At 39.1% G+C, this 72,089-nt stretch overlaps 4 protein-coding genes across 4 annotated transcripts; 1 reads left to right on the plus strand and 3 right to left on the minus strand.

Annotated features, from left to right (window-relative positions):
- Positions 1–3,299: 3,299 nt before the first annotated feature.
- Positions 3,300–17,472, minus strand: LOC113057417 (tripartite motif-containing protein 35-like). Its single transcript, XM_026224797.1, has 6 exons — positions 17,074–17,472; positions 16,712–16,807; positions 9,945–10,175; positions 9,830–9,852; positions 9,628–9,749; positions 3,300–4,090 (listed from the first exon to the last, which is right to left on the minus strand). The coding sequence occupies exons 1-6, from the start codon at positions 17,470–17,472 to the stop codon at positions 3,579–3,581; spliced, it is 1,383 nt and encodes a 460-aa protein (XP_026080582.1). The 3' UTR covers positions 3,300–3,578.
- Positions 17,473–35,514: 18,042 nt separating this feature from the next.
- Positions 35,515–39,141, minus strand: LOC113057558 (chemokine-like receptor 1). Its single transcript, XM_026224979.1, has 2 exons — positions 39,075–39,141; positions 35,515–36,821 (listed from the first exon to the last, which is right to left on the minus strand). Exon 2 carries the CDS (start codon positions 36,806–36,808, stop codon positions 35,732–35,734), a length of 1,077 nt encoding a protein of 358 aa, XP_026080764.1. The 5' UTR covers positions 36,809–36,821; positions 39,075–39,141; the 3' UTR covers positions 35,515–35,731.
- A 3,536-nt stretch (positions 39,142–42,677) lies between these two features.
- On the plus strand, positions 42,678–52,992 carry LOC113057439 (gastrula zinc finger protein XlCGF57.1-like). The gene is made up of 3 exons (XM_026224868.1): positions 42,678–42,725; positions 43,180–43,327; positions 49,755–52,992. Exons 2-3 carry the CDS (start codon positions 43,237–43,239, stop codon positions 50,861–50,863), a joined length of 1,200 nt encoding a protein of 399 aa, XP_026080653.1. The 5' UTR covers positions 42,678–42,725; positions 43,180–43,236; the 3' UTR covers positions 50,864–52,992.
- A 14,626-nt stretch (positions 52,993–67,618) lies between these two features.
- On the minus strand, positions 67,619–69,660 carry LOC113057562 (gastrula zinc finger protein XlCGF57.1-like). Its single transcript, XM_026224982.1, has 2 exons — positions 69,174–69,660; positions 67,619–67,626 (listed from the first exon to the last, which is right to left on the minus strand). The coding sequence occupies exons 1-2, from the start codon at positions 69,658–69,660 to the stop codon at positions 67,619–67,621; spliced, it is 495 nt and encodes a 164-aa protein (XP_026080767.1).
- Positions 69,661–72,089: the final 2,429 nt, after the last annotated feature.

Below are 72,089 nucleotides of genomic sequence, written 5' to 3' on the forward strand. Positions count from 1 at the left end.
GGTAAATGGTACAGACATATTATGAAGACTGTTCAGTCTATTATTTTTTTTTCCACTTCACTTTTATCCAAGTAGACAGAACTATTTGCACTGTATTTATCACTGGGACAATATTCATACAATACTATAACCTATAAATAATTTAAAGGGGTCCTTGCAGGCCTCAGCAGCACGAATTATGTGCCCAGCCACATGTGATTCAACTATTATGTTGATTTAACAGTGAGTGGTGGTTTCAGACATCACTGTGTCACACTCGCACTGACTCTTATTCTGCCTGAAAGAATAAAAGATCCATGCTGAAGGTGGAACGATTCGACCAATCAGATGAAAGGAGCTTTTCAGCACCCCCTACAAGTGCGAATGAAATATTGAAGCCATAAACCGAAATGATCAAAACGTACATGGACCAACTGTCTTGTACATGTTCTCTCACTTGAATAATCTTGAGTCTTGAGTCTCTTGACCTACTGCAAGCCCCGCCTTGTTCACACAGTGATTGACATAGCGGGAGGGGGCAGAGATGTCATCGGCTCGGAATGCATTTTCAATGTGCACATTGAATTTTGCTACATTCATCGTGGGACATTGAATGAAAATGCAATCGTGAGTGAATCATCTTGACTGTGAGTGTAAATGCAATTAAGAAAAATAACAGTTTTTGCTTGAACATGTTACACATATCTAATCATTTCTGTAATACATTTTCATTAAAAATTTGCAAAATTTACAGCATTAAAAGTAGTATTAATTTAACATTAAAACGAGTGTATGAAATGGCAAATTAAAATTATGTAATTTAATTTTCATTTTCATTTTGCACCAAACGTTACACAAATGTATTGGAAAATGTAAATGTAAATACAGAAATGCATTACATATTGCATTGTCATTTGCATATTACATTCCAAATTGAATATTGCCACCCATATGCTTCCATATTATGGTACCTCATCTTTCACTGCTACAAACTGATGATCAGTTCAAGTTCAAGTCTGCTTTATTGTTAATTCTTCCACATGTACAGTACATACATACAGAGAATCGAAATTGCTCTCAGACCCCCGGTGCACACAGATAACATTAACATTAAAGCCTAAAATCTAGATCAAAATATAAAATGTAGATACAACTATACAATAAGGTAATGTTAAAAAAAGAGATAAAATTTAAAATAAAGTTAAATAAAGCAGCGCAAGGCAAAAGGCAGATAGAGTGCAAATCAATGAAGTGAACAACAGTGCAGATAAAAGATTATCTAGTGCAAAAACAAAAGCTTATTAAGTCTGATTAAAAGGGCAAAGGGCTCAAGAGCAGTTATATTATTAAACTGACTGAATGACGTCAGTTCCATGGAGAATGAGGTAGTGAGCAGATCAAAGCTGCACAAAGTGACTGGTGCATGTCATCGTATCTTAGTGGGGGGGGGGGGGGATCTGGGGGGAGGGGGTCATAGTTCAGTGGTGCTTGGGGCAGAAGAGGGGAGGGGGGGGCAAGTTCGGGAGCGAGTTCAGCTTCCTGACAGCCTGGTGGATGAAGCTGTCCTTCAGTCTGCTGGTCCTGGCCTGGAGACTCCGCAGTCTCCTCCCTGATGGCAGCAGACTGAAGAAGCTGTGTGATGGGTGGGTGGGATCACCTGCAATGCAGAGGGCTTTGCGGGTGAGACGGGTTCCATAGATGTCCTGGAGGGAGGGGAGAGAGACACCAATGATCTTCTCAGCTGCTCTCACTATGCGTTACAGTGTCTTTCGGCAGGACGCTTTGCAGGTGCCATACCACACAGTGATGCAGCCCGTCAGGATGCTCTCGATGGTCTTTCTGTAGAAGGTGTACATGATGGGGGCCGGGGCTCTGGCTCTCCTCAGTTTGCGGAGGAAGTAGAGACGCTGTTGTGATTTCTTGGCCAGTGCTGCTGTGTTTTCAGTCAAGGAGAGGTTCTCTGTGATGTGCACACCCAGGAATTTGGTGCTGCTCACTCTCTCCACAGTCGCACCATTGATGGTCAGAGGAACGTGCTGAGTGTGTGCTCTCCTGAAGTCTACAACAGTCTCTTTCGTCTTCTCCACGTTCAGAGAGATTGTTGTCACTGCACCACCCAGACAGGCGGCTCACCTCGCTCCTGTAGTTTGTCTCATCCTTGTTGCTAATGAGACCCACCACAGTCGTGTCATCCGCAAACTTAATGAAGAGGTTGGAGCTGTGTGACGGTGTGGAGTCATGGGTCAGCAGAGTGAAGAGGAGGGGACTCAGCACACATCCTTGGGGGGCCCCAGTGTTCAGTGTGATGGTGCTGGATGTGTTGCTGCCGATCCGTACTGCCTGAGGTCTTCCAGTCAGAAAGTCCAACAGCCAGTTGCACAGCGAAGTGTTGAGCCCCAGTTGGATCAGTTTGTAAATGAGCTGTTGAGGGATGATTGTGTTGAATGCTGAACTGAAGTCAATGAACAGCATTCTGACGTATGAGTCCTTTTTGTCCAGATGTGTGAGTGCTGAGTGGAGGGTAGTGGAGATGGCATCATCGGTCGAGCGGTTGGACCGATATGCAAACTGGAAGGGGTCCGGGGGGGGGGGGGGGGGCAGACTTGATGTGGTGCATGACTAGCCGTTCAAAGCACTTCATTAAGGATGGGGGTAAGTGCAACAGGACGGTAGTCATTGAAGCAGGATGAAGATGGCTTATTTGGAACTGGGATGATGGTAGTAGTTTTAAAACATGTGGGAACAACAGCCTGACTCAGTGATATGTTGAAAATTTCTGTGAAGACATCAATGAGTTCTGCTGCACAGACTTTCAGTACATGCCCAGGGATGTTGTCAGGACCCGGAGCTTTGCTTGCATTGATCCTGCTGAAGGATCTCCTCATGCTGTCTGGGGTCAGCGTCATCACCTGGTCACCGGGAGGAGGTGGAGTCTTCTTTGCAGTGGTGCTGTTTTGTTGCTATAAGTTAATTACTCATTGTTTCAGTTGGTCTGATGCTTCATGCCATGCTTAGCTTCTCATTTTGCCTCTTCTCTGCTTGGCCTTGTAATTTGCGCTTGCTGCTAAGTTTTTAATTTATTTTTATTAAATTAATATTTAATCAAACATTATTTCTGATAGCATTTTCTCTTATACAAGTTAACATGGGTTCCACTGATGTTATATATATATATATATATATATATACACACACACACACACACACACACACACACACACACACACACACACACATATTTTTTATAGCAAATACTCTTCTTTACAGTGATGCATGTTTTAATATCACAATTAAATAAATGAAATGTGAGTACTCAATGACAGGGTTTAAAAAAAAAACAAAAAAACAAAAAAACAATTCCGGCATTATGAAAAAGACCCTTAGAGCAAAAGCAAACTTGGCCAGGAAGCACACCCACCTAAAGTATCAAATAAATGTCCAAAAGTAATATTACAGTGTTGCTAGTTGAACATGAAGCTGCAGCTGGTACAGTTTTTTATATTGCAGGGCAAGGTTATTACAGTTCTTAGTTTTTGCTTTATTTTATATTTTTGACTATAAATATTGACCCATTCATCACAACCAGTGAACATACAAACTTACAAGTGTAGTAACATTGACAAACTATTGAATGGTAAGATCCTCAGAGGAAAAGTTCCATAACAACAGAAGAATGGAAAGACAGTGTCAGTGAAGGTGGTTGTGAATTTATGTATATGTGTGTTAGTGACAGTATCAGAGAACGACACCGTTCCACTGTCATAGTCCAGATGAACTCTAACACGCTCCAGTCTTTGTTCAACAGTAAAACCAGCTGCTTCAAAGAGCCCATGCTGCACACTCCAGACACCAGTCCTAAAGAAACCAAATCCCTTTCTTTGGTTTGATGCATTAGTTATTCCAAGACACCAGTATGGACACTCATTAACCTCAATGTCCCAGCAGTGTGCTCCTGAGTTAAAACCTTCTGAACCCAGAACACATGGATAGATGTCAAATCTCTCTGTATTATCAGGAAGTGGTTGACAGTTCCAGCTGCCTCTCACACTAGTCAGATCAGCAGAAAGGATGTGCCATGGATGAGCAGTGTTTGGATCCAGAATCACAGGGGCTGATGAAAGAAACCAATCAGCAAGAAAATTACCTTTAAATATTGATAAATAATAAACTGTACATATATTAATTATAATTATTCTATCACTAAAGATTTGCGTGTATAAATACATGTAAAGGTCATAGTGAGGACCTCAAATGTGTCTATTAGTCTTTAAAGTAATCTCAAAACTGTTGTCATATTTAATAAAATGTATTAAAATACATTTATAATAAATAGGGCTGGTAATTTAACATGTTAATTAGATATATTAATTATGGCGAAAATAATGTTTTAAAATTGTTAACACATTTAACGCACTTGCCCCGCCCCAGACATATGTGGATCATCTGCCATTTTATACAGTCGATTGATTACTAATATGAGGCAGGGCAACAACTTACTGTGTGATGGAGCCTAGAGAATATCCCTAAAATTCAAGATATGGGGCAAAATGCCCCGTTTGAAATTTTGTCTCATATTTACATCACATAGTTAAGAAATATCACACGAGGTGTAGGCTTAGTGCAATATCACACGAGTGCAAATGTGATACTCATCTTATACAAAAGTTCATTAAGAATTTAATATTGTGTTATTTCAGACACAATGTTGTCTGTTTTGCTCAATTTTGCCAACCAATATATAAAGACAAATCAGAACTGTTCATCCCCAATTTTCCCAATTTTAATCGCTTACATGCACTTATAATAAATCTTATCATGCCAAAAACAATGCTAGGTCCCACTTTATATTAGGTGGCCTTAACTACTATGTACTTACATAAAAAATAAGTACAATGTACTTATTGTGTTCTTATTGTATTGTTAAACACTTTTGCTGCTGTTGAGGTGGGATAGGGGTAAGGTTAGGGAGAGGGTTGGAGGTATGGGTAAGTTTAAGGGTGGGTTAAGGTGTAAAGTATGGGTCCACAGTGTTATTATAAATGTAATTACAGAAATTAAATGCAGATGTAATTACATGTAGTTTTTTTTTTTTAAATATAAGTACAATGTAAGACCATGTATGTACACAATATGTACATTGTACTAAATTATTAATTAAAATGTAAGTACATAGTAGTTAAGGCCACTTAATATAAAGTGGGTCCCAATGCTATTTTAAATGCTGCTTTTAACTGGTGCTTCTGTACCTGTTGTATTGTGCATATGACTGTGTTCACAATGGAACTTAATTGACTACTTTATGAATACTTTACAGTAAATACTGTATACTGCTTACTGTATTTATTATTGGGATGAAGTATTGCACACAATTTCAGAACTCATCATTACGAGTTGTATAAAAGAGCACATTGGTTCCCTTTCAATTGGTCACTCTCCACATCACAATGGATGACTGACAAATTGAGATACCCCCTTCGATAGACCAATCTACTTTGAGTGTAAATTAAAGGAACCAATGCACATTGGGATGCAATTATTGCATCCAGCTGCAGACGATCACAGAGTGAGTATAAGGCAGCAGCATGTGCAATGCATACCAGCTTTTTGCTTTGGAGCAGAGCGACAACATCATTGTCATGCTAAAGTACAATGTAGGTAGCAGCTGACTGTTGAGGTAAATCACACCCTGATCAGGTGGGTAGCTGCTGCCTTCACCCATCTGCTGGCAACAGCACCCCAGCAGCGCCATGGAGCTGGGCTGTCCCACCAGTCCTGGCCCCCGTCAAACCTGGTGGTGAGTGGAAGAGTGAGAGGCCCCGGAATGGGCAACACAGAGAGGGAGGAAGCTGCTCTTTGGGGGATGGTGAAGCCTCCTCCGGATGAAGGCCGGGTGGAGAAACTGGAAAATCTCAACATGAGAGCAGTTTTCTCTATCTCTGGATCCCAGGAGGGCATGGAGAGTCATGGACAGCCCAACAACAGACCTCACTTATCCTCCTCCTTTGCCATCCGGCAGTAGCTAGTGGTCTGAGAGCGTCAACAATGGCCCTACTCATGCACCCTCTGCCAACCTGTGGAACCAGGTAAGCACTGCACACTCAGACCCTACTTCAGGCAGATCACAAGCCACCCAAGTTGGGTCCCTGCCTTCCACCTCACTGCCCCACTGCAATTCAGTTTGCCTGATGTCCCCCCAAATTCAGTGGTGTCCACTTCATGACAGTTAAGGTGGCTGATTGCTCCTGTCTTGTGTGCAGAAATCTCAGTCATACTGGCAAAAGATGCAATAGAGCCATTCCCACTCCAGCCTATATAAGGAAAGGGTTTTAGAGCGCTTACTTCATTGTACCAAGGAAAGGCATTCCTTGAGAGGGCTGTCCCTGTATCCCCGTGTCTTCACTAAAGTCACAGAGGTGGCTATTGTTCCCTTCCCTACCCATTCAAGGGCAGGAAAGCGGTACCACTGAAACTGTTTCAGAGGATCCTGGGGCATATGGCAGCTGCAGCAGCACTTACACCACTAGGGCTATTGCATATGAGTCAGCTTCAACACTGGCTTCATGGCTGAGTCCCGAGGTAGGCATGGAAGCATTCACTCACCAGGTCCAAGTTACACCGGCCTGTCACCAAACCTTCACCCCGTGGTTAGATCTTACGTTCCTCCAGGCAGGAGTGCCCCTGGAGCAGGTCTCAAAGGATGCCGTGGTTTACAAATACAAAATGCCTTCACCACTGGCTGAGGGGCCACAACAATGGGCATGTAATATCGGGGGTATGGACGGTCCTCCATTTGCACTGGCATTTCAGTTGCCTAGAGTTCTTAGCGGTACGCCTTGCCTTGGACCATCTCAAAGGGCACTGTGGGGGAAAGCACGTGCTAGTCCGAATGGATAACACAGCGACCGTTGCATACATCAACCAATAAGGTGGTCTTCGCTTCTGTTGCATGTCGCAACTTGCCCACAACCGCCTCTTTTGGAGTCGAAAGGTTCTGAGTTCACTTAATTCCATTCACATTCCGGACCTGCTCAACCATACAGCCCATAAGCTGTCTTGTGCTATGCTCCGGGGAGAGTGGCGACTCCATCAGGGGCGTGCTTTTCTTTTTGCAGTAAGAGCTGGAACGAAGGTTGTCTCCCTGAGGGCCCATCTGAGGATTTGCACTCAGTCGAGCTAAAGTTTCTTTCATTGAAATATCTGCTCCTGCTTGCACTGGTGTCTATTAAGAAGGTATGGGACCTGCACAAATTTTCAGTCGATGATTCATGCCTAGAGTTTGGGCCGGCTGACTCCCAGGTAATCCTGAGGCCACAGCCCAGTTTTGTGCCCAAGGTTCCCACTACTTCCTTCAGGGATCAGGTGGTGAACCTGCAAGTTTTACCCGGACGAGGCAGACCCAGCCCTAGCTTTGCTCAGTCCTGTCCGAGACCTGAGATGCAAAGCCTTAAGATCTCAGACCTCTTAGATCTCTTTGTCTGTTGCAGAGGTTGGCAGAAGGGGAAGCCTCTAAGCAGAGGATTCCCCACTGGATTGTGGATTCCATCACCCTGGCTAATCAGGCACAGGGTGTGTCCTGCCCATTCAGGTTGTGAGCTCACTCAGCTAGAGGTATTGCATCCTCCTGGGTGGTGAAAGATATTTTTAGACTTCGTGTGGAGCTGGTATCCTCCTGTGTTCTAATCTCAAATGGGTAGTGGCACTGAGAGACCCTGGTTAGTGTCAGCTTGCTAAAACTACTCCAGAGTGTCCGTACTGTAGACCCTGTTGAGCTCCTCCATCCTCTCTGCAGCCAGATGTGGTGGAGCATTCAGAACCAGGCCTTCACTCACTGAATACTTGAGAACCGATGATGAAGGATGAATTCCATATGTGAAACCTAAGTGGATCCCATTTGTGTAAAGTCCACTGTATAGCCTCAGAGCTCGTGTTTCCGCGGCAGACTTCTGCCATTCCCAAGAGGGTTACAATCACCAAAAATCTCCAATTTTCCATATACACCTAAACGGACATATATACACCTAAACTGACATATACACCTAGGCCCCAGCCTACACCAAAAAGGGGCACAGGTGGCTCGCACGGGGCACTGGAAGGGACAGCATCCATGGCACATTGGTAGGAATCCCAATTCATCGGTCATCCGACGTGACATCAAGAGTGACTGACTGAAAGGGAATGTCTCAGTTACGTATGGTAACCCTTGTTCACTGAAGGAGGAAACGGAGATGTCATGTCCCCTGCTGTACCACCACTGAGCGGCCGGGTCACTGGTTCAGCTCCTCATCGAAAACCTGGTATGCATTGCACCTGCTGCCTTCTTACACTCACACTGTGATCAGCTGCAGATGGATGCAATAATTGCATGCCAATGTGCATTGGCTCGTTTAGTTTACACTCTAATCTGAGAAAGTTTATTTCCTGGAAAATAAATTATATTTTATTCAATTTAAATGTATGAATTTGGTAAAAGCTTTTAATCAAATCGACATACATGTATTACATTGAAGGTTTACATTTGATCGGTTCCTGCATTCTCTGGGACTTGAACCCATGACCCTGGTCCTGCTACTGCTATGCTCTACTGTTAAAATCTGTCAATATTCCTAAATCCGTCATTTTTATGGTAAGTTTAAAGATAAAATTTTTAAGATATTTGCAGTAAAATATCCAAAAACCACTAGGCTAATGTTATATATTTTGTCCAGCTGATTACTAACAAAATCTCTAATGTATTCAACAACTTGTAAATCATGAGAAAATTTTAATTCTAAACAGTGACACGAGGCAGTGCAGTCGCCTGTCAATGACGTTAGTTACACTTTGTTACCGCCTTTACTGACATAGAAACCACATGACAACAGTGTCGTGGACAAATGCGAAAGTAGTGTCTAGCATCCAGTAAACCACTAGCTTGCTTCAAGCAGTTCCTTATTTACTTCTTCTTGCATTTTTCATGGTTGATTGTGTTACTTATTTATGGAACATAATTACTGTTTACCATCTGCCGCTGGTTCTGTCGACAAGGACAGCTCCTATAAATGTAAGCGTACGTGCCAACCAAACGACCAAAGAATTTGGGACAAGAGGAGAGAAAGAGCGTGGATCAATTTTGGTGTTGCATTTTCTAGATGGAGAGAGCTTTGCAACAAATTTCAACTAGAAATCGATTCCGATCTCGCTGGTGTTTAACTCGACAGGTGAGTTGTTTTGATCAGTATCTTTACAGAAAACGTATGCTATTATAACGATCAACAAGATTAGTATAATGGGGCATACAAGCCAAATGCGGGCATTGAATCTACAGACCTGCGAGAGGACGCGTTTGATCCATAGTCTGATTGCGTCTTTGCATTGACTTTGTGTAATCTACTCACGCAAATCGTTGAACTCGCGTTTGCTATGTATGGCCAATTATTGTGTTTGAATGTACACAAGTGTATATATTTGTTGAAAAAGTGGTAATCCATGATTTATCTTTCTGTTTGATTGATGGCCGTCATCGGTTGTGTAGAAGACAACAAATCCCATCATTCCACGCTCCTTCTTAGCGTCATCAAACCACGTGATTGTTATTGTTTTGGTAGTGCGCCCTCTAGTGGCAGGTCCTACATCCTGTACCTTTAACAGCTAGATTTTCTGCATACTCACTGTTTTGAACAATGCCCTGCATCTTCTTCCAGACTCTAAACAGCAGGTTGCCCAAGTAACATGGCACATTAATTAAAGCTCCAGAAGGCGTCTGTGGATCTGGCTGTAATGAGATCTGGACTCTGGAAGAACACTCAGGATCAGAAATGCAGTGGGTTTAAGTCAGAATTAGTGAGACCAGAGACACCAGCAGATCACTCACCTTTCCATTGAGACTGGAAAATCCTGCAGAACAAACACACCATCGATTATCAAGAGCTCGATCAATCATCCATCAATCCATCAATCATCTATCAATTAATAATCTGAAATCAGACCTTTAGAAAGCAGACATCACTGGCTTTCATCATCTCTTCCATGTCTTTGATTGTGTGTGAAAGGGCAGAGATGTGTATGTTCATCTCTTCTAGCTTCTTCTTTATTATCTGCTTCTTCTGCTCCTCTTCCTCTCTCAGTGCAGTGATTGTAGCTTCTTCTTCATCTCTGAGAAACTGATGAAGCTTCTCAAACTGCTGTTCAATCTGATGCTCTGTGTGCTTAGCTTGAGACTGAAATCAAATCACATTCACTTCAGTCATCTTTGCATTGAGAATTTTCCTTTTTTAAACTTCAATCTAAAACCCTACAGTGAAACGTGTTGCAATTAAATGCTTAAATTAGTTTTGTGCATCCTTTTAAATAAAAAAATCTATGAATTAACCTCAGAAATTTTATTGTTGATGACTTTAATTACACAATAAAATGTCCTGAAACGTCACAATATTAAATACATAATTTTACTTGAATGATTTGAATGATCATTGGCATAGTAAGTGTTGTGAATCTCTAACAAAACATTAGCGATGCTTCATTAAAAACAATAACTTTATAGCTTTGTCATATGCAGTTAAATAAACTCTAAGCTCAAATTTACTGTTTAAACATTGGAGTAATGTTGCAATTAAATGCTTAAATTAGTTTTGTGCATCCTTTTAAATAAAAAAATCTATGAATTAACCTCAGAAATTTTATTGTTGATGACTTTAATTACACAATAAAATGTCCTGAAACGTCACAATATTAAATACATAATTTTACTTGAATGATTTGAATGATCATTGGCATAGTAAGTGTTGTGAATCTCTAACAAAACATTAGCGATGCTTCATTAAAAACAATAACTTTATAGCTTTGTCATATGCAGTTAAATAAACTCTAAGCTCAAATTTACTGTTTAAACATTGGAGTAATGTTGCAATTAAATGCTTAAATTAGTTTTGTGCATCCTTTTAAATAAAAAAATCTATGAATTAACCTCAGAAATTTTATTGTTGATGACTTTAATTACACAATAAAATGTCCTGAAACGTCACAATATTAAATACATAATTTTACTTGAATGATTTGAATGATCATTGGCATAGTAAGTGTTGTGAATCTCTAACAAAACATTAGCGATGCTTCATTAAAAACAATAACTTTATAGCTTTGTCATATGCAGTTAAATAAACTCTAAGCTCAAATTTACTGTTTAAACATTGGAGTAATCATGGGCATAGAATACTCGAGGGACTTGATTCAATGACATCAAGGCTGTAATGTGATTGGTTATTAAGGCACACATGATGTGAGTTAGCCATTACACTTACTCCAATAATAAGTAATACAGTCCATCTTGTCTCCCTATAGTAAGACAGTCTCTAGCAGGCCTATTTGAACTACGTGTAAATAGTGATGGATGCTATTTACATTTAAGTGAAGAGCCTTGCACGGGCCTAAAATTTAGGCCCTAGTCTGACCCTGGCCCGAAATGCATGTGAAACAATAACGAACAATCGTAAAATGACTCGTAGAAAATGCTCTTGAGCGCTAAGATCAATCGTTACCAGGAAACCCGGCCTTTGTCTTTTTCCCCCTTCACCCAAAACAGCTTATATTTATGATTCAGCTATTAAAATATTTCAGTTTTGTATATAATGGCACATTTGTTATATTTAATTTTGTTTCATTCAATTGTTTGCCAGGGGCAGACAGTGAGCTGATCAAAACCAATGTTTCAATTTAGCCTGCTCAAATCATCACTACTTTCACTTCACTTAAAATTGTAACCGTGCAGCCATCAGCTACAGTATCGCAACAGATCTCCTGAGGAACAGTTCTATTAATTTTCTACCATAGAGGAGGAAGAATTGTATAAACTTGTTAAATCATCTAAACCAACAACATGTACTGTATGTTAGAACCTATTCCATCTAAGCTCCTAAAAGAGGTGCTTCCAGAAGTCATGGATCCTCTTCTGACTACTATTAATTCCTCATTGTCATTAGGATATGTCCCCAATACCTTCAAACTGTCTGATATTAAGCCTCTCATCAAAAAAACACTACTTGACCCTAAAGAACTAGTTAATTATAGACCGATCTTGAATCGCCCTTCTCTGTCCAAGATACTATAAAAGGTAGTATCCTCACAATTATATTCCTTCTTAGAGAAAAATGGTATCTGTGAGGATTTCCAGTCAGGATTTAGACCGTATCATAGTACTGAGACTGCTCTCCTTAGAGTTACAAATGACCTGCTCTTATCATCTGATCGTGGTTGTATCTCTCTATTAGTGCTATTGGATCTTAGTACTGCGTTCGACACTATTGACCACAACTTTCTTTTGCATAAACCAGAATACTTTGTCGGCATTAATGGAAGTGCATTAGCATGGTTCAAATCTTACTTATATGACTGCCATCAATTTATAGCAGAGAATGAAGAGGTATCAAATCGATCACAAGTGCAGTATGGAGTAACTCAAGGCTCAGTACTAGGGCCGTTACTCTTCATGCTTTACATGTTACCCTTGAGAGATATCATCAGGAAACATGGTGTTAGCTTTCACTGTTATGCTGATGATACTCAGCTCTATATTTCTTTGCAGCCTTGGCGAAATATAGCAATTTGAAAAACTAAGGGAATTCATAGACTATATAAAAAAAACTGGATGACAAGTAATTTCTTACTGCTGAATTTGGAAAAAAAACAGCGGTGTTAATTATAGGACCTAAAAACTGTAACAAGCATGTAACAAACTAGAGCGCTGTCTAAGACTTGATGGCTGCTCTGTCAATTCTTTGTTATCAGTTAGAAACCTAGGTGTGCTATTTGATTGCAATATTTCCTTAGAAAGTCACATATCTAGCATTTGTAAAACTGCATTTTTCCATCTCAAAAATATATCTAAATTACGGCCTATGCTATCAATGTCAAATGCAGAAATGTTTATACATGTGTTTATGACCTCAAGGTTAGATTATTGTAATGCTTTATTGGGTGGTTGTTCTGCATGCTTATTAAACAAACTACAGCTAGTCCAAAATGCAGCAGCAAGAGTTCTTACTAGAACCAGGAAGTTTGTCCATATTAGCCCAGTCCTGTCAACACTGCACTGGCTCCCTATCAAACATTGTCTAGATTTTAAAATCTTGCTAATTACTTATAAAGCCCTGAATGGTTTATCACCTCAGTATTTGAACAACCTCTTGTAACATTATAGTCCTCTACCTCCACTGTGTTCTAAAAACTGAGGCAATTTGATAATACCTAGAATATCAAAATCAACTCTAGGCGGCAGATCCTTTTCCTATTTAGCGCCTAAACTCTGGAATAACCCTTTGATCTTCTGAGATGGACAATACACACAAAGTGTATTAACAAAACAGACATCTGTTTGCACATCTCACTAAAAAAGAAAATGTGGGAAACCTCTCTCTCACTTATGCAAGAGTTCCTTCTTATCTCATACCAGTGATATTTACAGTCATGTTTGGTATCATTTTAATTATCTCGGTGCGACAGGTCTCAACAAGAAGTAGACTAAAATATAATACAGGTCCTACCAGTTTAGAGATATTTTACTTACTGTAGAAGGTGTGCCATTTCCCAGTGTCTTTAATGCAAATTACCTTCTGTTCCAAAACTCAGCTTGATCAATGCAAATTCCAGTTGACCTATTGGTAAGCCCCGCTCCCTTAGTTACTGTTGCTTACTCTTCCAAATAAACAGAGTTGCTTCTGTTTTAGAAAGACAGCTGTCAGTGTGAAAACCTTGTCCTAAGATGTTTTTATACATTTAGGACACAAGTGGGACTTAAATATGCCATGGAGGGAAATATAAAATATTTAAAAAGTAATATGTAAAAATACAGATCACAATGTGAAATGGGAGAAGTCTTATGTTACAGTCGTTATGATCGCAATGACAACATCTAGGATCAACACTGTACATTTACCATATTAGACTGAATTCAATTACATTTAATCAGTTTAATAAGGAGGAGCACCGAAATATAGACCTTTGTTTAGGGAAAAGCAGTCTGGATTTCCGGTTTGCGAACGAATCATTCGATGTAACCGGATCTTTTTGAAACAGTTCACCAAATCGAACTGAATCGTTTTAAACCGTTCACGTCTCCAATACGCATTAATCCACAAATGACTTAAGCTGTTAACTTTTTTTATGTGGCTGACACTCCCTCTGAGTTCAAACAAACCAATATCCCAGAGTAATTAATATACTCAAACAGTACACTGACTGAACTGCTGTGAAGAGAGAACTGAAGATGAACACCGAGCCGAGCCAGATAATGACTTGATAATGACTTGTTCATGAGTCAAGAACCGTTTCTGTCAGACGCGTCCGATTCGAGAACCGAGGAGCTGATGATACTGCGCATGTGTGATTCAGCGTGAAGCAGACTGACACACAGAGCGTCTGAACTGAACTGATTCTTTTGGTGATTGATTCTGAACTGATTCTGTGCTAATGTTATGAGCCCAGGTAAACTGAAGGCTTGCAATCATCGCCAACGACGCTATTATGTCGAGTGCAAAAGAACCAGTGAACCGTTTTCTTCAACCGGTTTATTGAATCGAACTGTCCTAAAGAACTACTGGTGATCCGAAAACCGATGCAACCGGTTCTTGACTCGTGAACGAGTAATTATCTGGCTCGGCTCAGTGTTCATCTCTCTCTTCACAGCAGTTCAGTCAGTGTACTGTTTGAGTAAATGAATTACTCTTATCTCCCTATTCAGTGTGTATTTGGCCTGTTTGTACAAGTCTTTGTCCCCACTCCTGTAGTTGTCCTCTTTGGCCTGGCGAAGCTGTTTGAGCTTTGCACTGAACCAAGTTTGGTTGTTGTTAAAAGTGAAATAAGTCCTGGTGGGAACACACATGTCCTCACAGAATCTGATGTAGGATGTCACGGTGTCAGTAAGCTCATCCAGATCAGTAGCTGCAGCCTCAAAAACACTCCAATCAGTAAGTTCAAAGCAGGCTTGTGAATCTTGCTCTGCTTCAGCAGTCCATCTCTTTACAGTTTTTACTATAGACTTAGCAGATTTGAGTTTCTGCCTTTAGGCTGGTAGAAGATGAACCAAGCGGTAATCAGAGTCCCAGCGATGCTCTGGTGAAAATGCATACTTTAAAACAGTGTAGCAGTGGTCCAGTATATTGCTGTCTCTGGTAGGGCATGTGATGTTCTGTCTATATTTAGGCAGTTCACGGGTGAGATTAGCTTTATAAAAATAACAGAGAACAATAATGAAAGAGTCCAGATAACGTTGTTCTGTGTGTGTGATCTGATCGGCCAACAGTTCTAGTGCGACACTCAAACGTGCGTCAGGAGGAATGTACACACTCACCAGAATAAATGATAAAAACTCCCATGGTGAGTAAAAAAGCTTGCAGTTAATGTAGAAAGCTTCCAAACTTGGGCAGCAAATCTATTAACTACACATACAAACCCGACTCTTTATTTTTTTAATACAACTGAATTTGCATTTAATGTATATTTTAATTACAATATTGTTAGTTACTTATTTTACCACTTTCATTTCACAGAGAGTAAAGAACATTTTCATTCAGTCTAACAAGAGTTCAAGCACTCTCAAAAACTCCCATTAAAATAACTGAAGCACTTTACATTACGAAACGAATATCTTACATTCGTATGCACATCTGCATTTTTTGTTGTTTCTGATGAGAATAATTCAGTCAGTGAACAAGTGAACAAAACACCGCATTTCAGTGATGACTCTTCTGCAGATCTCTGATTGGCCATTGCATTCATAAGTGCAACAATCGTTTCTGATTGGTTATCATGATGCATTGTACGAATGCGTCTGTCTCTTGCTCAGCGCCAGCCAGCGAAAGAAGATTTTAATTTTGCAGCTGATGCTGTGCACTGAACGATCTAATCACACCGGTGTGTTTATATCAAAGATATAAAAAATATTATTCTATTTTTTTTTTTTTTTTTTCGTTTGGAAGTTGCATTTAAAATCCACTTGGCTCACTTTGAATATAAATTTGAGTTCATAATAAAAAGGAGTCATATTAGAAAACTTAAATTAAAAATTTTTAATTAAACTTTGCACACTGAAAAGACAGAACATGTAGATTTCCCTGCTAGAGTGTTTCCATAATTACTTTGCATAGTACGAAAAATAGCCGCACTCTCTCTTATAATAAGACCCTGTGTGCACCCATGATGACAGGTTTTTTTTTTTTTTTTTTTGTATTACACTTATAAATGCTAGTATTTGGTTTTATTCTTATTATGTACATAAATGGACCTAGGTGAACATATTTAGACACGTGTGACAAGAAAAAAAAAAAAGTCTTTGGTCGCATTCACACTGCAGATTATGGTTGTCAAGTTCTGTATTTAAGTCCTTCATACAGTTACGTTCACACACACAGAGTTATCTGGGAGTGACAACTGCATTCTATAGCCTGAACATTTTCATGTCTCACAACCGCTTTGTCAACTAAACCCTTGTTTTGTCAAAAAATGATAAAACCTCACCCTCTTGGATATTACATTAGTCACTCTCACTCAATATGGGCTTGACGCCCATTGCACGTTCATACAGGCAGAATTTGAACCGTAACTGTAAGCTACTGAAAGCATGTGGGTCGATTTTGTACACAGCCTTAGAAATGATCATGTTTATAATGGCTGATGGATCACATCATGTGTAAATTTGAAATATTGAAATGAGATTGTGTGACACTCCGTTTAGGTACCGCTAGTGTTCATCAGAACCGCTCACCTTGATTTGCTGAAGTGTCTTTACACACTCTTCTTTATCATTCTCTCTGTGTATAAGCTTCATTCGTAAGGACTTGAGTCCTGTATTGAGCTCATCCTAGAATTGAAGAAAGCGAAAATACAGTTACAGTTATATTGAATGTGAGAGACAGTGTGAACAAATATTGTTTGAATACATGTTATGGTTTGTTTGTTTTTTAATTAAGCATGAGAAATCTATCTGAAACAGGTTTGTTGGGTTTTGTACATACTGTATTTGTGGGGAACAGTGTATATCTCTCATATGACTGAAGAGTTGAGAGCCAGTTTAGAAACAAAGATTAAAGACACAAATAGACAACCAAACCTATGGTATTTTCTTACCTTATATGATGAGACCACTTCACCCATGGGTCTGACTGTGTGATTAATGTGTTTCTGGGAAGTAAAGCACACTACACACGCAGGCTCTTTGTCCTCCAGACAGAAGAGTTTAAGTTTCTCACCATGTAAGCTACAGTCCTCTTCAGTCCCTGATAAACATCTCTTAGTCTGATATCTTTCCTTCAGGATCGACTCACACAAGTTTTTTAACACAAGGTTACACGGAGGGTCATCTCTTGAGGATCTTCTCCTGCAGACAGGACACTCCTGAGTTTTCTTTATTTTCCAGAACTGTTGAAGACACTCTTTACAGAAACTATGACTACATGATAAAATAACAGGAGCCTTGAAGGTTTCATAGCAAACAGGACAATAAAGTTCTTCTACAGATGAATCCATTTTCACCGTCTGAGTTCCAGCATCTAAACTTTACTTTCACTTTCGTTCTAACATAAATGTGAACTAACATAAACAGCAAAAAAGGCTTGGCTTGACTACACTTGACTTGGAACCAATCAAAAAAAAAACAAAAAAACAATCGGCTCACTCAGAACAGAATCGATATTTTAACATTTCTGTTCCTTTGTCCCTCTGTATTATTACTGTTCTGAAACCGGTTTCCAGTAGAAGAATTGCCGGTTAATAATGTTATTTTTCTTTGTTAAAAACAATTTTCTTTGCCTATAATAGATAATAATAAAGTACAGCGTTTTCAGAAGAAATCTGTAGCCTATCTGCTGTCAAATTAATTTAAGGTAAAACTGATGCCTATCTCTCTCATTAGGCACAAATCCAAACGTTTACATATTTGCTATCTGGATGTTAAAATATTATTTATTATAGGCCAGGCTTTGTACTTTAATTGACTTAAAACATCATCCTTCACATCGGCTAAATCAGCACAGTGAGGCGCTGGTCACGCTGAAGGCAACAGATTGGAGCAGTGCAACTTTTAATACATTTATTTAACATTTTGATAATGAACAGGCTACAGTGTTGCAAAAAATATATTAATATATGATATCATACCAACTCTAGCTGGTTATACATATAGAAATGAGACATAATTCAAAACTGTCAAGCTTTTGCAAAATAAATAAAACTGTAAAATAAATAAAACATCTTTTTGCCATTTCGGTTTCCTTCCCCCCCCCCCAGTGTAACTCACAGATTTATATTTACATTTTTTTATTTGTTTTGTTAATCTGTCAATGATTTAAGTGAAACATAGGCCTATATTTTCCTTTTTATGTAAGACAATAGTTGTATTCTGTTTTCTCTGTTCACAGAAGCACTGCAGCACTGTGTGATCTGTTGAATCCATCTTAAACTGTCTTTGAATAAACTAATGCCGGTGCATTGCCATTGCAACTTATCAACTGTGAGTTCTTGAGCGTGGGCATTTCACTGGCTGGATGCGTCAGCATCACATTTGCACAGGCAGGCCATGCTACTAGAATTCGTTATTGGTTGACAGCAAATTAAAAAAAAATTAAATGGAACAATAAAATAACGTTATTAACTGGTTAATGACAATTTAAAATTTTCTATTCTGTTCGGAACTATACAATTTTATTATGTTTCTGTTTTCTGATTCTGTTCCTGTCAAAATTTTGTTTCTTTGCAGTTTTCGTCCTTGAACCAGTTCAGTGCGCTGCCTGGAACATGAACTAAACATGAGCAAACTTACCAGCAGCGGTTACAGTGAGGAAAGCTAGACAAAGATAAAGGAAAAACAAGTGCAATTTATACACAGACTAAGTTAACAAGGAAAACATGAGCAACAAGGAACAGAGAACAAAGTTCAAGTTGAATTAACATTTTTAAAACATTAACACTTCTGGAATATACTCAGGTCATCACCACATGGGAAGAGGCAATATGGTTCAGTTCTGTGATAAGTTCTTAGGGCCCTATTTTAACTATCTAAACGCAAAGTGTGAAGTGCACGGCACAGGTGCACTCAGGGTCATCGTTTATTGTTTATTTGGAATGTGTATATATAAATGTATTGTTCAGTTTTTAATGTATTTTTGTAATGTTGCTTGAGCACCTGCCCCTTTGCCCCTTGATGCCCAAAATGCCCTTTTGTCAAAGCAAAATTTCCTAAAATGTTTTTGTAATAACATGCCCTTTTGTGAATGCCTGCCCATGCCCAATCTAAATAGTAGTGAAATTTATGAACAATAATTTAGGCGTAAATAAAATGACCCACATGATGACCTTTCACCTGACGACGACCTCATCCGATCGGGATGATTCTTTACGCCGCACGCGTATTTTTTAATTGGCAGAAGATATTTACGACACCGCAGCAGCTGGTAAGTGGTGTTTCATTCTCAGCGAAGTGATTTTAATGTTTATTTACTTATTATTATTTTACAAGAACGATGTGATGTGAGAACATGCATGTTATGTTTGTTCAGTTACATGACATAAGAAACAGACACTCTGATCGGAGCTTAGCTTAAAGTGCAATTGCAATTATCACATTCAACACTAGTATGCACAAATGCAGAATGCTTTCTTTTTTAGTCATACACAACAATGCATACATGTTGTTTATATTGGTGTGTGTAGCCTGTATTGTAGAAGTAATGTTAGCGTGCTGTTTGAGGGAGAAAAGTTTCAAAGGCATCGAGGGGTCTGATTTTTGTTTTGTTTTTTTGTTATTTGACTAAACTTTTATATACAGTTTTTTTTTTTTTTTTTTTTTTTTTTTTTTACATAGAGAGACTTAAAAATAATTATCACAACACTGGTAAGGCTTATTCAGATTTTCTCATTCTCTAAATTATCATTATTAAAATAAAAACAATTCAGAAATGAATTAAATTATATATTTTTTTTTTTTCTACAATAGCAACAGTGTTTATAACTGCAAGACCACTTTTATCTGTAAACTCAATAATATCTCTCTGGAAATAAATGTAAAAATATCAACATCACATCGATGGGGGCCGCATCTTTCTCATCTGCACCCTGCTTATGGGAAAAGCACTGGAGTGGGCAATGGCACTGTGGTCAGGAGGTCAGCTCACGTCTATTACTTATGATGCTTTTGTCTCCCTATTCAGGGAAGTGTTTGAGCACCCAGCTGGAGGAAAGGATCCAGGGGAAGTGTTGCTCACCCTGCGTCAAGGGAATTCCACTGCAGCGGATTACGTTGCAGCGGATTTCCTTTCGTACGCTCACCGCTCAGACTGGCTGGGGAGAGGATCCTCTCAAACTATTGTATCGGAAGGGTTTGAATGCGGAGCTGCAGGGAGAACTTGCTTGTCGTGATGATGGAAAGACCCTCAGTCAGATCATGGAACTTGCCATCCGGCTCGATCATCTCATCCGGGCTCACCGCACTCATGCAGATCGGATAAACCCATCTCTCCAAGGCGGAACGTGAGAGGAGGAGGCGCAATCATTTATGCATGTACTGCGGTCAGGCTGGTCATTTCAGGGCTTCCTGCCCGGTGAAATCCACTTCTCGGAACCCCGCTGTGGTGAGTTCACGTTCACTCTCTTCTAAAGCTCTCATTGTGGAGATTTCGTTAATTATTAATGGGCAGGTTGTAAAATCGAGGGCTTTTATAGACTCGGGAGATAGTGGAAATTTTATTGACGCAACCTTTGCAAAAACTCATTAAATTTCTCTCCGCTCTTGTGAACCCTCTGTGACAGTGACAGCATTGGACGGTCGCCCCCTGGGGACAGGGCAGCGCCAGTACATCACACCACCTCTAACCCTCAGCATCGGCTCGCAACATAGGGAGACCATCCAGTTTTACACCATTCATTCGCCACTTCATTCTATGATTCTGGGGTTTCCTTGGCTGGAGAGCAAATTTCCTGGTCGGAGAGGAGGATTACCCAGTGGTCTTCCTCGTGTCTGAATAAATGCATGCCCGCTGTCCAGGGTCCTGAATTGAGTGCCAGCCCCTCCGTGGACGTTAATCTACAGGAAATCCCCGCTGTTTACCATGACCTTGCCCAAGCATTCAGCGAGCGTGAGGCTGCACACTTTCCTCCCCATCGTGCTGTCAACTACGCTATTAAGCTCCTGCCGGGAACCATTCCGCCACGCTGTCGTGTATACCCCCTATCTCAGCCACAGACTGAGGCCATGAATTCGTATATAGAAGAACAGCTTGCCAAAGACTTCATTACCCCTTCAACATCTCCTGCTTCTGCCGGTTTCTTTTTTGTCAAAAAGAAGGATGGGGGTCTCAGACCGTGCATAGACTTTTCTTTATCAATATCGGGTCATGCCGTTCAGGCTTTCCAACAGTCCTTCAGTTTTTCAAGTGTTTGTCAACTAGATTTTCAGAGACCTGCTCAATCGGAGTGTAATTGTATACATTGACAACATCCTGATTTATTCAGACAACCTTGAAACGCACGTTCAGGATGTGCGAGCTGTTCTCAAGCGCCTCATCGAGCACCAGTTCTATCCGAAGATACATAAATGGGAGTTTCATCAGACTCGGATCTCGTTATTGGGTTACATCATCAGCACAGACGGGGATGTGATGGATGACAACAAGGTACAAGCGGTGGTTAACTGGCCTCGACCCAAGTCAGTGAAGGAGCTACAGTGCTTCTTGGGCTTCGCCAATTTTTACCACCGATTCATTCGAAATTTCAGCATGATTGTGGCTCCTCTCACTTCTTTACTCCAAGGAGGAGGAAGACGCTTCCGCTGGTCATCGGAATGCACTGCGGCATTTGAAAGTTTAAAGAAGATATTCACCACATAACCCATTCTGCATCACCCAGATCCCGAGAGAGTGAGTTTATTGTGGAAGTGGATGTTTCTAACACGGGCGTGGGTGCCATTCTTTCACAACGTCATGGTAATCCAGCTAAAATGTACCCCTGCGCCTTTTATTCTCGTAAACTCAATGCAGCAGAGCGCAACTACGATGTGGGCGAACGAGAACTTATGGCGATGAAGGCCGCCTTTGAAGAGTGGAGGCATTGGCTGGAGGGGGCGTCTCATCCTTTCACTGAATGCTCGCCAGGCTCGCTGGTCCCTCTTCTTCTCCTGATTTAATTTTAAAGTCACTTTCAGACCAGGTTCTAAGAACGGCAAGGCGGATGCTCTCTCACGCCATTTTGACAGTAAAGATGAGTGTTCATCAGTGTTTCACCTGTAACATGGTCAAGTCTTCTCACCTGAAACCAGCTGGCCTCTTACAGCCTCTGCCGGTACCACAACGCCCTAAGTCCCATATCGCCGTGGATTTTGTCACGGACCTTCCTCAGCCCCAGGGTTTCACCACCATCCTCTCGGTAATTGACCGGTTTTCCAAATCATGCCGTTTCATCCCTTTGTCTGGTCTTCCCACAGCCTTACAGACCACCGAGGCCCTCCTCAATCATGTGTTTCGGCTTTTTGGCCTTACTGAGGACATCCTGAGGACATTGTATAGCTTTTAAAATATTGCTTATTACTTATAAAGTATGGAAGCAGTTTAGTCTCAAATATAATTCACGCAAAAACACGATTCACACATGCGTAGACAATTTCACATGCATGAAACCTAATTCACGTACACACAAAAATATTCACGTGCGTGAAAAAAAATCTATATTCACAAAAAGCAATTCACATGCGCAAAATAAAATTATATATTTATAAAATACGTTACACAAATGCAAAAAACAATTTGTAGATATACAACTGTGCACAAAATACCTTTGAATGTTTAAAATTTACGGATGTCTGAATGTACCAATCGTCATTTACTACGAATCCACTCGGATTTGAGTGTGTGTGTTTTTGAGACTTTTCTGGCAGAGCTCTCTTCCCACGTGGGTCCGTCGTACTCTTTAGCCAATCAGATGCGAGCTTACCATTCAACCAATCATATCATAAGCCACTGAGTGCATTCAAGGAGCACAATTCTGCTGCACCTTTTGCGCAATATGGATTAATAAGAACGGAAATTAAGCCTTTACATCAGTAATCCAGAATGAAGAACGGGAAGCACGGGTAAGAGTTTAGTTTATTTCATAAAAGTCTGAGTTTACACATTTTATCGTTTACACATTCAATCAAAAATTAAGTTGTTACAGGACAGTTACAGTAATTATAAATTAAACTGCAATCAGTATAGTAAAAAGAAAGACCTGTAAAGACAAAAGTAACATTTTGAGAGTTGTGAAATTATAATTCTAAATAATTTTGTTTTATAAATTGATGTCTGTTAGGTCAGTGTGTACTTTCTTACAGTATTACATTTTAAAACATGTAGCCTAGTCATTGTTAACCACTACGTTGAAGCATTGTAGTTCGATCAAGATAAACAACATCAGATATTTAGAAACGTTGTTTAATTTGTAACTATATATATTATAGTGGTTCTCAACCTTTTTGATTCTCAACGATGATTACGTCACGCCTACCTAGCGGTCCATAACGGTCTCCCCATGGACGCGGAAAGTTTAACATTTGGCTTAAGATGTAGTCTGTAAGACGCGCACGGGAGCATGACTTGACGCGACATTGCAGAAAATATGCATTCACAAATGTAGCCTATGTTGGTCCAAATATGGAAAGCACATTCGAATTTAATAATATAATGTTCTCTCCAGAGATGTTTTGCCACATTTCTTCAATTAAGGATGATTGCTATGTAATATATGGTGTTCCCATTTGCCTGAACTTCTTCAAGTAAAATGCGGGGCAAACCGAAAATCCAGCACTCTCCTTCACTACTGATACTGCGACTATTATTTTTTCTACGTGTTTATTCGCTGGCATTAATAACATTTCTTTTTTTTTCTGCCTTAAAAACAAATTTGTCCATTATGATGCTCAATTTTACCGAACTAATGGCTGTTGATTGACTTCTGCCAAAGTGTGCGCTTGTATGTGTTCGTTAAATGAGTAATGTTATGTGAGTAGGTCTGATCATGTCTGAAAATAATATATGAAACACAAAATAATTTAACATAAAAAAACATTAGGCTATAGCTTATATTTCTTAAGTAAATGTTTAAATAAATGTAAAAAATAATAATAATTGTAAAAGTAAAAAAAAAAATGTAATTGTGTTCAGCATGGTGGGATGCATTTGATTTGGTGACGGGCTGTGGGTTGAGATGATGCTGCTGCTAGTTCCATGGTCATTTAATAGGCCTAGCATATTGTTTCTTTTACGCGGCTGAAAACAACCGTGCTTTCTGTTACTGAGCCTGTGTCTGTCACAGTTGTGCGTAGCTTTGTTGCATTATATTGAAACTTTTTGATGTTCTTTGTTCATGACTCTTTATATGGCGATAAAAGACAGCTTTGTTGCGTTTTTGGGGATTGGGGGTGTGCCAACTCGGTTGGGGCATAGAAGGGGGTAAAAAAGGAAAAAGAAGTTTGGGAACCGCTGCACTATAACATAACGGTTATGGAAATTAGAACAACAGTACATTTAATTAAATTGCAATGAAGTTACAAACGAAGTTACAAACAATCCACATCATTAAAGAGAATAAGCTTAGAAATATTTTAAATAAATAAAAACGAGGATCAATCTGAAACTTTTCAAGTGCGACAATAAATAACCTACACATGATCCACAACATAATTAAGTTGCAAAGAGCATAGGCTCAAACATAAAATAAAATGAAAGAGGATATGTGGAACTTTTCGAGTGCAGCGCAAAAGTCACTCAGCCTGCAGCGAGAGAGAGATTTCCTCAAGATTTTTTATTTGCCCATTTTCTTTCTCTATTCTCTTCGTCTCTGTTGCCTCCAAATCCTCACTCTCTCTTAGCCCCTCTCCTCCTGACTAACAACTTTTCATAAGATGTCCGACTTGACAGTTTCTCTGATTCCAGCCAGTTAAGCATATTTATAATATATATTATGGAATGATAAGAGTTGGCACGCATATTAGCCTGCAGTACATAAAAGAAGAACAGTGCGTTGAAGACAGCATCTGTCCTCTACGTTTCCATCGAAAACTATAATACATTATAGTTTTTTATTTTTATATAAAAGCGATTACCAAGGAAATGTTTACTATTTATGTTTTTTTATTGTATGAAACAGCCAGACCGCCATTACATTTTTCCTCTCGCGCACCACACTTTGGGAATCCCTGAACTAAACGATCATGAAGTCGCTGAAGAATATACTGCTTTAGATATTCCTAAATTATAAGAAGAGAAAGATGCACTTCAATGTACAGACAATATATTTACAAATTAAACAACGTTTCTAAATATCTGATGTTGTTTATCTTGATCGAACTACATTGCTTCAGCGTGTGGTTAACAATGACTAGGCTACATGTTTAATGTAAAGGTAAAATGTTTAAGGTAAAATGTATTACTGTAAGAAAGTACACACTGACCTAACAGACATCAATTTATAAAACAAGATTATTTAGAATTATAATTTCACAACTCTCAAAATGTTACTTTTGTCTTTACAGGTATTTCTTTTTACTATCCTGATTGCAGTTTAATTTATAATTACTGTAACTTTCCTGTTACAACTGTATTTCTGTCTTGATTGAATGTGTAAACGATAAAATGTGTAAACTCAGACTTTTATGAAATAAACTAAACTCTTACCCGTGCTTCCCGTTCTTCATTTGCCATGCTGGAATACTGATGTAAAGGCTTAATTTTCGTTCTAATTAATCCATATTGCGCAAAAGGTGCGCAGAATCGTGCTCCTTGAATGCACTCAGTGGCTTATGATATGATTGGTTGAATGGTAAGCTCGCATCTGATTGGCTAAAGAGTACGACGGACCCACGTGGGAAGAGAGCTCTGCCAGAAAAGTCTCAAAAACACACACACTCAAATCTGAGTGGATTCGTAGTAAATGACGATTCGTACATTCAGACACTCGTACATTTTAAACATTCAAAGGTTTTTGTGCACAGTTGTATATCTACAAATTGTTTTTTGCATTTGTGAATCGTATTTTATAAATATATAATTTTATTTTGCGTATGTGAATTGCTTTTTGTGAATATATATTTTTTTTCACGCACATGAATTTTTTTTTTTGTGTACGTGAATTAGGTTTCATGCATGTGAAATTGTCCACCCATGTGTGAATCGTGTTTTTTGCGTGAATTATATTTGAGACTAAACTGCTTCTATAATAAAGCCCTGAATGGTTTAGCACCTCAGTATTTGAATGAGCTCCTTTTACATTATACTCCTCTACGTCTGCTACGTTCTCAAAACTCAGGCAATTTGATAATACCTAGAATATCAAAATCAACTGCGGGCGGCAGGTCCTTTTCCTATTTGGCGCCTAAACTCTGGAATAACCTACCTAACATTGTTTGGGAGGCAGACACACTCTTGCAGTTTAAATCTAGATTAAAGACCCATCTCTTTAACCTGGCATACACATAACATAGTAATATGCTTTTAATATCCAAATCCGTTAAAGGATTTTTAGGCTGCATTAATAGGGTAAACCGGAACCGGAAACACTTCACATAACATGTACCTTCTACATCATTAGAAGAATGGCATCTACGCTAATATTTGTCTGTTTTTCTCTTGTTCCGAGGTCACCGTAGCCACCAGATCCAGTCTGTATCCAGACCAGAGGGTCACTGCAGTCACCCAGATCCAGTACGTATCCAGACATGATGGTGGATCAGCACCTAGAAAGGACCTCTACTGCCCTGAAAGACAGCGGAGACCAGGACAACTAGAGCCCCAGATACAGATCCCCTGTAAAGACCTTGTCTTAGAGGACCACCAGGACAAGACCATAGAAAACAGATGATTCTTCTGCACAATCTGACTTTGCTGCAGCCTGGAATTGAACTACTGGTTTCGTCTGGTCAGAGGAGAACTGGCCCCCCAACTGAGCCTGGTTTCTCCCAAGGTTTTTTTTTCTCCATTCTGTCACCGATGGAGTTTCGGTTCCTTGCCGCTGTCGCCTCTGGCTTGCTTAGTTGGGGTCACTTCATCTACAGCGATATCATTGACTTGATTGCAAATAAATGCACAGACACTATTTAAACTGAACAGAGATGACATAACTGAATTCAATGATGAACTGCCTTTAACTATCATTTTGCATTATTGACACACTGTTTTCCAAATGAATGTTGTTCAGTGCTTTGACGCAATGTATTTTGTTTAAAGCCCTATATAAATAAAGGTGACTGATTGATTGATTGATTGATTGATTGACATTGTAACTGACCGAGGCCTTCAGTTTACTTCACGTGTATGGAGGGAACTTTGCTCGAAGCTCAATATTAATGTAAGCCTCACCTCGGGCTACCATCCTCAGGCCAACGGGCAGGTTGAGAGGTTGAATCAGGACCTAACTCGTTTCCTACGGACCTATTGCCATCAAAATCAGCAGGAGTGGAGTCGTTTCCTTGTATGGGCTGAATACGCTCAGAATTCCTTAGTTAAGCCTGCCACTGGACTGACACCTTTTCAGTGTGTCCTGGGATTTCAGCCTCCGCTCTTCCCGTGGCGGGGCGAGCCCTCTGATCTCCCCGAGGTAGATTCCTGGCTTCGGCGCAGTGAGGCCACCCCTTATGAAAATTAACCATGGTTTTACTACAAATAAAACCTAAAAACCATGGTTACTATAGTTAAACCATGGTAACCACAAATTAACCATGGTTTTGCTAAATTAACCATAGTTTAACCATGGTATTTGTAGTAAATCTGTGGTTATACAAATGGTAGTCAACACGCCAAAAAAACATGGGTTACTACAGTTTTACTATAATAAAACCATGGTTATTTTTCATAAGGGACTTTGGATACTGCTCATGTGCATTTACAGCGGGCAATTCAAAAAAATCAGCACTATGCGGATCGGAGGCGACGCGGGGGTCCCCGGTACCGTCCCGGCCAGTGGGTGTGGCTCTCAGCCCGAGATTTCCGTCTCAAACTACCCAGCAAGAAGTTATCCCCTCGCTTCATTGGTCCTTTCAAAATTCTGCGCCAGATCATCCCTGTCTCATTTAGGTTGGCTCTTCCTTTTCATTATAAAATCTCACTTACCTTTCATGTATCTCTTTTCAGACCCGCAGTCATCCCCAGGAGAGAGGAGGGCCAAGAGGGGAACACGCTGGTGCAGAATCTTCCTATTGAGGTTGACGGCGCAGAGGCCTACTGGGTGCGAACAGGACTCCAGACATCGTGGTGGGGCTCTAAATTACCATATTGTCTGGGAGGGGTACGGTCCTGAGGAACGCTCCTGGGTCAGGTCGCAGGACATTCTGGACCCCTCTCTTACCAGCTTACATCGTGACCATCTTGACCGACCTGCCCTCAGACCCCGAGGAAGACTACATCAACGTTCTGGTCCGCGTTCCCGAAGCCGCTCTCAGGGGAGGGGCTATGTCATGGAGCAGTCTGCTATGCCCTCCTCTGGCGGCATAAGATCCCTCTCTCCTGAATATTAGGACTGCATTTCCCAGTGTCCCCAATCATCCCCGTCTAACCCTGCTTAATTATCTTGATTACCTTTTAGTATTATCACCTGCAACTTGTCTTTTCCCCTTTATATGGACTGCTCTCCCCTTGGTTATTTTGTGAAGTTTTGATTTACCCCTGGTCTGTATTGCTATTCTCCGTATTATCTCTGGACTTTGAAACCTGATTGATTATACTATCTGAGTTCTCTACAAACGTCTGCTTAAGTTCCCTTTCAATGCCAGCCTGGGTTTATGTGTACTGTTCTCTGTTTAATCACCTGTATTAATAAACTGCTGCAGATGGATCTAACTGACTCCGCCGTTTCATCACAAACACATGTAGACTGTCATTTGTTTACACTGCAAAGGTGTTCAATTTTAGACAACAACAACTACAACAGTAATAATAATATTAATCACTATTTTCCAGTTTATCAGTTTTTTAATGTTTTGTACCAATATTTAAGGTGGACTTATTGATTAGGTGCAAGAGTAGTAGTGATGGTTACAATAATAGAATAATGCCAAAATAGTAAATTGTGCCTTGTTCCTAGATGGATAGAGAGTGGAAAGTAATAGATCAGATGAGGAGATGGAGATAGAGGAAGAAAAAGAGGGAAATGTAGAGGCACAACGACAGAAAGAGAGCAGGGAACCGCAAGCCAGGACACAGAGGCTGGTGAGAAAGTGGAAAATGTAGAGGCACAAGCAATAAGAAGTAGTCCAGTGCAGAAAGAAGTAGCCATGGAGAAAGAGGCTGGTGAGAAAGAAGGAAATGTAGAGGCAGAAAGAGAGCAGGGAACAGCAAGTCAGGAGAAGGAGAAAGATGCCAGAGAGAGGCTAATTTCAAACCTTTTTGGACTACAACACCCAACTGATCCTGTCCACGTCCTACAATTTAACATAAAGTATGATGAGGCCTATATCCAAATGTGTGATAATATTGGATTCTGCCAACCAGTACTGTCATTTCCAAAGAATGTAGAGGGGTCTATTTTATATTATGAAAAATAGAAGTGTCACACTAACTGGAAAACTGTAGGATTAAATCGCTGGAGGAAGGCTTTAGAAAAAATGAAAGAGCATTGTGCCTCAGAGGCTCACATGTATGGTATGGTGAGGTGGAACTCGTTCAAGAAAAAATTACTGGAGGCAGCATTTGAAGTGGGTGACCTTGAGTCGCAAGCTGCAAAAGACAAAGAGAGGGAGAGGAGCAGAGAAGTGTTGCCTCATCTGATTGCCATTACTCTTTTCCTGGCAAGACAGGGCATGTCTTTCAGGGGAGATGTTGAGACTTCATCAAGCCAAAATCGAGCAAATTTCTTAGAGTTAGTGGAGTTGTTCAGCAAGCATGATAGTGTAATTAAATTACACCTTGATGCCGTAAAAGAGAATCAGCGAACCTACAAAATCTTTTCGATACTTCTGGATGAAACGAAAGATGTGTCCCACACTGAACAGGTTTTGTTTCTTGTGAGATATGTACACAACATGAAAATAAAGGACATCCGGGGTCAAGGTTATGATGGGGCTGCGAACATGAGTTGGCACTATGAGGGATGGTAGTACAGAATCCTAAAGCAAAATCAAACATCTGTTTTGTCAACTTTTTCTATCTAGTTGAAACACTTTAAACTTTTGATACACTTTTGATGACTTTGGCCAACTCATCAAAATGGCACTCTGCATTTATTGAAATGAAGAGGAAGCACCCCGATCAGCATCCACTGGAGCTGAAGAAACTGTCAGATACTCAGTGGGCCTGTATAAAGAGTGCACTTAAAACTCTGGAGAAGGTCCTCCCCTCTGTCATGCAGTTCCTTGAGGAAATGACAAAGCAAGATCCCCCAGACTCCTCAGCTGGTGATGCAATGATCCATCTAAATAGCATACATTTTGAGTTCTTCTTGTGTCTGGAGATGACCTGTCCAATCTTCCAGGTGTCTGCAATTGCATCTGATGCATTGCAGCAGAAAGACATGGACCTGGCTGCACCATACAGCATTGTTGATGGAGTTTTAAAGAGGCTTGCCTACAGCAGAACAGAAGAAGAGTTTGAGAACATAAACAGGCTACAGAGAAGGCTGCATCAGTGGGCCTGGATCTTCCATCTGAGGTCCCTGGTCAAGCTAGGAGGAGGAAAGTGCCAGCGGAGTTCGAGTTTGCTGTCACATCAGCTACGACTGACCATGCTTTCCCAACTTTGCTGGAGTACTACAGTGTTAAAGTGTATTACATTTTTGTGAACACAATGATACAAGAGCTTCAGTGACACTTTAAAGGAGGAGATAATTAAAAGTGGAACATTTTGCATCCCTTCCATTGCCTGGGAGTCCCAGACAACTGGAAAACAGCTAGCATTCCAACAGCAGCATTCCAGTCTGTGAAGAAACTGTGCCAGTTCTATAACATTGAAGATGAAGACAAATTGCAGACAGAATTGAAGGTCTTCCATACATCATACTAGAAATACTAGCATAAGAGCATGCCACTAATGTTAGTGTTAATGTAGTTTGCTAATAGTAATGGAGGGTGAAATAATTGTCCCAGTTCATGTTTCGGTGTACAAATCTGAAGTGTGCCGTCATTTGGGCTTATGTGGTAACATCCACCGCGGGACTGTGGCGCTGGTGCTGCTTTGGTTCCGCCGCTTGCCATGTGAAGAGGGTCGCTCGGGGCTCAGCAGGTGGGAGGTTCACCCCGCGACTCTAGTTAGCTCTCATTTTGGGTGCGTTTTGTGCAGTTTGTGCGATGCTCGCGGTGTGGTTTCAGCGATTCCAGCCGGAAAATAAATACAAACGGAAATACTTATGTGTAAACAGACTTATGTACCTCTAGAAGCTTACTTGTTATAGCACTTATATATCATTGCTCCTTTGTTGATTTTGATTGCATCCATTGTCCGAGTGGAAAGGTTCAAAATCTGTATTAATTTTGTGACACAATTGTACACTGAAACTGTGAACCTTTAAATGAGGGTCTAATATTTATACAGTACAGACCAAAAGTTTGGTCACACCTTCTCATTCAAAGACTTTTCTTTTTTTTTATAACTATGAAAATTGTAGATTCACACTGAAGGCATCAAAACTATGAATTAACACATGTGGAATTATATATGGAATTATATACATAACAAAAAAGTGTGAAACAACTGAAAATATGTCATATTGTAGGTTCTTTACAGTAGCCACCTTCTGCTTTGATTACTGCTTTGCACACTCTTGGCATTCTCTTGATGAGCTTCAAGAGGTAGTCACCTGAAATGGTCTTCCAACAGTCTTGAAGGAGTTCCCCGAGAGATGTTTAGCACTTGTTGGCCCTTTTGCCTTCTGTCTGCGGTCCAGCTCACCCCTAAACCATCTCGATTGGGTTCAGGTCCGGTGTCTGTGGAGGCACCCCATCACTCCTTCTTGATGCCTTCAGTGTGACTCTACAATTTTCATAGTCATGAAAATAAAGAAAACTCTTTGAATGAGAAGGTGTGTCCAAACTTTTGGTCTGTACTATATATATATATATATATATATATATATATATATATATATATATATATATATATATATATATGTGTGTGTGGTCTTTTTATAAAAATACATTAATACATATTATTCATTTAACTTAAGGATCCTGCAAGCGCTTTAATTTATCCCCTTTACTCATACTTCACAAAAAGTGGTTCAATAATGTTGAATGTTACAGGGACTGATTATTGCCAATGCAGATCTCAGTGTGTTCTGGTTAAACAACTTTTATTTATTTATTTATTTATTGTAAAGGTTTGCATATAGTGGTGTGTTCTTAATGAAAGCTTTCCTTACAGTATATCCTATTCCTAAAATGAGAAATATCCCAATATATCGCCTTGCTTACAGTATCGCAATGTATAGTGACATATCGCCAGATTCATGGTTTTATAAGTACACTCATAAGTTTTCTTTACATGAACTTTACATGATATTTTAAGTATACACCTATGTCCCTATTTAGGTATTCATTTGTATAAATTTTGTTATATGAATATCTGAACATACAAACATCAACAGAAAGAAAATGGTATCTGCTTGCAAACTAAAAGCTTTTTTTCTAGCTTCATGAATATTTTTATAAACACTTGAATGTAAGTTTCACAAAAGAAAGAAAGAAAGAAAGAAAGAAAGAAAGAAAGAAAGGAAGAAAGAAACATTTTGAACAAAAAGCTGTAATAAAAAGACGTGATAATCAATACATACTGTAGATTGAGTCGACCAGCACCTGAAGCTTGACAGTCATTTCCTCTTCATGGGTCACTGTTTTATTCCATCACATTACACAGTTTTGATGCTGTTTTATGTCTGATGATCATGTTAGATTATTTGTGAAAGCATCTGTTGTTTTGGTTTCTTCTTCACTTGTGTTTTGGAAATTATGTACAGAAGATGTATGTAATGCCCCTTACCATATAACAATGAAAATGTGGATTTTTTGAGCACAAGTGAAGCTCAAATATATTTAGACTTTTTCTAAGTATAAGTCGAGTATACTTAAATGTCAATACATAAGGCCAGTTTCTGAGAAGTACATAAAAGGTAGATTGAAAGTATACATTCCTTTTTTTTTTTTAAGAAGCACACTAATAGCACCCTTTAATAAACATATTTTTCTTAAGGGGATATAGTCTGACACAGGGTTTAAAAAATATTTTGTGTTAGGTAACATGGCATGGTTGCAATGTTGCTGTTGGTAAGTTACATGTCTTTTCTTGATGCTAAAAGTGCTTTACATAGGATGGGGAAATCTCCTCGACCACCACCAGCAGCATCCACCTGGATAATGCACCTGCAGCCATATTGCACAAGAATGCCCACCAGACACTAGTTTATTGGTAGAGAGGAGAAGAAGTGAAGACGTCAATCAGTATATTGGGATAATTATGAGGCCATGATGATGGACAGAGGTCAGTGAACAAATCTGGCCAGGACTCTTTTTCGAAGGACATCTTGGGATTTTTAAGCTAGTAGCGTTGCTAATTGTAGCTAGCTACTCCCCAAAACTGACAGCTGTAGCATGAAAGAAAATTACAATTACAATTTTGCAGAGTTACAGCTGTCAGAATAGGAATTGTATTTGCACTTGCTTTGTATGACATCTGCAGCTGCAGTACACTACTAGTCTCTCACACTATGTTAGCATGATCTTCGTATTCTCTTTTTCCAGTCTCTTCCACAGTTTGGTGACTGTAGTGGGTTTCTTTGCCATAATATAGTCACCTAGTCACCAAGGATTTTCCAGAGATTTTCAACCAGATTAAAAAGACTGTGATCTGGCTATTCCTTTATTTCATTCTTTTCAGCTTCAAGGAACAGCTTTACCTGTTTTGCAGTGTGACATGGGGCATTGTCCTGCATGAAAATTGCAGGCTGATTGGGTGATGAATGCAGGGTAGGAACTGCATGTTGCTGAAGGAGGTTCTAGTAAACATTTGCATTCACTCTGCCATGCATTTCACCAAATACAACATGTTCCGATGTTGATCCGGGAACAATAGTGCAATAAACCAATTAGAACTGAGATATTTGCAGGAACTATTTTAGGCTTAAAACAATGGTTAGGTGCTTCTACAACCAGGCACGTGCACACATAGACATCAAAGGGGGCTTGAACACCTGCCCTTTTTATTCCTGGAGAGAAAGTGCCCTTTTTTCTGGGGTGCTTTTTTTTTCTTTTTTTCTTTTTTTGAAAAAATAATATATATTCCTGTTTGCGCACAGCTTCCCTGTCAAACAAATATATTTATTGAAGAATAGTGTATCTAAATATCAAGTCAGGAGTTCTGAAGCGCACATCGACACTCATCAGATACACAGACACACAACTGCAGGCAGCAGCAGCCCCTCCCAGCAGTGTTTTTCTTGGCTTGTGCTGAGGTGAGTGGAGCTGGTGATGAACAAAAGATTAAAATACCAGTGCCTCGAATAATGCTCGAATTTACTGCTGATTAGCCAAAGGCAAATATAACTTAGTTAACCTGTGTTTTGCTAGCATGCATGCCTCATGAGCTACTAGACTAGAGCTGTGTAAGGGATAATCGCTATACATTATCCTCCTGCTTATTACATGGCTACCTACCAAATAAATAAATACTTTGACACAAAATATTAAAAGGGAGTTTATTGATTTAAACCCGATTGTATTGCTTCCGCTAAAGAAAATAGTACGTTCCGTCTCTAACGTTAGAATCCTGTGAGTCCATAGCAACGCTCTGTTTTTCATAGCAACGGTCTGTAATACTCCGCACAGCGGTCTGTTATCAAGAAATAACAAGAAATAACAGACCGCATTCTACATTGGAGATCAACCAAGCCATGTAATAAAATAAGTTAATAAAATAAGAACGTCCCCAGTTAGTTAATGACTTATCAAGAGTCTTTCCCCCTGAAATTTAGAAATTTACAGATGCAAACAGATGGAGGATAGGCTACACTCTAAAAAATGTAGTAAATCTGAGTAACTGCATCTGTACATTAATAAATAAAACTGAGTAGAAATAAGTTAACATTAAAAATAACAATATTTATAAATTAACTTTTTATCTATTAACTTTTTTTTTTATTTCCTCTAAACCTTTATAAAATAGTATTCCATACAACCACAAATACATTTTTATTTAATTTTATTTAATTTTTACTCAATTATTTTGGTAAGTTTAATTCAAACAATCAAGTAAGATTTCCAGAGATTTTCAGAGACATGTAATTTTATTTGAAAAATAATATGAAAAAAAAAAAAGTATTGTATTAGTGTACAGTTTTTGATAACACCTAAATTGAGACAATGAGACCAAAGTAAGAGCTTAATAAGTTTATTTAGCTTCAGTTTTTTGCTTAAAATTTCATCAAAAAAGATAAAACTATTTTATATAAAATAAAATCTACTTTATAAAAATGTATATGCAGACAGTAGTTATACAGTAAAGACATACAGTAAAGACATAACAAAAAAAGTTACTTGCATCACATTCACAATGCATGTAAAAAATCATTCTCATATATGCTTACAATAGCAAGTTTTATTTGTCAAATACTTTATGGGTATATCATTAAATCTCTCTCTCTTACAAACACACACATATATAAAAATTCTGCATTACATAAGAATTTCCCATAGAGAGAATGGCAGTTTTAATGTAAAGCTTCAAACAAACTAAAATTATTTTGTTCCAGTTCTTCAGGTTAATGTGTCTCACTTTTATTTATGTTGGCATTAAAATCCAAATGAGTCACTCTGTAAAGAATTTGTGCAGGTATTTGTACGTGAAGCTTCCTCTGTGAAAGCAGTTTCCAAAACCTTCAGGATTGACTTGCGCACCTTGACTTTAAAGTCTTGTCCCATGAAAACATACAACAATGGGTTCAGGCAGCTGTTTAGGAAAGCCAAACTGGTCGCAATGGGAATTCCAACAGTGGTGACATATTGCAGGGTGTAGCTGTATTTCATTTCCACGTGGTTTACCATCTCAATGAGCACCAGGATATGGAAAGGAGCCCAACAGATGAAGAAGGTGGTGACCACAGCAGCAATGATCTTTAAGGTGCGTCCAGTTCGGCCAGGCATGGAATGGTTTCTTTGGAGACGAAGGATGATGACTGCATAGCCGGAGATGATTATCACAAAAGGCACCACAAAGCCTAAGATGAAACGGGTAATGATCATGGCACGATACCGGAGCCTCACCACCTCTGGTGTTTCAGAGTCATCAGACAATGCAAAGTTGTTGTAGCAGATGATTTTGTTGCTGTGGAGTGCAGTGTCCCTGAAGACGAAGGAGGGTGAGCTCAGCACCAGGGCAAATAACCAAACTCCGAAGCTCACCACAGAAGCTCGGCTCACATTCCGATGGTTCTGTGCCCAGATTGGACACACCACAGACAAACAGCGGTCAACACTGATCACAACTAGGATGTACACACTGGCAAACATGTTGATTAAACTAAGTGTGCTGTTGAATTTGCACATGAACTGGCCAGAAGGCCAGTGGAAGCCCATAGCCGTGTAAGCCACACTGAGAGGAAGAAACAATGTGAAGAGGAAGTCTGCTACAGCAAGGTTCAGAAACCAGACCGTGTTGACCGTCTTTTTCATTTTGAATCCAGTAACCCAAATGACAATGCCATTGCCCACCACTCCAAGTACAAAATCCAGACTGTATACAATGATTGACATGATGTTAAGAGATTTCCTGAGATCTGTATACTCATCATAATAATCTTCATAGTAATCTTCATAATCGGATGAGTTGTTATTGAGAGGACAGTTTGTAAAATTGTATGGATCCATCATTGAATCTTCAGACCTATGTTGAAAGAACAAATATGGTATGATAGTAGTCAATTTTAAGCAGTCAAAATATACCTAGACTGAGAACCATCAATTTTTTATTTTATTTTTTTTTTGATAAAAACATTTTTGATATTTTATTCTACGTCCTTTGTAGAGGATGCCAGGACTAAGTTATAAAAAAATCAATAGATATGAAAAGGCATGTATAGGCAAAACAATGCTTTTTTTAATTCACCAATCAGTTTTTAGGTTTCAGGCTATTTTTAACACAACTTTGTACAAAGATGTTTCTCAACTATGTTATGAAAGATATAACAGAATGATACTATTTTACTTTATGGAATATGTCTGTATAATGTCCATAATTTGGTATTCTCATTCTATACCATGTATCTATACATTGCATATAATTTGCAAATTAATGCGTTCTCGGGGGAAACCATAATGAAAAAAAAAAAAAAAAAACATGTTTTATACTGGGAGTAATAACTTGTCAACATTTTCATAAGAGTATTGCATATTTCCTATGAATATTGAATATGGGTTTCCCTAAAATGTGTAACTTAATATGCCATTTGTCCTGGTGTCCTCCACGGAAGTCATGTATGAAACATATGCCCTGTTTCATTACAAAAAGTCTTAATTCAATCTGAAACCCCACTATATTTTTCTGAGATGTTTTTGTAAGACAAACGATTTAAAAATGAATCAGATTTAAATGTTAATTACATAATACATCATATTTTCCTAAGAGTGCTAAGTTTTGATCATTCTGTCAATATCAGTAATTTTTAGGAGGATTGTTTAGTGATCAAACATCCAAACATCTGATATCCTCTAAAAGCCCTGAATGTGCTGTACAGGACCACCAGACTTAATTTGTGGGTGTCAGAGAAATTCACTAAAATATAATGTTCTTTACAGAGGAAAAAAAAAAGTCAATGCTGGGTCCCAGGAGGATATAGAAAGAAAAGAAACTCATTTGCTCACATGTTGTTCTGCTTTTGTCCACTGGAGGCCATTATTTGATTATTTGTAGTAAAGTGAGTCTTTGCATTAGAGAAAAGCTCTAAACAAAATCTGAAAACATTTTCTCTACTCAGCCATGTCAAATTTCACCATCTATGAATTAACCATCTATTAAGGTGAGACACTGCAGGCAAAAACACAGTTTTTTCAAGCACCCGTCAATTTTGAGATTTTGGGCTTTTTGGTTTTTCATAAAGTGCTTTTTCAAACTAGTGGAAGGAAAACATCCAAAAGACAGTGTAAAGTGTTTCTTTTATAGCACTTTATCTGTTTATGTCAATAGAGTCCAATTACAATACATATTTTTAAAGGCCGTTTTCTCAAAATGAGTTTTTCTTCAACACTGACCCATAAATCTCCACTTCAGTAACACTTACACACACCAAACTTGACATTTTTATTCCTGTCTATATTCTGAAGGCTTTTACAGAGGGATTTGTTCATACAGTATATATTTTCCTTGATTATATACATTTTATCCCCCCCAAAATTGTGAAAATATATCGTTTTCTGGCTGTTCAAAGTATTTTCTGAATTATGGAGTGACAAAAAAAAAGATAACCAGAATTCCCTCTGTAAAAACATTTGACTCTAATATGTCAAAAATATTAAACAAAAATTTTAAAACTGAATTTTCATCTAGTGTTCAGATTTTTGTACTAGACATTTATGCGAATTAGCACATATTTAATTAAATAATGCCTCATTTGCATATTTAAACAAAACATTTTTGAAAACTTGTAATACAAAAATTGTTTGCAATAATCAATGTAATCAATCAACTGGGTAAGTAAGGTGATAACTATTAGTTTTTTTTTTTTTTTTTGCCCTATTCACCTGCAGTGTGTCGCCTTAAAATACACATTTTCTTCCTGTTCTATGATGAACATCTGTCTCTACAGTGCATTAAACTGAGTTCATGCTATTCGTGAACTATTCATATTATGTTCATGAATATGAAATATGCTATTCATTCATGAGTTCATATACCCTAGACAATTCTAGGCTGTCTCCAAAATGTATTTTAGACTTATTCATGCTATTGTTAAAACGGTTATATTTACAATGCAAACGATACACAGCTCAGTTTGTGGTTTGATCTCTTTAAGAGACACATCAGTTGATAACTAATGATGCTCAATTGACTGTAGCCTAAAATGTTCATTCGTTTGAAAATGTAATCATACTTAAAAGTTGCATTTCACAATAAGAAATTCATATTAAGCGTGCTGCTTACCTAGAGTTGACTAAAAAGTGACCTCAAAATAATTCGACCAGACCTGTGATTTACGAGAGCAAAACTGCAATAATCTCTCTCGCTCCTGGTCGGGAAAGTCAATACAAGTTTGGAGTGACGTCACATCACCACCCTGCTCGTTCTACTTGGTTGTTCTTGTTGCTGCTGCTCGCTTATTTATCACAGTTTTATAGTTATGTTCCTGTAGGTTTGACCAAAGCGGTGTGTTTATACCCACAATGCACTGATACGGTAAGACTAATCATTTTTGGAGGCGACAAGCCTCTTCAACGGGTTGTAATTTACAGAATATTTCCAACATTTGCAATGACAGCGGTTTTCACCCAGATAGTAAAACACACTCGGGCCAGTTCCGGTTAGATTCTCGCCTGCCGGAGACTCCTCCGTCTGCTGCACGCGGGTCGGATGTCTGTGGACTTACTACCCGATTCCGGTGTTGTGCCCAATTTTGACCCCCTGCCAGATTATTACCCTCCTAGGTTTAGGAGTAGGTTTGAGGGAGGGGTTAGGATTAGGCAATCATGTAGTGGTACAGCCCAGCCCGCCGGACGTGGCACGGATTGATTTCTAATATCTACTTTACTGTTCACTAACCTTTCATTTAAAATTGATACGAAGCCAAGATGTATACTTTGATTGTAATTATAAATACATAAACATCTCATTTTGATGAATGCATTTTTAAAGTAAAGAACTCACTTGATTAAGTTGGCATGAGAACATTTTATTTACAAAACTATGAAATTACAGCAAACAAAAACAAAACAAAAAAAGTAAAAAGTTACACATATAAAAACATTTAGCGAAATTACCTTTGCATTTACTTAGGGGAGAGCAGGGGCAAAAGTACTATTTTTCAGAAAAACATCATTTTAAAAGATAATGTTGTAGACAGAGATATATTTCTGCTGTGGCCAGTAACGTTCTGTCTCTAACGTTAGAATCCTGTGAGTCCATAGCAACGCTCTGTTTTTCATAGCAACGGTCTGTTATACTCCGCACCAGGGCCGTGCACAGACATTTTGAGGGGCAGGGGCTCAAGTGAAATAAAGGGCACTTCTCATAATTACGTTTTTTTTTTCTTTTTTTTTAAAACAAAAAAGTATATATATTAACGCAACACTGACTTTCTTTTAAAAGAAATAATTAAAAAAGTTAATTAATTTTATCTTCCTCAAACAAATTTTCAAAAGATGTCTACTACTCTTGGCTGTTTCCTGGCGCTCCTTCTAACCGTAGAGACGGAGGGTACTATTTTCTTTAGCGGAAGCAATACAATTTAAATCAATAAACTCCCTTTTAATATTTTGTGTCAAAGTATTTATTTATTTGGTAGGTAGCCATGTAATAAGCAGGAGGATAATGTATAGCGATTTTCCCTTACACAGCTCTAGTCTAGTAGCTCATGAGGCATGCATGCTAGCAAAACACAGGTTAACTAAGTTATATTTGCCTTTGGCTAATCGGCAGTAAATTCGAGCATTATTCGAGGCACTGGTATTTTAATCTTTTGTTCATCACCAGCTCCACTCACCTCAGCACAAGCCAAGAAAATCACTGCTGGGAGGGGCTGCTGCTGCCTGCAGTTGTGTGTCTGTGTATCTGATGAGTGTCGATGTGCGCTTCAGAACTCCTGACCTGATATTTAGATACACTATTCTTCAATAAATATATTTGTCTGACAGGGAAGCTGTGCGCAAACAGGAATATAGATTATTTTTTCCAAAAAAAAAAAAAAAAAAAAGCACCCCAGAGAAAAGGGCACTTTCTCTCCAGGAATAAAAAGGGCAGGTGTTCAAGCCCCCTTTGATGTCTATGTGTGCACGTGCCTGCTCCGCACAGCGGTCTGTTATCAAGAAATAACAGACCGCATTCTACATTGGAGATCAACCAAGCCATGTAATAAAATAAGTTAATAAAATAAGAACGTCCCCAGTTAGTTAATGACTTACATCAAGAGTCTTTCCCCCTGAAATTTAGAAATCTACAGATGCAAACAGATGGAGGATAGGCTACACTCTAAAAAATGTAGTAAATCTGAGTAACTGCATCTGTACATTAATAAATAAAACTGAGTAGAAATAAGTTAACATTAAAAATAACAATATTTATAAATTAACTTTTTATTTATTAACTTTTTATTTTATTTCCTCTAAACCTTTATAAAATAGTATTCCATACAACCACAAATACATTTTTATTTAATTTTATTTAATTTTTACTCAATTATTTTGGTAAGTTTAATTCAAACAATCAAGTAAGATTTTCAGAGATTTTATTAAGTTAATTAAGTTAAATATTTACTAAGCCACATAATATTTTTGAGTGTAGTAGGTTTAAAACAAACTTCATCTAAATGTGGATTTTGAAGGTTTTGTTTGATGATGGTGATGATACAGTCCTCCCTCAAATGTGAAACTAAGTCCTTGTCAGTCACCATGAGTTATTGTGTATGTGTACATGCATAGCAATAATAATATTAATGTATTTGATTAAAACATTAAGGCAATTCAGCATTCTGATGCTTAGTTGTGTGAAGCTAAAAAGTTATTTTGCTTGTGAAACAAAAAGTATTTAAACAATTAATTTTAATCATGCTTGCAGTGCAGGGCCAGGCAGGCAGCATAATGCCAAAAAAAGAGAGGATACAGAAAAGGAAGGAGAAGGATCGCCAGGAAACAGCCAAGAGTAGTAGACATCTTTTGAAAATTAGAGTTTGAGGAAGATAAAATTAATTAACTTTTTTAATTATTTCTTTTAAAAGAAAGTCAGTGTTGCGTTAATATATATACTTTTTTGTTTTAAAAAAAGAAAAAAAATACGTAATTATGAGAAGTGCCCTTTATTTCACTTGAGCCCCTGCCCCTCAAAATGTCTGTGCACGGCCCTGTCTACAACCTTGTTAATCAGCTATCATTGATTTTAGGAATAAATTATAGGTAGGGTTAGGTTCAGGGGTAGGGACTGGGTTAAGTCTATATTTTTGGACAGTAATGTTGATCCAGGATCATCAGAAGATGTTGATCCAGACACATGTCTTACTTGGCAAAATCATTAACACATACTTTTACTTGGTGATGCATGTGTGTCTTTAATAAAATACTTTTTTTTTTCAAACTTGCATTCTCTCTTATTCTCATGCGGCATGAACCACCTTTTTTGTGTTCTATTTCTAAAATAAAATTAAAAAAAATTCACAGATATTTGGCTCTGCACTAAAAAAAATAATTATCACTGCACTAACAATTTAATCTGTTTTTCTGCTGTCATCTTGTGATATCTATCCCGCTATCTACTGAATGTTATCGTTTTTATAGTGCCCGTGGCCCTCATAAAGATAAATCTTGTTTGTCTATGTATCCTAAGGGGAAATTATCAAATAACAATAGAGAAAGAAAATGGCTTTTTTTTTCCAAATGGCTTGGAAATATTTATTTCACCAAGAATTTAACTCTGCACCCCACTTAAAACTTTTATATAAAATATTTGTGTGTAATTAATTAATGTATTTATCTATTTATGATTATTATTATTTTACAAGTTTAAAGAGGACACTTATTTCGGTTTGGTTGTGTGACGTCATTAAAACGCGCCGCGATGCTGGGTTTGTTGTGGTCCGGCTGAAGAAAGGTTTGTGGGTTTTAACTGTTTAAAACATTGAAATCGATACAAATTGTTCATTCTATTTTAGTTTTAACAATCGATCTGTAATTATTTATTATTGGCATTGTAATGCTGTATCAGCACACTAAATCATGAATCCGTTTATTATAAGCACATACTGAACCACTGACATGTAGAGATGAGGGAAACTGAGCTTTTGATTCAAAGCAAAGGAATCAGTTCACGCTGTCGACACCCGCTGGTCAGAAAGAAGAACTTTCTCAGACAACAAAATGTCTTCTAGAGTTATATAACTAAATATGCAGTTTCTGCATAATTAAAACTCTTTTATTCATTTGTATTTAGAGTTTGTGTAAGCCATTAACACTCTGACTAACACACTTTGCCAATAACCCCTTTGAAACACACCTAGAAATGTAGTTTGGATTTTTCTTCATCTATTTATTTATTTTCTATTCAGTAAAATGGCAGTGTCCAAACACAGAATAAAATCCTGAGATCCATGTGACATCCTGTTATGAAGATGGCATTAATTAAAGAGGAGCGTGGAGACATGAAGATTGAAGAAACATTCAGAGCAAGACAAGAAGATCCCGATGAACTAACGGGTTGGTTTTTATTCTCTAAGCTGAACCGTGATCCTTAATAAGATGTTTCCCTCTCAGGAAAATAATTAATTTTGAAGAGTGTCATTTGGTGGCTTAATGAAAAAGTTTTATGTCAGACTAGGGATCCACAGATATTAGTATTATTTTTTTTTTTTTTTTTGGCTAATACAATATTGATTTTAATAAACATCTTATTCACCAACTCTGATACAGACACAAACACTTGCTCACTTATTTGAATTTTATTAAATAAAATATATTACATTTTGAAATCATCAACATTCATTGGGGCATCATTATATAAGGGGCACAATATTAAAAATAAAATAAGACATGGCAACCCTCAGAAGTTACTTTTGCTATCAAATAGCTCTTATAATATAAATTATTAAATACATTTTTGCATTATAATATTACATATTTATTTATTGAAGTCATTAACAAGTGCATTAATTCTAGTGATTATGTTGTATTATATCTAGAAGGCTATAAATGTTGCTACTTCGGAAAAAGATTGACTGCTTCCCTAAGTGCAGTCTGACACACTATACAGGGCTCAATGCTAGGGAATATTTCTATCACAAACAAATATATTACACTGTATAGCGAATGTGTAACACTACATGCTCTTTACTGTATAAATTAAGTAATATTAATTAATATCAATATTAATTTTAAATGCTTTACGTGTGCGCTTCAGATGTTTTGTGCACACAGAATTGTACAGTAAAGAATTGACTTATATTTCACGTCTTCATGCACTCAATATTTTACTGCACCTTATGTCATTACACCATTTCTAAATCATTGCACATGTGCAAAACTTTCCAGTTTTAGTTTCAATCTGATCTAGTGTTTATATGTCCTGTTGAACGGATTAGAAAAGGTTTATCACACACCTCTCAAACCAACTGAAATGTAGGTTTTATCACTTTTATTCAGATTGAGTTACATGGATTATTTTCATTGAGATTGAACTGATTGTAATCGTAATATAATGATCCATGTAAACACACCTAGTGATAGTTCCATCCACTCTCTTCAGCACCATTCATGCTGGCTAAGGGCCATCTGGCTGTCCTTAATGTTTGTACAGATTTATTTTTGTTCGCTTTCGAAGGCGGTTTACTTCGACATTGCGTCAGGAATCTGACACGACGAGGACTCCCTTCCTTTCTTAACCCACCTGAAATCTTGATACTCTGGACCCATCGAGGCTCCTGACACCCACAGGTACTGCATCCTGTGTCTGAGTCTCGGTCTGGAGTGGGAGTCCACCGACGAACCGGTTAAGAGTAAGCTGGATTCATGGTTCCTTTCCTCGCACTGCAAACGATCCTTTGGTGTATAAAGATCTGCGTGCGGCCACAGACTTTGCATCAAAAGCTTAAAAAAGATGTCCCAGGCAATTGGACAGAGGTGGGCGTAGGTTTAGGGGGGGACGCTAGGTCTTGTCCCCACCAATATTTAGCAAGCTCCTTTGAACTGCCATTTGGATCATTGCACTGCTATTTGGATCGATTCTAACGGCCAGGGCACGACAGTACAAGAAACGCCGCAATTTAACTGCCGGTGGGGTATCTGACAGGCTACACGCGCGGGCCGGGACCACTTTAGTGCTTTCACTAGCAGCGAGCGGGTGGTTTGTGTGTGCGCGCATGTTGACGACGCCGACGGTACAAGGGCTGTCTCTCTGCCACATACAAAGGCCAGAGTAAAAACATTTTAATATTCCGGGAGGGGTTTTTGCCCCTTTTTGTACTTTGTAGATGGCACCCAAGAAGAAGAAAGGGGACATAAGAAGCTTTTTCATAAAGCAGAGTCAGAGTGTAAGTAGGCAAAATAACTAGCTAGTAGGGCTGGGATAAACGATTATTTTTTAAACGATTAATCTAGCGATTATTTTTTCGATGCATCGATTAATCTAACGATTAATTTTTCCCAGACCGATTCGATTTTGATTAACTCCCCATTAATTGACTATTAACAATTCATACATGTTGAAAAAAACATGAATTCCTTAACATTGCAGTATATGTTTATTGCTCTTAAAATTACAAAATAAAAGCCTGACTAAGAATGCATTACTTTGCACTTGTATAGAGATAGCATTCAATAAAACCTTGAAGCCTTGAAAACACATAGCTTACTGAAACAAGCTTACTGAACACATAGGGCCTAGCTTACTGAAAAATGTTCTTCTTTCAGATGAAAATAACAACAACTTGATGTCTAGCATTCAATAAAAAAGGGAGTCAGCAGCCTGTCATGGAGAGAAAAAAAATCTCTGAATGCTCCACGTGAAACTTTGGCATTCAGCCCTTTTTCTATCATGTCTAATGATTTTGGTTAATATGCACGAGAGAGGGAGAGAGAGAGCGAGAGCAAGACAGCGCTCGTGTAGTTTGAAGACTGTATGTGCGCGAGCGCGCGTGAAACTTTGGTGTTTCGCCCTTTTTCTATCGTGTTTAATGATTTTGATTAATATGCACGAGAGAGGGAGAGAGAGAGCGAGAGCAAGACAGCGCTCGTGTAGTTTGAAGACTGTATGTGCGCGAGCGCGCGTGAAACTTTGGTGTTTCGCCCTTTTTCTATCGTGTTTAATGATTTTGATTAATATGCACAAGGGAGAGAGAGAGCAAGAAACGCTCGTGTTGTTTGAAGACTGTGAGTGCGCGTGCAGTTTGGGCTCTCTCTCGTATGCGCCCTGTCATGCATCACTCACCGATCAAATAAGGTTTTGACAGCCGCCAAAAAAAGGATAAATGCAGAAAAACCCCTGGATTGGTTATATAACGTTGGACAGAATGTTGATCCGGCCATCGTGCATATTCAACGCACATAAGGTAAACGTTTTGCAGACGTTTTTTAGAGAAATAAAAACAGGTCGACGAATCGATGCGCATATTTTGCTTCGACGTCATCGATGACCTCGACGCCTTGTCCCAGTCCTACTAGCTAGCCACAAAAATAAACTAGCAGTAGTGACTGACCAGGCTTACAAATGCATATTCTGTGGAAAATAGTATTAACTGGTGATAGTATTACCCAGGATGATAGAATGCTACGTTAGCAAGTAACTGAATGTCAGTTAGCCTGTTACCTTAACTTAGAATCTTGCAGTCAACATAAACGTGAGTGTACTGGAGGGTAAATAGTGTTTATAATAGAAAAAGGTTATTATATATATTTATTTAGATTTGTTTCCTTGTGGCAGAGTATTTTTTGTTAGTGTAAATACTAATGTACATAATAATTTATCTTAATAAAACGTTTGGTTGTTCAGCATTACACAGTTTCAGATTTTTATTTTTTGAGAGTGCATTTTTGAGATTATACAGTTATGCTAAATCACCATTAAATCACTGGTATCTTACAACAAAATAATTCTGGGGGGTTATATGGGGGTGTCCCCACCAAAGCTGAGACCAAACCTACGCCCATGGGATAAATAGTAGTGCTCCACTGGAATCTGTGGCTGACGCTGACAGAGCTGAAGGATGGGATGGGCTCTGGGAATCATTAATAGATTTGGGTTTGCAGCCTCCCGTGCTCTTACCTCTGCATTAACTGTCGAATTCACTCTTGACGTATTGCTCCTACATAAACATTTAGCAAAGGGCTTGTGCTCCCCGTTAACCGCAACGTGCGACCCTCACGCCAACACATCTTACATATTCATCCTGTGAGTATTCTGAACTCGACTTTTGTTCAACGGTGTCACTCAGAATGGAGACAATGAAGCGCCCCACCACCCTCTGTGCTAAATTACAGACGCATGGCGAGCCATTCTGGGCGTCTCGGACTAGGTGCAGAATGTAAAAAAAAATTTACTAAATGCATTAGTTTTGGTGCAGACAACGCTTGTTCAATGGTGTGTTCACGTAGATCGTATCGGCACACAGCGCAATGATGCTGAAGCAAGTGGTCCTCAGTCTTCTATCAGATCATGCAATATAAGTGGTACTGAAGCAGATCCTTGTGCAGATCCAGATAAGAGATTGGTTTATTGGTCTTGGCCCATTCAGAAGATGTGCTCAACAGCCACAAACGTGCCCTGTTACTTCATTTGGAGAGCTTGGGTGCTCTATGCTTCTGGATTCGGTCTTGATGAGTGCTCATCTGTGTCAAGAGCATATACGATATCTAATGTCTGCTCTGGATGGTTTCATCCTCGGATGTCCCGTAGCACTGAAAGGATATCAGAGGCTTTTGGTATGAATGGCAGCAGCTGCGATGGTGTGTCGCCTATGATTTTTTTTATAATGCGCCCCCTCCAGATTTGGCTGAAGAAGTGGGTAGTTAGAAGGTCCTGGGTAGCGGGGAATGCATGCAAAGCTTTTCAATAGAAAGCTTTGAATTACTCCTTGTGACGAGTGGGGTGGTTTGTAAATGAGCTACACCTGCGCCACTCACCGGTCTCGAGTCCCACGGAGGAGATCGGAAGGATACAAAAGAGGAGCGATGACAGTGAAGGATGAGAGAGGACCAGGACTGAACTTTATTTTGTGTTTGGTTTTTTGTTTGTGGGCGTCAGTCATCCTAGAGGGGCTGTCGTGCTGTTTTGTGTTTATTTTATTATTAAAAGCTTCACTTGAATGTCCGGTTCCCGCCTCCTCCTTCCCGTGATGGTGATGTTTTTATAGTGTTACACTCATTAAAACTAAATAATTCAAATCGAAAACAAAAACACTTTCATTATGTAATCAGTAAAGATGCATTACTCTGTAAAAGCGCATCTGACGAGGAAATGGTGAGACAGTCATAAAACAATTGTTTATTAATAATTCAAATGGCTAATCTTTTTCATCATCCAAAATATAAAAATAAGAAGAAAGCCTAAAACAGGCCCAAATCCCTGCCCTAGAGCTGAAAATAAGTTGGGGCCCGGGCTGAAATGCAGTGATCTATTCCAGTGGTTCTTTGGTTACTCTGTGGATATGAAAGGCAGCTGTGATGGTAGTCAGTGGAGGGACAGTGGGGTGTAAATGTTTTGTTGACAGTTCTAGATTAAGATTTAGAGCACCTGATTAAGCTATTTGAAGATCAGGTTAAATTTTACTTATTCTGTCTTTTGGAAACATGTAAGTATCTTCTGTAGCTTCTGAAGGTCAGTACTACAAAAAATTAATAAAAATCTTTACAGCCCATTAATGATATATTGTGATTATATTAATGATATATTGTGATAAATAATGTTATAGTCATGGTCCCCTTTATTTATATAGTGCTTTCAACAATATAGATTGTAGCAAAGCAACTGAACAGCATTAAATAGGAAAATAGTGTGTCAATAAAAGTAAAAAGGCAGTTAGTTCATCATTGAATTCAAAGATGTCATCATCCAGCTCAGTTCAGTCATGATATCAGTTTCATAATATCTGTGAAATCAAGTCAACGAAATAGCTGGTAATTAAGTTTCCCCAACTAAGCAAGCCAGAGGTGACAGTGGCAAGGAAACAAGCTCCATTGGTGACAGAATGGGAGGTGGGCAGTTCTCCTCTGGAAGTTCTCCTACATGCAGAGTTTTAGGTCCTATAATTAGCACCTGTTTTATTTTATTTTATTTGTTTTAGCAGTAAGAAATTACTCCTCATTCAGGTTTTTATATTGGTTTTTACTATGCATTCTGTTCATTTTATAAATTGGTATGTTTCTCCGGGCCTTGAAGAAATGTACAGCTGAGTATCATCATAACACTGAAGGCTAACACTGTGCTTCCTGATGATATCTCCCAAGGGCAACATGTAAAGCGTGAAAAGTAACGGCCCTCATACTGAACCTTGAGGTACTTCATACTTGAGATGTGCATTTCAAGCAAAAGTAATAATCAATAATCGCTGGGTATTTATTCGATTAGTAGTCGATAATCACCCCCCTCTCGCACATGCACCCATGCACTCACACACACATAAACACAAACCCATAAAAAGAGAGAGAGGGAGAGAGACTATTCAATCTGTATGATAACAAACTGTTTAATATATTAGAGAAAGGTCTATCCTAAGCCAAGAAATGTTAAATATGATTCTGACCGTAACTGGGAACAAGTCCGGTAAGATCAGGAGGAGTGTGATGTGGGTTGTCTTTGGCTGATTGTAGACCAGGCATGCTGCTGTGCTCTTGACCATCTGCCAAGGCTCAGTCGTGCTGGCTGGAAAGCTGACCATTCTTGAAATGATAAGAGATTGGACTAGCTTCTGGACCATGCATTTTGGAGCTGCTTATTATCTGCATAGCAGCAGAATAAGAAGCCATGTCCCTTTATGATTGTTCCCAGTGATATTGTGTAAATGTAGAAGCAAACAGAACTGTGCACTCAATGCTAGGGTAACTCCAGGAGCAGTTCTAGCTGTATGTTGTTAGTTTTGATGCCTTTAATGCCGTTAAAATCATTATTATTTTTTTTGTTTCTTTTTCACTTTAGAACTGATGTCACTGAAAGAGGAGAGTGACATGCTGACTGATATGGAAGAGAAAGATCAATATGAGAAACATCATGGTTTGATAACTGGAGATGAATCTTTTAGTTGCTCACAGACTGAGAATATTTCCTCAGGAAAGATAGATTGTCAAAACATAGGAACAATAAGTTATTTTGCCTGCTTTCACTGTGGGAAGAGTTTCAGTCAACATGAAAACCTCCAGGTCCACCTAAAACTTCACACTGGAGAGGAGTCTTATGCCTACCCTCAATGTGGAAAACAAGATGGGAAACTTCAAGTCCACAAAAGACTTCACACTGGAGAGAGCCCTTTGACCTGCCAACAATGTGGAAACATATTTACTCAAAAAGGAAGCCTTAACAGGCACATGAGAATTCACATTGGAGACAAGCCTTACACATGCTTTCAGTGTGGAAAGAGTTTTGATCAACATGGGAATCTTAAGGTCCACATGAGAGTTCACACTGGAGAGAGCCCTTTCACCTGTCGGCAGTGTGGAAAAAGTTTTAGCCGAAAAGGAAACCTAAATTATCACATGAGAGTTCACACTGGTGAGAGTCCTTTCACCTGTCAACATTGTGGAATAAGTTTCACTGTGAAAGGAAGCCTTACCAGGCACATGAGAATTCACACTGGAGAGAAACCTTACACATGCCCTCAGTGTGGAGAAAGTTTCGAACAGCATGGGAACCTTAAGGTGCACATGAGAATTCACACCGGAGAAAATCCCTACACATGCCCTCAGTGTGGAAAGAGTTTCGATCAACACTGGAACCTCAAAGTCCACATGAGAGTTCACACAGGAGAGAAGCCTTACAAATGCACTCAGTGTGGAAAGAGTTTTGATCGACATGGAAACTTTAAAGCCCATGTGAGGGTTCATACTGGAGAGAAGCCTTACACATGCACTCAGTGTGATAAGAGTTTCACTCAAAAAGGACACCTTGAAGTCCACATGAGAATTCACACTGGAGAGAAGCCTTTCAACTGCCAACAATGTGGAAAAAGTTTCAGCCGAAAAGAAATCCTTGACAAGCACGTGAACATTCACACGGGAGAGGATGAGTTTAGATCCACATGGACATCTTAAAGCCCACATAAAAACTCACACTGGAGAGAAATATTTATATTTGGTCAGTGTGTGAAGAGTTTACGATATAATGAATTCATTAATTACTACATGCAGATTCACCTAACCCCTTCTAAGCTGTTCAAGGTCTTTTTAATGCCAAATGACATTTGCTAAAAATATATATTTAAAAAAAAAAATGTTCCCTTTATCAAAATGTCAAAAGACTTTGTACGCCTGTGGACACTTGCTATCTTTACAGCTAAAAAAATAATAATTGGATTGATATATGTTAGTGTGGGAGGGGGAAAAAGTCACACTCAGGATGTTTGAAATGACCCCACATTGAAATGAATGGGGAAATTATAAAATTAATACTTTTTATTTATAATTTGTCCAATAAAATCACTAAATCTGCCACAATGCAGAACACAAAATGCACAAAAATGTGGCAACCCTTCCACTGATCCACTATGTGGAACACTCTACCCTCTAAAAATCACCCATTGAAATAAATGGGATACTATATAAACACTAATTTCTGTTACATAATTTGTCAAAAATGACAGTTACAATGCAAAAAACAAAAACTAAAGGTGTGACACCACAACACATCCTTGATAGAGGAAAAATACACCCACCCAATGCCCCCCAAATTCACTCATAAGAAATGAAAAAGTTGCATGACATAATTTGCTCTCTCTTACATAATTTATAGGGGTGCTCCGATTGATCAGCTGATGATCACTATCAGCCGTTAATTGTTTTGGGATGTTTGATCAGCAGTCTCTAAATAGCCTGCTTCAAATCACATTGCGTCTGCACTATAAGCGAGCTGCACATTAAACACAGTAATTATCACTTGCAGAATCGAGGCAGTGTCGAATTGTTACAAAATTGTATACATTTCCGTGCCCTCATGCACACTCGCACCTCATACACATAATGCCAGGTTCACATTTCTCTGTTTGCAGTGTGTATGTGGTGCATATTTTTTCTGTGCTTATGTTAAAAAGATTGAAGCGTTCACACTACACACAGCAGTGCGTTCCAGTTATGTTGCATCTGCAGCAGTAGATTATTTTTGGTAAATATGAACATGGATTGACACACAAATTTTATTTCACCATACATGCATATTAATGCTATATTTATTATTGCGTTTAAACACGTCTATTTATGATTGTATTACTGCACTGTTTAAAAAAAGAAAAAGAAAAGAAAAGAATCACAATGCTGAAAAAAACTTTCAGTAACAATGTTTAGATTTAAAATCAAAATAATGGATAAATGTGTTTGTAGAAAACAGCCTGTGCTGTGCGTAAGCTATTGCGCAACAATTGCACGATTGTCAAAACAAAAATGCAGTGCATGATCAAATATTTAGGTGAGAAAAATATGTTATATGTCTTACAAATTGAAATATAATAGAATGTCTCTCAGAAGTCACCTAAGAGAGGAATTCATTTTCAAAAATGAAATTCAGACCCTGAATAAATGTCTAAAAATATTGATTGGATCATCACTGTAAATGATTCTACATGATAAAAAGAAGGCTTTAAAAATATCGGTATCTGTGATTGTATCGTCAGATACTGCTTTCAGTTATCGGTGATCTGCCTCAAAAATCCTGATCAGAGCATCCCTAATAATTTGTTAAATAAAAATCTACAAAGCTACAATGCAGAAACATACACAGAAATGATAGAGTGACACCACAGCACATCCACGATAGAGAACGAATGCAAACACACACACTAATACACACATATAACACCATATTCAGGTTTGGCTGTAATTCTTGCATGTAACCCTGTACTGTGTAACCCTGACAAACAGCTGTGTTCAAACACCTTATACGTTCCCCATTAAAAGAGAGATGTTTTATATGTCATCTGTGTGGAATAAGTCTCATTGTATCACAATTTGCAGAAACAAAGCTAATTTTAAAGGTCAGAAAATCTTAAAGGGTTGTTTATGTGTATATATATATGATTTGCACACATGCACAAATAAAATGTGGAAAAATTATTTTCAACTTTCGTTCTGACCCTGTCTCTAAAACAACCTGTTTGGAGGGTGCATGTCCTTTCAGGATTGTCGTTAATTGGACACTGTTGGCTAACGTCACTTCAAAGCAGTGTTAATTTCGTTGACTAAATATTTTCGTCATTATTTTCGTCACAAATATATTTTTGCGGACGAAAACGAAACGAGAACTAAAATAGAAGGCACTGATGGAGACTAAAACTATGACTAAATTGATTGACATTATCGTCAACGAATAAAGGACGAGACGAAAATAGACTGTGACGAAAATCAAATCAGCAGACGGGAGAGATGCGAGGAATGAACAAAGACCCGGCAAAACATAACAGGCGAGACTGCATTAGAGAAGAGAACCAATCAGAGCCTGACTTATTGAGACGTGAAGCGAAGGTCTTCAGTTTTTAAATGAGCTCCCGGGAAGACGGCATTCGAAGAGGTGATGTCTAAAAGAGCGACAAAATGTCCACAGCTCACTTCACGTTTGACGACGAACAAAACAAAACAAAGCGTAAAGCACGCGGAGCGCTCATTCGTGGCAAGAACACAACCAATTTGAAAAGACATTTACAGACGAGCCACCCGGACATTTTCTCAAATGTAATTTCACAACGATGTTCTTTTGTTTATTGAGCTAAGCAAAAGTGGAATACTGCAGTGCGTAGATGTTGTAGCATTAAATATTACGAACTGAAAAGTACTGTAAAATAGCCCCTTCTTCAAATTAGATGAGAGCACAATACTAATACGTAATATCATGATAAATACATTTGATTAATACTAATGTTTAGTATATTTTATAATGTTCTACTTGTTGACAATATCACAAATATTTCTATATTAGTCATGTGAAACATGAATGTTCACATCCTATCATTATACATACAAATCTAGCAATATTGTAGTATTTAAAACATACAATATTGCTAGACAAATGAATACCTTATAAAATCTTGTTACTTTTTTTTATCCACCTAACTGCCAACTTATTAAATATTTACTTTAAATGTATGCACTTATTGTTCAGCTCAGCTGTAAGCTTTAAGGTCCTGGACCTAACTTTATTTTTCTTTTATTGATGGTCAATTGGCAGCTAGTTATTGTTTACATTATCATGACAGTGTTTGTTGCTGCATAAAAGCTTTTGAATCGAAATAAAGACACAGTTGTGTTGAAATAAAGTTGAATTTGTGTTTTATATATTTTGGTTAAGTTTGTTTCCTATACCAGCTGTAAAAAAATGTCTAGTAAATCTGTTATTGATTTTAGTCTTATTTTAGTCGACTAAAATACCAAGCAATTTTAGTCGACTAAAATACCAAGCAATTTTAGTCGACTAAAATACCAAGCAATTTTAGTCGACTAAAATAAGACTAAAATTAAAACAAATCAGATGACTAAAACTTGACTAAAACTAAAAAGAATTATAGTCAAAAGACTAAGACTAAAACTAAATTAAAATTTCGTGTCAAAATTAACACCGCTTCAAAGGAAACAGTATAAACATCCCTCGCTATTTTGTGTGTTTTGGTGATGTGATAATTATAAAAAAGAAAAAAAAAAAGACTTGAGCACATGGACTGTCAGAAAGCAAACGTGCATGTGTATACTATATCCAGTGTAGAAAAGATAGTGGCAATATCTTTGCTATTAGTGATGCACTACTCGCATTCAGCTCATCAAGTGTCAGCCATTAAGCAAGTAAACACCAATGGGCAGGGCCTATGGTGAGAAGATGACTGCTCTGGAGGCAGTGTTTATGCAAATGATTGTGCCCAGGTGATGTCACCTTATAGACCCTTTCACACTGCACGTCGGACCCGCAATATTTCCGGAACATTGCGGGGTCGCCTTCTGTGTGAAAGCAACCACATCCCGGGATTGATTCCGGCATTGAACCCGGGTGGGGGACCTAGTAACATTGCAGGGTTCGACCCGGGACGAGCGCTGTGTGAACAAAAGCCAGATCTAATTCCATGTCGAAGTGATGACGCGCGATATCGCGTGACTCTTTTACCGGCTGTTTTGAAGGAAGATCAACGTTCGCGACAAAAACACATCTGCAAACTATAATGAAGCAGAGATCAGTTAGTTCCTCACTTTCCGCGCTGACGCCGAGATCGTTTGCTTGCTTCAGTGAAAGTATAACGTGCCAAGCGTTGTCGACTCGTACATTACACGTCACGTGCTGATGTCATGTGTCGTTACGGGATCTTTACGGGTTGTGTGTGAAAGCACGCACATATACCGGGTCATCACTGGCAGTGTGGAAGTGCAGAATCTAGCGACCAGGGAACAATTGCAGGGACACTTTACCCCTGTATTTGCCGGAATGGCAGTGTGAAAGGGGCTATACCTCAGATCCAAAACGAGCCATTTTTTGGAACTTGACTAAATAAATGCTTCGTTCATAATTAGGAGGATGTTTTAAGCTTTGAAACTTGCAGGATGTTTTAATGGTAAAAAGACCTATGCTAAAAGATTAAGACAAATTTGATTTCTCATGTCACGACCTCTTTAAAAAGAGTCATAAAATACAGTTTCATATGTTCCTTGAGGTTAGTTTTTGAACCTCTATGAAGGTTTTTTTTTCACCAATAAAGGTCCAGTGTTTGTAAAAACTAATAATTTTTCATTCTCATTTTTACTCTCTGTGAAAAACACTCTTCTAGGGGTGTCACCTCTTGCAGACATGGAAATAAACAGCCAGTTCTGTGACTGGCTAACTTCATCACACCATACCTATGCTCTTCTACAGCCTGTTGTTTGTTTTGATAATCAGATGGTAATTATTGTGTTTGGGCCAAATATGTTTGAGCTTGAGTTGGAAGAAGAGGAAACGGTCCAACCACAATAATTGCCAAAGACTGTTTCAGCATGGTAATTGGTTTTGCTTGCTTAATTTGAAGTACTATTACAAAGAACACTACATGTGTGCATATGTGTGGAGATTTTATCAACACTCAAACAATGGTTCACAGTAATTCACAAAGCAGTCAGTTTTAAAATGATAAATGATGCCAATTTTTCCCATTGGCCATTTAGAATTTTGTTTTAAAATGGTTTGTTTTACAGATTATGAAACCCAATATGTGTCATCGGGACCATACTCTGAAGGTACCCAATGTTTTGTAACGGTGCCACCTTCTGGTCAAAATTAACAATATAATTACAAAAAAATGCTAATTGTGTTTGATTAATTCTATCTATTTTCATGAAAATACTGTAGTCCCGACAGATTCTCTAGATCATCCTGAAGCACTGATGCCAATTATGCTAAATGTGGTCGAAATTACATTCTGCCATTTTGAATTAATTTGAAAACCTACTTGTTCATCCTCCTCCTAGGCTAGACCATCTATGGACCTGTGGATCAGACCATCTTCAGTCCGTTCGAGCAATCAATCAATACATATACAAAAAAAAAAAAAGTTTTTATGATAAAAAAGTTTTCTAAAATGTTATGTTTAAATATGCAAATGAGGCATTATTTAATGAAATATGCGCTAATTTGCATACATTTTTTAGTACAAAAATCTGAACACTGGGTGAAGCCAATTTCAAAATTATTTTTTAATTGTCTTGACAAATTAGATTCAAATGTTTTTACAGAGGGAATTCTGTGTAACTCTTTTTGTCACTCCATAATTCAGAAAATACTTTGAACAGCCAGAAAACAATATATTTCCACAATTTTGGGAGGAATTAAATGTTTTATATAATCAATTACAATTTAGTTATTTACTTGTAGATTTTATTAAAGTTCTATTTTGACCCATTTAGTAGGTGTTCATTTATTTTTTCTTCCATAATAATTTGGGGAGCGGGCACAACAATACTGTTCTGCTTAGGGCACATTTGTGTTGCACTGACGTGTAAATGCTGATTCCCTCTGGTTGTAGTTCCAGCCATCAAAAGCTTCTCAGTCAGCCAAAATCCATAACAGCAGATGCTGTCAAAGTAGTATCAAAGACCTCACAGGTGAGACACCTTGGGTCAAAGTCAACTGACATCATTGAGAAATGTTCTGAAGATCTTGAATATCTGATGAAGTGCAGACCGTTGTCCATGCCCAGAGAATTCAGTGTCATTACAATTATGGCTGTATACATACCACCACAAGCAAACACTAATGTGGCATTTGTGTATAGGGCATATCCAGATAGGGTAGTGGTTGTGGCAGGAAATTTTAATCATGTGAATTAAAAAAAAATACTGCCAAATTTCATAAAAACTTAACCATACAACTATTGGAAACCATGTTTTGGATCAGGTTTACAGTAATATACCAGGAGCTTATAAAGCCATTGTTTTCCCTCATCTGTGCATGTCTGACTATGCTTTATTGAAGCTGATTCCATCTTATACGCCTCTTATCAGTAGAACCAAACCAGTTGTTAAAACTATTAAAGTGTGGAATGAGGAGGCCACCTCACAACTAAAAGGTTTTGATCTTACAGAATGGGATGTTTTTACAGAGGGGGATAATTTAGATGAGTAGTACATCAGTTTTGGCTTATATAGACTGTTGTACTGATATTGTCCAGAAAACTAAAACTATTAGGATATTTTTTAATCAGAAGCCATGGTTTGACAAAAGAGTTTGGTCTTTGCTTTCAGACCAGAATGCAGCCTTAATATCTGGTGATGTGCAGGTCTACAATGCAAGGAAATAATTGAACAAGGGCACTAAAGAGGAAAAGTGTAGATATAAAAAAACTTCTTGAAGGCCCGTTTAATAATAGTGATTCCCGCAGTATGTGAAGAGGAATAAAGGCCATCACTGACCATAATGGCAGGTCTTTACATATCAATAATGAACCTTTCTTTTCCTGATTCTTTAAAGTGCTTCTTTGCTTGCTTTGATGATCAATATGACAATAGAGCCTACTCTGGAGTAAAACAGAATGGGCGGGGAATTGTTTTAAAGCATCATCAAGTGAGATCCATATTGAGGAGGTTTGAGATCAACAAAGCATCAGGTCCTGACAGAGTTTCAGCCTGCACACTAAGAAATTGTGTGGATCAGCTGGTGGGAATATTTACAAGTTTTTTAACCTCTAACTACAACTGGCTGTCGTTCCTATCTGTCTGAAGTTGACAACCATCATTCTTGTACCTAAAAGAATGCAGTGGAATGTTAATGACTTTAATGACTGTTTAATGACTTTCATCCAATTGCTCTGACCCGTTTTACAAAGTGCTACGAGAGACTTATATTGTCACCACCAAAGCTAACATACCTAAGGGTAGTCATCAATTTGCTCAATCGGGTGTACAGACCTACAGAACGTGCTTTCTCAATAGCATTTCATACACCCCTGACACATCTAGAACAGCCCAACAGTTATGTGAGAATGATGTTTATTGATTTTAGTTCTGCTTTTAATGCAGTCATTCATTACAAACTTGTATGCAAATCAGGTGATTTAGGAATAGATGCAGCATTCTCTGCATTGATTAAGGTCTTTCTAACAAACAGGCCCCAGAATCTTAAAATAGGCAACTGTACTTCTTTAACTATTATCATGAATACAGGCATACCACAGGGGTGTGTGCTAAGCCCGGTCTTATATACCCTCTGCACTCATGATTGCACTTTAATTTATCCTTCTAATGCCACAGTAAAGTTTGTTGATGATACGAGATGGGTATAAACGGAGGTCTGAGCCAGCTCCAAATGGGAGGGGGGTCAGCTCCAACTGGGCTGTACAAACCTCCTGAGGTTTTTGATTGGTTTATTTAAAGAGCCACACAGATGGGAAATCAAAATTTACCTATATTACAGTGTATGATGTAGCTGTCCATCAGTGTAAACAATGTGCAAAGTAATTAAACCAAAAAGTACACGATTTATAAAGTTATTGGCTTCTAAAGTAAGGAGTCGACTCTGAATCGCTGAAACGAGTCGTTATAGATTTCAAATCTTTTGCCCATCTCTATGTACGTCACTAGGAACACTTTGCATAATAATCTCCGCCTACCGTCTTGGGAGAAACGGAACTCTGACCAGCATCCCCCCCCCACACACACACACAGACGCTCTGGTTGGTGTGATAGCATCATGTCGAGGAGACAGTGTGTTTTTAATTGTAAAGCCAAGTTTTATTTAATAATGTTTTATTTTCACTGCCAAAGAATGAAGATCAGAAGAACCAATGGCTTAAATTCATTTTTACCACAATACCGGAGCAGTACAACAAATCCCTTTTGTTGTGTTCACAACATTTCACTGACTGCTTTTCTAATCTCGGTGAGTACAAGGCGGGATTTTCAAAGCGTTTGGCCATAAAAGAGGGTTCATTAGCAACTTTATTTAGACCAACAAGCATCTCCGAATCACAACGCGAAGTATGATTATGAAGTTATGTGTTTGTTTTCTCCCGAGCGTCTTATCAGTATGTGTGCTGTCTGCAGCCTGTCTGCGCTGATCTACAAACACGTCATTAAAATGAAGTGTAACTCCGTGAATACTCAACGAAGAGACATGAGAGAGATATCTATAGAAAGCTTGACATGTCTACTTTAAAACTAAACAAGTGCTGCCGAAAACATATTCTGTGATAAAGTAATCCATATGAAAACAACGCGATGTCTGTTTTTCATGTCTCCCTTCATTATATCTAATGTGACCACCCCCCCCCCAAGTTGAACGTGCTATTCAGATTCAAACTGAAGCGCGCGGCTTGAATACACCCACACAGAAGAAAAAGCAGCGAGACTGTTCAAGTTTTTTATTTTACTGTTTGCTTCGCGGTGAGAGGAATAAGACATAATTCACCCCAAACAGATGCTAACGCATTGTTTACCGTGAAGTCGTGTGCGGAACAACCAATCAAAACTATGTCAGTTGACCAATCAGAACACAGTATGCTACCGAAAGCTGGGGTTTAAGGAAACTGAATATTTTGAACAGCTTCACGCGAACCGTTTGGGATCTCTAAGAATTGAGGTAATTTTAAAATGATATGTTGACAAAATGATAATGTTTTTTAACCTTGGTTGGATTTAAACCTAATGTACAGGACTTATAAGCAGTGATAGGAAGCTTAGAATTTTCATCTTACTGGCTCTTTAATGTCATGACGGTAAGTTACGCTGTGAGTTGCCCAAACAAAGAAGAAGACAGCTTCCGTCAGATTTTCAGCACAATGAACGATGAGTTGAAGGGGTAAGTTTGTTAAACAGTCTTTAGACTTGTACAATGTATTACAAGTTGTAAAAAGGTGCATTATCTTGGTGGTTGACGTTTTAGTCTTGACTTTAGTCAGAATGGAATGAGACAATTGTATCCAAAAAAATATATTTAGAAAGTTAACGTATGCTACCTTCATGAGCTGTTGGAAATTCTATAATTTTCACTTCTGAAGTCGTGATTACAAGCTCATTGTATTCAAGTTTCAAAATGGGAGGGTGTTCATGTTTAATTTTTAACTAGAAAAGATTATTCCAAGAGCATGTGAAGGCAGCATTAGCAATGCAGACAAATGACAATATTACAATATTTTTTGCAAAATATTTCTGCAATCCATTTCTAGAATCTACGCTGCAGATTATAGACACTGGACTACAGTGGACTAACAGCTAAAACATACATTTTAGTCTAGAACTAGCGTAAGCCTTGTCTGCGAAAATTGGAAGTAAATGCCAAACACACGTTGTGTTTTTAGGTTCACATTTCATTGAAAAATGTGCTTGTCACTCTTGAGGCATACCAGTGTCTCAAGTGCACAAAGTTTCACTGCCCACTTTGCCCAAGCTACAGGCCATCTTCAGTCCCATTTATCCTGGGTGGTTGTACATGGCAGTAAGTAGACCAAATAATTTTTATTTGTTACATTAATTATGTATTGGTGTTCATTAATAGCCAGGTAATATTAACAAATAGTAATATTTTTTCACATTTTTTAATAATACTTTTTTTAGGCTTCAAAATATATAAATGCCATGTCTTGTGTCACAAAGCCGCACATTGTCATTGTTGTTACTATGGCAAACCAATATTATGTTGGAGAGACTTGGAAAAACACCTCCTTAGACATACCACAAATATAAGTGCAGAAAGACCGTCAACCAGGACAATCACATGACATGAACAACCGTCTACTGTGACCAGTGCAACAGGGTTCAAATTACGAAAAGGGGGTTCATAAATCCAGCATGGCTGGAAAAACAGCAGCACATCAGCAGTCCATTGACCATGGCCAATGAACTGGGGGTCCAGCCATCCAGTTTAGTCCATATACCAACTGACCAGCCATCTACAATGGACTATGAACAGGGGGACCAGACATCCACCATAGCTCATGTACCAACTGACCAGCCATCCACCATGAACCAAAAACAATGGATTCTACCATTTGTGGACCTGGAGCTGAGACATCTTAAAACAAGTAAAAATTAATTTCATGTTCTAAATGTAATGTGACTTTATACTTGAAAAATTTGCAACGAAAAAAGAAAGCATGCAACTGAAAAAAATGGACATATGTGCTGATTGTCATCTTGCGAGTCAGTGTATAGATGCAGTGAATGGTATTTTTGCAGCTGCCAAAATGATTTCCGTGGGCCTCCTGTTCCTGTCCATGTAAAGCAAAAACTGAGAGGTCCAAATGAATGTGAGGTGGATGATTGCTTGTTGTTTTATGACATAGCAGGTAGGAGTGGGCATTTAGAAACACCTGTCATCTTGAGGAAGATACATTGACTGAGCTTGTAAAGCAGAGATGGTTTACAGAAAACAAGAAAGAAAAAGGACGCAGACCAAAGTGCCCCCCTTGCTGTGGATGTTAAAATTGGACCACCCAAAAAGCATTATGTGTCTGTCTAAGAGAACAAATCTTCATAGTACAGTCAATTGGGAAGGGTGATGGTTAAGTATGATGCCCAGAGAAACAGCTGGCTTTGTCCCTGTGTTAATGCATGGATGTAATGTCCACATAAGTGTGTCGCGAAGTGGTTTCTCTATTAAACTAATAGAGTGCTTTATAAATTTGTTAAATCAATTGGACCAGATGAAGATAACTTGGATGAACATCAATTAGGCAACAAGGAAAAGCCATTTGGACTTGGGAATGAACTTTTGCAAAGAATTTTAAAGTATGTCTTGGATAAGAAGCAGTATCCATCTGTCAGGATTCCACCATCAACCGTCATCATCATCACTCCCTCCACCCACTCGCTCGTCATCCCCTGAATATTAATTATCATCACCTGCATCTCTTCATCCTCATCACCGTCCTCTGCTATCCTTCATCACTGCTCACCTTTATATACCCACTCTCAACCTTCAGTCGCCGTCTGATCTCGTGAGAATCTGCGACTCATCAGAAATCTCTCAAAGATCGGCCAGTCTTCATCTGCCTTCAGTCCTCCTTCTGTGATCCCTCATCCACTTCTTGTGATCAGAGACTGTTCAGTTAAGTCGACATTGGTCCATATCGCTCTCATTCTCATATTCCTCTGACCAAACTGACCATCTTGACCATCCATTAGTCGGACTCCCAATCGAAGGGTTGTGAGTTCGAGTCTCGGGCCGGACGGAATTGTGGGTGGCATAAATGGCTGCCCACTGCTCCGGGCGTGTGCTCACAGTGTGTGTGTGTGTGTGTGTTCACTGCTCTGTGTGTGTGCATTTCGGATGGGTTAAATGCAGAGCACAAATTCACTTTCACTTCACTTCATGTCTGCCTCCTGTCTCATCCGTGACAGAAGATCAGACCGCAGATGCAGAATCCTATGGAGCCTGGGGGGAATCCATCTCAAGACCCGTTTGCCGAACTAGTTCGAACAGTGCGCCAGTCAATCCTTTCATCTTTACCGGACAACCCTCCCACCACCCCCAAAGCAATCCTTCACGGTGGAGGATTGCATTGGTTTTTTCCTTCAGGTTTCATTATATTTCCAAATGCAAGCTCATCAGTTTACCGATGATTCTGCCCGGGTGGCCTTTATTATCTCTCTACTATCTGGCAGAGCTCTCCAATGGGCACAATCTCTCTGGAATTCAAATTCCCCAGTGTTAAAGTCCCTGTCAGGTTCCCTATCTCATTTTAGGGAAGTCTTTGGCCAAGCAGTTTCAGATCTCTCAGTTCATGATCAGCTCTACAATCTCCATCAAGGGAATTCTTCTGTCAGCACGTATGCTCTACAGTTTCCTGTGGTTGGAACGAGTCTGCCCTGATTACTGCTTTCCGCCACAGCCTGAATCCAAACATCCGTCAGCTATTGGTAGTTTATGATGACTCCATGGGAATTGAGAACCTCATTCAAAAGACCATTCGAGTATCTCAATGCTTATCTGCCTGTGACAATCCATTTACCACTGTCAGTCCTCCGTCCTCGGCTCCCATTGCTTCTCCTCAAGCACCTGAACCCATGCAAGTGGACTCCACCCATCTCACTCCTTCGGAGCGTCAGCGTCGCATCCAGCTTCACCTTTGTCTGTACTGCGGGGAAGACAATCATCTCATCTGCTCCTGCCCTGTTCGACCTCAACGTTCAGCGGTAAGCTCCATTCAGATCCCTCCTAAAGTGGAATCCTTAAACCGTACCATGGTTCATCTGTTAACCCCTCATATCTGTGTCTCAGCGCAAGCCCTCCTCGACTCCGGTTCAGCGGGGAACTTCATTTCAACCCAGCTTCTTCAAAAACTGAACGTCCGCAAGCACCGCAGTTATCAAGAACTCAGAATCCAAACCATTCAAGGAAAGCCGCTGGGTCGAGGTCGAATCAGTCATGTTTCTCCCACATTAACGCTCCACATTGGCTGTTTACACGCAGAGGACATCTCATTCTTGGTGCTGGAGGAGTCTACTGCTGAGCTCATCCTGGGACACCCCTGGTTGGTCCAACATCAGCCCACCATTGACTGGAAATCCGGGGAGGTTCTTCGTTGATGGTATGTGTACAGTCATGAAAACTGTACACATACCTGTCTAGCTCCGGTCAAGAGGAACCCGAAAGCCCTATTTCCTCCCTCTTCTTCGTCTTCAGTGCTTAAACCCAAGCTTCCAGTTTGTTCGACTTCAGTTGAGAGTCCAGAAGTCTAGCATCAAGTAGAGATTCCTGCTGAGTACAGGGCGTTCCAGGATGTGTTCAGCAAGCAGTTGGCTACCAAGTTACCACCTGATTGGCCATGGGACTGCGCCATCGACCTGCTACCTGGACCCACTCTACCTAGGCCGTATCTACCCTCTCTCCATCCCGGAACAGAAGGCCATGGAGGAGTATGTGAAAGAAGCCCTTCAGCAACAGTTCATCCGTCCATCGGTTTCACCTGCCACTTCCATCTTCTTTTTCGTGGCTAAGAAGGATGGAGGCTTGAGACCATGTATTGATTACCGCCATCTCAACTCCCAAACAGTAAAATTTCGTTATCCCCTTCCTCTGGTCCCAGCAGCCCTGGAACAACTACGTGGGGCCCGTATATTCTCCAAGTTGGATCTGCGCAGCGCATACAACTTGATCCGTATTCGTCGGGTGACGAGTGGAAGACTGCTTTCGTCATGACCTCCGGCCACTATGAGTTTGAGGTTTATCCAACGCCCCTGCAGTCTTTCAAAGTTATATGAACGAAGTGTTCTGAGAGTACCTCAATAGATTTGTCGTGGTTTACTTGGATGATATCCTCATCTACTCATCATTACTTCCTGAACACAGATGTCATGTCACTCTGGTCCTGCAGAAATTGAGAGCCCATCAGTTGTTCTTGAAATTGGAGAAACGTGAATTTCACACCACGTCGGTGCAGTTTCTGGGCTATATCATAGATCAGCATGGAGTGCAAATGGACCAGAGGAAGGTGGATACTATCCGGAACTGGCCGCAGCCCACTACAGTGAAAGAGCTTCAAAGATTGCTCGGATTTGACAACTTTTATAGAAGATTCATCCACAACTACAGTATTATCAGTGCTCCTCTGACCTTTTCTTTGAAGGGCCAGCCCAAGTCTCTATCCTTCTCCTCTGAAGCCATCCAAGCCTTCCAACAACTAAAGGACGCCTTCTCAATCGCTCCCTTTCTCGTCCATCCTATTTCAGATCTGCCAGGTGTCATCGAGGTTGATGCATCTTCTACTGGAGTGGGAGCAGTCCTCTCCCAGCGGCAGGGTGAACCTTCCAGACTCCATCCATGTGCCTTCTTCTCCAAGAAGCTGTCCCCGGCGGAACGAAACTATGACATCGGAAATCGGGAACTGCTTGCAATCAAGCTTGCTTTGGAAGAGTGGAGGCATTGGCTGGAGGGAGCCAATCACCAATTTCAAGTCATCACCGATCATCGTAATCTGGAATACCTCAAAGAAGCTAAGAGGCTCCATCCTCGCCAGGCCCGCTGGGCTCTCTTCTTTACTCGTTTTGATTTCGTTGTTTCCTACAGACCTGGCTGTAAGAATGGAAAAGCAGATGTTCTCTCTCGCCTCCATCATTCCTCGTCTGAGGAGCGCCTCCCTGAACCCATTCTCCCTCCAGCCGTGTTCACCTGTCCGATCCTCTGGGACTTAGATGAACAAATATCCCAGGAAAACCGTCTCCATCCAGGTAGCAGGCGTACCCTCTCGCTCCCTCTCCGGTACTGGTGGCCATCTATCTGCCAAGATGTCTCCCGGTTCGTTCAAGGGTGCTCAGTCTGCGCCATCACTAATACTCCCAGAAAACTCCCGGAGGGTAAACTCGTACCACTTCCTATACCCCATCGTCCGTGGTCTCATCTTAGAGTAGACTTCATCACTGACCTTCCTAAATCTAATAACTTCACCTGTATCCTAGTAGCAGTGGATCGGTTCTCGAAGGCTTGCAAGCTGATCCCCTTACCCTACCACCTTTGAGACCGCTGAGGCCTTGTTCCACCATGTCTTCAGAAATTTCGGAATTTTCGAAGATATAGTATCAGATAGAGGTCCGCAGTTCATATCTCGAGTTTGGCAAGCCTTCTTCCGACTACTTGGGGTTACTGTTAGTCTCTCCTCAGGATACCACCCTCAGACGAACGGCCAGACTGAGCGGAAGATCCAGGAGATAGGACGATACCTCAGATCATATTGCCACCAGTACCAGGACAGCTGGAGCCGCTACCTCCCTTGGGCTGATTACGCACCGAACTCTCTCAGGCAATCCACCACTGGGCTCACCCCATTCCAGTGTATCCTGGGTTTTCAACCTCCTCTGTTCCCTTGGTCTGGGGAGCCCTCGAAGGTTCCAGCTGTTGATTATTGGTTCCATCAGAGCGAGAGGGTATGGGACTCATCTCACGTTCACCTCCAACAGGCAGTTCGAAGGCACAAGACCACAAGCCGACCGTCGACTAGGGACGTATCTCCTCCTCCCGTTCCAGTAGAAGAGGAACCTATCTACCGTGTCCGCACCATCATGGATTCACGGCGACAAGGCCCCCGGCTGGAATATCTAGTAAACTGGGAGGATTATGGCCCCGAGGAACGCTCATGGGTACCCTGCGAAGACATCCTGGACCCAGCTCTCCTCACCCAGTTTCATGCATACCATCCTGATTGTCCTGCCCCCAGGGGTCGTGGTAGACCTCGCCGCCGTCAATACCCCTCTTCTCAAGCGTCAAGAGCCACCTCGGGAGCGGGGGGGTACTATCAGGATTCCACCATCAACACCGTCATCATCATCACTCCCTCCACCCACTCGCTCGTCATCCCCTGAATATTAATTATAATCACCTGCATCCCTTCATCCTCATCACCGTCATCTGCTATCCTTAATCACTGCTCACCTTTATATACACTCTCAACCTTCAGTCTCCGTCTGATCTCGTCATTTCATGGCATACAGACTCTATTTCGACACTCACCTGAGAATCCGCGACTCATCAGAAATCTCTCAAAGATTGGCCAGTCTTCATCTGCCTTCAGTCCTCCTTCTGTGATCCCTCATCCACTTCTTGTGATCAGAGACTGTTCAGTTAAGTCGACATTGGTCCATATCGCTCTCATTCTCATATTCCCTGTCTGGTTCGGAGCATTCTGTACATAAAACTATTAAACTGACCATCTTGTCTGCCTCCTGTCTCATCCGTGACACCATCAAACCTTCCTGAAAATCTTTGCAAGGGAGAGTTTGATCCTCCCCCACCAAAACACATTGTGTCACCAGAGAAGTTTTGCACTGAATGCTGTTATAATTTGCCTCTAAGTGACCACATCCTGATCACAGCAAAAGCTAAGAATAAGTCACAGACATTTTGAAGTATTGGTGCAACATGACACAAAATATTCATGTAGCAATTGTGACTCTCATCCTCCTGTGGTTATTATGGATCTTCATACAAAGGAAGTGTTTAGCATGCCAGGAGGTAAGACAACATATACATAAAAGCTATTCTGAAAATATTTATTTTTATGGTAAGGGACAAAAAAATGTTGTTACCTTTTACAGTGAGCGAGATACCTGATCAAGCTGAGTACTGTATACTGGGAAAGTTAATGTGAAATACCTCTGGGAGTCTGCATCCTTGAATATAATTTCTTCCAGGTTTGTAAATGGTAAGAAATGGATTTCATTTCCCATTGAACTAAGAATCAGAACATTTTCAATCAATATCTAGGGTGCAGTCCAGTTAAAAATTAAAAAAAATGTTTAAAGAGTTAGTTGGCCCAAAAATGAAGTTTGTACGCACAATTCCATTGTCTACCAGTAAGTGTAAAAAGAAATGTCGTGAAAAGTGCCCACTTTCTTCCTCAATTGATGGACACTAGTTTCATGTCTCTATCTTCCTGATGAAGAAAGTTATTACAAATAGAACGTAAATTTTGGTGATACAATTTCCTAATCAGGCACTTGGGGTAATAACAGAGGTTGTGAAAAATCTCCACTGTCCCCTTCTCTTGATTGACATTGGTTTCATATCTATTTCTTCTTGGTAAAGAAAGTTATTACAGAAAGAAAGTTAATTTTGGACATGCAAATCCCTAGTCAGCCACTAGGTAAAAAGAAAGGTTGTGAAAAATGTCCACTGTCCTCTTCTATTAATTGACACTTGTCTTATGTCTCTATCTACCTGTTGAAGAAAGTTATTACAAAAAGAAGGTTAATTCTGGACATGCAATTCCCTAATTAGCCACTTGAGGTGAAAAGAAAGTTAGTTCGTTTGGGCAGAGAAAGAGTGAATTGATTCGCTATACGTAAACAATATTCTTTGTTGTATGTTCCCATCCAAATAACGGTTGAAATATATAAATAAATAAATAATCAGTCAAACTCAATCGAATTGAATGAAGGCTTTCCAGTTGAGTCTGATTCAGCAATCAGTCTGATTATAAACAGATTGCATGTAAACATAGCAACTGTGGCACTACACAGAAAGACAAGGCTTTTCTAATATTTTTCTGAATCAAATATTAAAGAAACGACTTCATAAAAATGAAATTAGAGACTACTGTCTACAGCAATGTTTCAAATGTTTGAAACTATAGCAAAGGAAATGATCAGGTGGGACAACAAGCGTTCATATGTATGTGACACAACAAAAGGACAGGATACAGAATAAAACACATGGTGCAGTGTCACCTGTTAAGATGGTATCTGATATGGGCCACAGTTAAAAGGTCCTGTGAACAAAATAATATCTGAGAAGAAAATCGGCATTTAGACTACATTCAGCTTTGGCGTAAACACAGCCTTGATTTCACACAGAGACTTGCTTTCTGGTGCAATTTAAACTTGCTTAATCACTTAAAACGCTTTCCACACAAATAACACAAGTAGAGTCTCACATCTGCATGACTTTTCATATGTATCTGTAAGTGTAATGGGAAAATAAACTTTTTATTACACTGATCACAATTCAATCGCCTTCCCCCAGAGTGGATGCGCAGATGACTTTTGAAACTGCTCCATTTCCTAAACATCTTCCCACACTCTAAACACTGCAGTTTCTTTCCAGAATGAGTTTGAAAATGACATTTCAGGTCTTTTTGATTTGTGAAACCCCCCTCACACATGTAAGGCCTCTCTCCGGTGTGAAGCCTCAAGTGAGTCTGAAGATTTCCTTTAAATCTGAAACTCTTTCCACAGTGATGGCATATGAAGGGCCTTTCTCCCGTGTGAATTATCCTGTGAGTCTTGAGATTTCCTTTACGTGTGAAACTCTTTCCACAGTGGTGGCACATGAAAGGCTTCTCCCCGATGTGAGTTATTACATGATTCTTAAGGTCTTTCTTGTCGGAGAAACTCTTTCCACATTGATGACATACAGGACAGTTCTCTCTTGAGTGAATCCTGGTATGCTTATTTAAGGTCACTTTGTATCTGAAACTCTTACCACACTGATCACATGTGAACGGCTTCTTTCCAGTGTTGATTCTCATGTGATACTTCAGATTTCCTTTTTGTGAGAAGCTTTTTCCACACAGTTTGCAGGTGTAAAGGTTGTCTCCAGTGTGCACTCTCAAGTGGATAACAAAGGACTCCTTATACGTAAAATTAATTCCGCATTGAGGGCATGAGTAAGGCTTTTCTCCAGTGTGAACTCTCATGTGATACTTTAGATTTCCCTTTTGTGAGAAGCTCTTCTCACACAGTTTGCAGATGTAAGGCTTCTCTCCAGTGTGACTTCTCATATGAGCATTAAAGGTTGGTTTATATGTGAAATTCTTTCTGCACAGCGGGCATGAGTAAGGCTTCTCTCCGGTGTGAATTCTCATGTGAGTTTTGAGACTGCCTTTATGACAAAAACTCTTTCCACAATAATGGCATGTGAAAGGCTTCTCTCCAGATGCTTCTCTTGTGTGGGAATTAAGGGTCCCCATCATTTGAGCTATATTTTGTGAGGAAGTATTTTCAGAATGTGAGCAACTAAAAGACTTTTCTTCAGTTACGAAATCATGGTCTTCCTCTTTCATTTCATTGAGTACTGCCCTCTCCTCTTTCAACGCTACCAGATCTAGGACAGAACGAAGCAAATACAAGTTAACCTCAGTTTAATGACACAAAGTAACAAACATGAAAGGATTGAAAACAGAAGCCAACATGTATGCTGGATATCATACCCGCTAAACTACTAAAAGAGGTGTCAGGGTTTAAGCCCCACCACAGCACAGAAACTCACAACTCAGTGCATATCTCTTCCTCTGCTATTAGGTGTTTCAACAAACCAGACCACAATATTCACTTGGAGAGGGAGTTATTTTATTATCAGAATTGTTTGTGTTGTTCATCTGACCACTACCAATTTGTGTACCAGTTTTCCTTTTCTCTGGTCTCTGCTTATCTTAAAAATAAAATAAAAAAAACATACACATTGGTGTCTAATCTTTAAATGAAGATTAAGAAAATAAATAAATAAATAAATAAACCTGAAATCAGGGTTTCAAATAAGAAATGAGGGAAAGCTTAAATACAAATTATTTCTTGCTTGACTCCATGAACTGATTCCATTATTGCTATTTATGTTCAGGCGTGTTAGTATTATATTTTCTATGTAAACCAAGATGATTCTCATTTTACAATGTTCTGAATATAGACAGATTCCATACACATCATACAAAATAAATAAATAAATAAATGAATAAAATAAAAATAGAGGGCCTATTTAATAGAGGGCTAGATGATCAAAGTTACAGTCATGCCCACAAATATTGGCACCCTTGGCAAATATGATCAAAAAAGGCTGTGAAAATTCATCTGCATTGTTAATCCTTTTGATTTGTTATTTAAAAAATTCACAAGAATGTATCCTTTCATTGGATAATAAGAATTTAAAACGGAGGGGAAATATCATTATGAAATTAATGTTTTTCTCAAATACTCGTTGGACACTATTATTGGCACCCCTAGAAATTCTTATGAGTAAAATGTCTCTGAAGTATATTCCTATTCATATTCACAATTTTGAGCACTCTAGCATGAATATAAACATGAAATCATCCAGCTCTGGCTTCCTTTTTCACAGAAATATAAAGAGGAGGGAAGATAAAGCCCAAATTCCCTTAATCATCCATCACAATCAGAAAAACCAGAGAAAATATTTATGATGTGCAGCAAAAGATATTGGGGCTTCACAAATCGGTGAAGTGGCTTTAAGAAAAGAACTAGATCTGTAAACATTCCCATTTCCACCATCAGGCCAATAATTAAGAATTTCCCACCAACAGAAAATGATACAAAACTGCCTGCCGTGTGTCTATATCATCCTGATGTGCGGTGAGAAGGAGAGTTTATGTAGCTAAAGAGTCTCCAAAGGTCACAGCTGGAGAGTTGCAGAAAATAGTTGAGTCTCTGGTTCAGAAATTGTCAAACAGAACCTACATCACCACATGTTGTTTGGGAGGGTTACAAGAAAAATTATCCTAGCTCATTCAAAAACAAATTAAAGCATATTCAGTTATCATCCATGATTGGAATTTTAAATGGGACTGGCTTTTATGATCAGATGAAACTAAAAAATTAGCTTTTTAGCAGCAAACACTCAAGATGGGTTTGGTGAACACAGAGAAAAAAAGTACCCCATGTGTACAATGAAATATACTGCTCTATTTTTGATGTTGTGGGCCTATATTTCTGCTGGAGGTCCTTGACATCTTGTTTAGACACATGGCATCATGGATTCTATTAAATACCAACAGATAAAAAATCAAAGTGACTGACTCTGCTAGAAATCTTATAATGGGTCATGTTTGGATCTTCCGACCGTACAATAATCCAAACACAAGCCTCAGAAATAACACAGAAATGGGTCACTGAGCTCAAAACCAAGGTTCTGCTATAGCCATTGCAGTCCTCTGACCTGAACCCTACAGAAAATGAGAGGAATGAACTGAAGAGGAGAAGCTGGGAATCTAAAGGTTCTGGACTGATTCTGGATGAAGGAATGGTGTCTGATCTCTTGTGAGGTGTTCTCTAACCTCATCAGGCATTATAGGAGAACATTTTGAGCTGTTAAACTGGCAAATGGAGGTTTCAAAAAGTATTGAATAAAAGGGTGCCAATAATTGTGTCCAAAGAGTATTAGAGAAAAACATTTATTTTATAATGATATTTCCCCCCATTTAAAATTCTTATTATCCAATGAAATGAGACATTTTTGTGAATTTTTTAAATAAAAGAGCAAAAGGATTAACAACACGGATGAATTTTCACAGCCTTATTTGATCATATTTACCAAGGGTGCCAATATTTGTGGGCATGACTGTAGTTGATTATTCCACTGTATTGTTATCGTTTTTTTTTTTTCAAGTTG

This window comes from Carassius auratus, chromosome 38 (genome assembly GCF_003368295.1).
Source record: "Carassius auratus strain Wakin chromosome 38, ASM336829v1, whole genome shotgun sequence".
Taxonomy (NCBI): domain Eukaryota; kingdom Metazoa; phylum Chordata; class Actinopteri; order Cypriniformes; family Cyprinidae; genus Carassius; species Carassius auratus.

Excerpts from the sequence above, each read along its gene's own strand:
- LOC113057417 (XM_026224797.1), bottom strand. The coding sequence starts at position 17,472 with ATGGATTCATCTGTAGAAGAACTTTATTGTCCTGTTTGCTATGAAACC. Across the intron at positions 16,808-17,073 it reads AAGTGGTCTCATCATATAAG|GATGAGCTCAATACAGGACT; the intron begins GTAAGAAAATAC and ends CTTCAATTCTAG. Across the intron at positions 4,091-9,627 it reads GCAGGGCATTGTTCAAAACA|CCCCTGTGATTCTGGATCCA; the intron begins GTGAGTATGCAG and ends TTCTTTCATCAG.
- LOC113057558 (XM_026224979.1), bottom strand. The coding sequence starts at position 36,808 with ATGATGGATCCATACAATTTTACAAACTGTCCTCTCAATAACAACTCA.
- LOC113057439 (XM_026224868.1), top strand. The coding sequence starts at position 43,237 with ATGAAGATGGCATTAATTAAAGAGGAGCGTGGAGACATGAAGATTGAA. Across the intron at positions 43,328-49,754 it reads AGATCCCGATGAACTAACGG|AACTGATGTCACTGAAAGAG; the intron begins GTTGGTTTTTAT and ends TTTTCACTTTAG.
- LOC113057562 (XM_026224982.1), bottom strand. The coding sequence starts at position 69,660 with ATGGGGACCCTTAATTCCCACACAAGAGAAGCATCTGGAGAGAAGCCT.